The sequence below is a fragment of the Rhyacophila brunnea genome, unplaced genomic scaffold (assembly GCF_057557595.1).
Source record: "Rhyacophila brunnea isolate RB1 unplaced genomic scaffold, BYU_Rbru_1.0 scaffold_13, whole genome shotgun sequence".
Lineage (NCBI taxonomy): Eukaryota > Metazoa > Arthropoda > Insecta > Trichoptera > Rhyacophilidae > Rhyacophila > Rhyacophila brunnea.
In genome coordinates this window covers 18,659,762-18,725,487 of record NW_028232785.1, presented here as the reverse complement: position 1 = coordinate 18,725,487, position 65,726 = coordinate 18,659,762, and the positions used below count along the sequence as shown (strand labels likewise).

The window sequence follows — 65,726 nt, the reverse complement described above, 5'->3', positions numbered from 1 at the left end:
TTAGAACAGTGTTTCTAGTGTCAATGTTCATTTGAGCGAACCATTGGGCAGACCGACAAAAAGCATCGGGAATTTATTGCAATATCACCTTTATTGTAATGGCGTTAGAACAGATTAAGTAGGTATACCATCCGGCAGACCCGACAAAAAAGTGAGTGTCATTTTTTTCCAGATGCTTCGTCCATATTAATGTCATTGATATGTAGGTACAGTAACCTATCCAAGCTACGAATGTGTTATTTAAGAACTAATAAAAACTTTTGCAAATAATATTCATCAAGTATCTATTGGTGTATAGGTACATAATTTGAGAACATCTCATGCATATAATTATATACACACTAGAAAAAATCATTTTGTACATTTCATATAACAAGCATTAGTTAAAATCGTCAGGATTCAATAAGATTCCCGTAGCTTAATTGGAAAAGCATAATGGCGAGAATCCAACAGATACAGGTTCAATCTCGTCTGGTGTCATATTTTTTTGTTATAAAATAATGTTTCCTAGTGTGTAGGTATATGTATGAGATATTTTCAAATTATGTATAAGAATTAAACTCTGAAATCTTGTGTCTTATTCGTTGAATAAAATAAATAGTTTACCTAGGTAAGTTTATTGATAGTTTTTGATGTTAGGATAGTCCTGAAGCGCATCTATTTTATACACAAGATTATTTTCGGCCACTACGGCAGTTGTCTAGGGTAGATTTGTATAGAAGTATTAGCACTTATTGTAACAATAATTGTTACAATAAGTTAGCCGTCTAAACAGTCAAAACTGTCTATCTCGCTCTAAAATTTACCACAGCCAAAAGACGTGCTGCTAAAACATAGCACCAATTGTAATTGTTACAATAAGTGCTAATACATCGATGCAAAACTACCCTAGATAGCCGTAACGCCCGAAAGCAGTCTTGTGTACAGAATAGATGCGCTGGTGTATATAAATCGCCATTAAATAATCAACAAAAGCGACGTTTACACATTAGTTGCGTGTCATTTCCAAAATCTTCTACAATAATAGTATTTTTTAAAGCTACCTATATTATATTAGTCTGTTATTATGATTGCATGGTTTTTGAAGTTATACTTCTTTAGGCGCGTTTGTAAAATCAGATCAGAGCGTATTTTTGGCGTATACCATGTAACACATAATTTATTTTTTCACACAAAAATAAACGCACTCGATTGGATTTGAACCACCGATTGTTCGGTTATCAGCCGAACGCACTACCTATAGGCCACAGTATGATACTGGAATCGTGACGATTATACAGTATAATAATATTATAGTTTAGAATTGATCCGTTGCCTAGGCAGCGAATTTATTATTGTCGGCCATTTGAAATTCCTTACGTTAACAATCTATTAAACGTCAGAGTGACAGTTGGTACTTTAAAAATAAAAACAACGAGAAACCATTATATAATTTAGTAATATAAGTTCATTCATCAGATCATTGCAAATAGAGAATAGCATGATTTTATTGTTTTGTTTCCTTCGTAGGCAACAGTTTGTCGGTCGTTTGAAATAGGTATAGGTCCCAACTAACTAAAATATTTTGAGTAAATTTGGAGTAATGGTGGGGGGGGCATGATATACCAGATTAATAAAATAGAGTTGTGAAAGGGGGTGGCATTATAAGTTGCCTAAGGATGCTTTATATACACCTGTAGCTGCAGAATAATAAGTGATCAAATATCTATTGTTTAAGATATCAAATTACTCTGCAGTAATATATTCCGAGCGAATCCATTTCCAGTAAACCGGTGTATTATTACATCATATCACAGCACATTATACCATTACGGTGTATTAGCCGAATAATCATTTTTCATAGTATTATATTTTCTTACGACTGTAATAACAAATAATATTTCTTTTCGCTACTCAATTTAAAACGCTGATTCTATAATTAGTCTAATATGATTATGTACCAGAATCTAATGTTAATGTGTTACTTTTTATTGTATAAATAACGAATAATAATTTATCTAGATGTCACTCGAATCCAAGTACTTAGCTCGTAACTATCATTGTATAATATACTATTGTACCGATACGCTGCTAATAAATCTCACCCTGCTACATCGTAGACTTCATTATCATCATCCTCAACCCACACATCGAACACCACACTAGTGATCCAACACACCCGTCACTGGTTATAGTCCAATAAACGGCTGGATATAAGTAGTTGTTTAACTATTTGTATCTGAGGAATCGTTGTGTTCGCCCCCCGCCCGTCTTTTCACATTTCTGATCTCGCCGCCGTAATTCGTCAATGACATTGAGCTACTTTACAAGCTGTTTGTTGGCGAATTTAAAAGCGGGCGATTCAGCTACTGCGATTGTGACGATGACACACAAAACTTTCCATTCGCTGATAAGCCAACAAGCTAGCGACTATTTTGACAGAACGTAGTTCGTTTTTTTACCGGGAGCCCGGGAGGTCGCTACTACGCTCTACAGCGCAGACGCAGCAGGCCGGGTAGGCCGACAAGCCGGCGTGTAGCGTGTAAAGTTGACCGGCTTTCAACTTTTCTCGGTAGATTGTTTACAATCTGCTTGATAGCTTGTTCGATGATGACACTGGGTGATTTTACAAGCAGATTGTAAATTCGCCAACAAGCAGCTCGTAAAGTAACTCAATGTTATTGACGCTTAAGTGTTATGAGTATTGTGTATTGCGCGGTGTACAGAAGGGGGAAAGTGACTGCCTTAAAGCTCGATGACATTAAGCTACTTACAAGCTACAAGCCGGCGAATTAACAATCTGCCAGTAAACTCGCCCAATGTCGTCATCGAACTAGCTAAAAAGCAGATTGTAAACAATCTACCGAGAAAAGTTGAAAGCCGGACTATTTTACTCGCTACTCGCTGACGTGTGGGCCGATCTGCGTCTGCACAGTAGAGCGATAGTGGCGAACCTGCCGGTAAAAAAACAAAATACTCAATACGTCCTGTCAAATAATATAAAAAATGACGTTTTAAGATACATAACGTATAATATCCTATGTACCCTTTCAATATTGGGATCTGGCATAAATACCAATGAACTTTTATTTACATTCACTGCAAATTAAAGAAACAACATATGGTTTCAACTCGCTAACTTGTTGTCTTCTGAGCGAGTAGAAAGTTTAGTGTGTCATCATCACAATCGCAACACCTGACTCGCCCGCTTTTAAACTCGCCGACTAGCAGCATGTAAAGTAACTTAATGTCATCGACGCTTTACTGCACTGGGTACAGAAACACACAGTCGTAAAAAATATACCAGACATCCATTTGATTTAACCTAAGATGTGTTTATTTACTAACATAATGTATTATTTTTTTAAGAACTGCAAAATGATCGTGGCAAATATTAAATGTGAGACTGATTCAGAACGGGTTGACATCAAGGACGAATTTCTTGAAGACACAAAACGGGATATCAATTATGATAATCAACTGCCTGGTTGCTCATATTCAAAGGACGTACCAGTAAGTCAGGTAATTCTCACTCAATATTTTATTTCATTTAAATAGGTACTCTATTTCTCCTGATATGCACCATTGCATTGCCCACTGAAGAAGGAAGCCGATACATTACACGACTGGTCCAATTTTTGCCCCTCCCGTTGTCTATGTATGACCTGTCATTGTCTATAGAGTGCTCATACTGACGCGTCTGTCGGATTATTCTTAGTTTCAGCTTTCTTTCAGATTATTTTAACGTATCTTGGAGACCTTGGAGTTCATCTGATTTAGTGGGTTATGTGTTATTAATAATTGGAAGTGACGATCAAAGTAGATAAGTAAATTTCTTCTGTGTATAATAATATCATAATACACTAGGACGTTTGTCAATGTGACAGTTGATTCTAAACGACAATAACTAATAACTTATTTTATACTCTTCAGTCATTATAGAATACCAAACTCTGCTTGCAAGTACGTTATCAATAAATAGTGTGGCAGTGGACCAATCGTTGATTGCGCAAAAAGTTATGCTCAGGCTTTATTAATCTAAAGATGGCGGTGACCATTGTCATCTTTCGCCTTGCAACGTTTTCTATTTGACTTAAGACAACACGTCTTTCATGATCATAAGAAATTCTCATTTTCCAATTCGTCATGAAAATAATACTGCGCGACGGTATAAGAAACTACGCCACAGTGTAAAGCGTGTGAATATACAGGTTCTCTTTCTCGCTCCTATGATAGGCTGTGATGCAATACGATGAGCTCACGCAGGTTTCTTTATAGTTAATTTTAAAACAATTCTCATGTACCTAAGCTACCTTAGGAAATAAACATAGTAAAGGTTCATATTCCTCCTTCAAAATCTCAATGAAATTAAATTATATGACAGCTCAATATATTATAATTAGATATTCAATACTTAATTCCAATGCGTGATTGACCAAAATCTATCTCGCGATATCTCGTTTGACATGCTTGTAATATAAAGTGATCTATCTTATCATTTCTGGATTTCTTTAAGTATTTTAGAGAAGTATTAACTCCCGAAAAATCTCAATAAATCATAATATTAAATGTATGTAAACAGTTCTTACATTTTCTCGACTGAATTCCTATGGTGCGATCCACGCATTGGAGATGCCTGTCATACGTTTCTGAAACATTTGTTTTTAAAGATTACCATTGAGATATACTTAATTCTAAATGTGGTAATGGCGATGGATACGATCATTGCCGACTCAAGTAGAAAGCCGATACATTCACAACGCCTGGTCCTACTTTTTCCGCGCCTCCTGTTGTTGTCTATGTATGAACTGTCATTGCTTGTCATTGTTCTATAGAGTGCTCATACTGACGCGTCTGTCGTGTTCACATAGGAAATGGTTTGATTTGAATAGAAGTTACTTGATAAATAATACACTAGCATTAACACACCTGCCACAAATATAACGTAGGTATAGATAAATGTTACATATTTTTTTTTAAATCGATATTAAAACCAGTTTTTGTGTGAAGGACTAGTCTGACTTTGACAGCTGATGAATAACAAGAATGTACATTATTTATAATTTATTAATATTTATTTGATTTGAGTATATTTTATAATTCAATTTGAAACGAGAAATGATGAACCAATATGTCAAGCAATCAGTGATCTGATTTTGACAGCTGAAAAGTGGACCACTCGTTGCTTGTGCAAAAAGTTATACTCAGGCTTTGTCAATCTAAAGATGGCGGTGATACGATGCATTTTATAGAGAACCCTGAACTTAAATGTATAATATAATATGGGAGTAATAAGTCAACAATTTATGTACCTATTTAAAGTTAACAACAAATTATGTGTATATATATAAATATGTGTTCTAGAAAAAAATCTAGGTTATCCGATATGTAGAATATGCAATAAGTACAAAGTGATTAGCATTATACCTGGTTTTAAAGGACATGTTAAACTTTAAAATTGAAATTACTCCAATAACATGATTTCGAGACTTTTGGCAGTAACATATTTGAAGACCTTCGTATCGAACATTGTCTATTGGCATGAGATGCGTCATTTAAGAGCGTACTTCAGTGAAACGGCAAATAATTTTCAACAGTAGGTGCGACGAAATTTCTTACTAGTCGTCGATTTTTTTTGTCATGGCGTCGGATGAAAATATTCTTAAATCGTGTAAAGATGACTAAAAAACTTTACGTATGTACTTAAAAAAGAAAACATTCCAATGAATATACTATTATTATTAGTAATATAACAATAAACATAATACTAAATTGACGCATGATGGATTTTAATGACAAATTATATTTTGTTCAGCACGCGTCATTTGCACAATCCGCGCATCGCCTAGCCACGATCTTTTTAGACCATGCCTCAACTGAAGTATAGCCTTAACTAAGAATGAAACGGTCACGCCTGGGTAAATAGGGCCAAGAAAGAATGTCTCGTATTAAGAGTGTTCAAATAAAATTTAATTCTGTTCAACTGTTTTTTTAGGTTATTACTTCAAGTTCAGGATTGACAAGTGTTACGTCACTAAAACCTTCGAGCTCGATGACAGAAGTTCAATCATCTTCTGAGGATATACACATTGACAATTGTAATAACCTACCTGCAAGGCCCACTGACAAGAAATTACACAAAGTGCCCCATGTTATTAAAAAGTCATTTAAATGCGATGAATGCAATTATGCGTGCACTCAATCTGCTCACCTGAAATCACACAAAATGACACACACTGGAGAAAAACCATTAAAATGTGATGAGTGCAGTTTCTCATGTATAACATCTGGTCATATGAAGACGCACAAAATGACACATACAGGCGAAAAGCCATTTAAATGCGATGAATGTAATTACTCAGCCTTTCGATTTTCAGATATAAAAAGACATAAAATATCTCATTCTACTGAAGTATCGTTTAAATGCGACGAATGCAATTACTCAACCATATGGTTAACATGTTTAAAAGCACACAAAATGACGCATTCCGGTGAAAAGCCGTTTAAATGTGATGAATGTAGCTTCTCATGTATAACATCGAGTCACATGAAGTTACACAAAAGGACTCATTCTGGCGAAAAACCATTTATATGCGATCAGTGTGATTTTTCATATACAACACTTAGTAACTTGAGATCGCATAGAACTAGTCATTCGGATGAAAAGCCAATCAAATGCAATGAATGTAATTACTCTTGTAAAACATCTCGTATGATGAAATACCATGCAAAGACTCACTCAAGTGAAAAACCATTTAAATGTGACGAATGCGATTACTCATGTATACAAACCAATACATTGAAATTACACAGAATGACACATTCTGGTGAAAAGCCGTTCAAATGTGACAAGTGTAATTACTCTTGCATCAAAGGCAGCTCGTTGAGAAATCACAAAATGACTCACTCTGGCGAAAAGCCATATAAATGTGACGAATGTCATTATTCGTTTATTCGATTGTCTGATTTGAAAAGACATAAAAAGACTCATTCTGTGAAAGTATCTTTAGAATAATCTACATATCTATCGACACTACCAATTTTGTATAAACTTGTAATATTATTTCCCGTTTACACGTACAATTACAACTAACTAATAGTAATTGCTACAATAAGTGCTGATAGTTCGATACAAACATATGAAAAACTATTCTAGATAGCTGCCGATGGTAGTCTTGTGTATAGAATAGATGCGCTGAAGTCATTTCGAATTCCAAAAGCTAGTTTTACGGAACTTATAACATTGAAGCTTTTTTTACGGTGCTGTCAAATTTCATCACCTATGTACTGTAATAAATTGATTTAAAATAAATATTACACTGAAAGGGAAATAAAAGCTTTTTTGACAAAATTTTGGTTTATTCATTATGTTCTACATGTTTTATTTAAGTAGGTATTTAAAAAGTTCAAATAGCAATCTATAGTAAATTTTATAATCATATTTCCATACATTCTTACGGCTTACAAGAAGGTCGGTTTTATATATATTGAGAGGTTAGCAAGGCAGGTCTCACGATATTTGCTACACTACATACACTACTTATGTGCGATTCGAGGTACTAAATTGGGCTACAATAACAATTCTCGATAGTTGATTGAACAACTACTGTTACGACTTGTTGAATACTGTCTAGTACTAACAGTAAACTCACGCTTAGAAAACGTGTTATATGGACACACGCCACATTTAGTACTCGCGCGTAAATCGCGGCGAAATGCGCCATCAGGGGCTCTATGTTAGAACTTGCGAGTGCAAGCTTCCCGGTTGACATGACGTCATATGACATCATTGTGACGTACTACCGGAGTGACAATAGCACTCGAGAAAATAACGATACTTAGACAGCGGCGCTATTCATTGTCACCATACACTAATAGGTGTTTCATCGTAATAATATCTACGGTGGGCACTGTGCGCGGGCGGCATGCCTCGAGCGTGTATTGGCTGACGTCACAATTACGTCATGTCGTCTGGTGCCACACGAGTCGATAGTTAGGAAATCGCGGTGCTGGGCGCTATAATTATATCATCACATTAAATTGCGTCCTCGTATATTCACCATTTAATAATATCGACAAAAAAATATATTTTTATTACAATAAAACAGTTTATTATATTAATTGTCATTACTCTTTACTGTAAATCTAAGTGGATATAAATATATTATAATTATAATAGTATTGTAAAGTGAGTAAAGATCCACTTTGTAAAATATCCTTTTCATAAAATATAAAAGCAATTAGGTCTTTTACTAATAACATGCTGTAGGAAAGTCATCATCAGCAGGATCCTCTGCTGGGTGAAAGCCTCCCCGGCTCTCTCCAATCTTCTCGGTCCTTAGTTCTTTGCTGCCATGTACATCCACCTAATTTTATGAGCTCGTCTATCCAGAGGATTTAGGGCCCTTTGATTTAATTACTTTTACTATTGATTACGCTATATAGGTATCTAAGATATTGATGATATTTTTGGAAGACTCAGCAGCCATTCTACACCATGTATTGCATCCTTTGCCAGATGGTTCCTACAGTCCCAACAGAAGAAGGGTCGACAGGCGTCCGGAGGGGTTGAACGCGGCGACTTTGTAATTAGTTGCATCAGTTAGATATGTCGTTAACTCTTGTGAATAATATTTAGCCGTTTTCCAGGAGCCCGGAATCCGGTTGGCTTGAAAAAATGGCAAGACAAGTTGAAATTCTCTTCAGGCATCCGTAACATGGCCGTTCCAAGCCCGAATTCGTTTCTTCATTCTCAGCGTGACAAGAGTTCTTGGTTGACTCTTTTATCTCCTCGTTACCCATAAAGAGGTAACATCTTTTATCGACGGTTGCTTTGAGCATTCATAATGTGCCTAGTATGGTTAAAAGATGAAAGCTATATTTGATATAAATAAAAACGGTTTCAAGTAAAATATTTTATTTTTATAATACTCGATGTTTTTTTAATAAATAATATAAAATGTTTTATTTTTAATCAATTAATAATTGGCAAATAATTATAATAAAACAGTAAAGAAAAGAATAATATGTAAAATTAAACGATACATAATATAAACTTTACTAACATTAATGAAACTAATCCTATGTTTCCCCAAAGCCGCGTTGACACGGTCCAAGTAGACTTGGATCGAGTGCCATCCAAGTGACAGCTTCACACTAATTATTCCTATCCAAGTTAACTTGGATGAGTAGGACGCGGTCCAAGTAGCTTGGATAGGAATAATTAGTACCTATGAAGATGTCTCATATGAGTGCACTTGGATGGCACTCGGTCCAAGTGTACTTGGATCGTACTTGGACCGTTTTAATGCGGCTTAAGTAATTTTACGATATCTCGTCCAGTCTGTTGGATACCTCAAGAGTACCTAAACAGCAATTGCATTACCTCTTCAGATTTATAAGGAACTCACCTATTTTATTAATTTAGCGACTTCGGAATTATATTGCTATAATACGGGCAGCAATCGACTGTGTTCGTTGTCAGAGTGTATTTGCCATTTTTGAGTGCGCGTAGGGCGTGGGGATGCCGAAAGGTGAAACTCGGGTCTCAAAAAATTACACATAATATATAATAGTACAAAAATTAAAGCAATGAGAATTAATTATATTTATTGTTATACCTCCCCTGTCGTAATACTTGTAATACATCAAATAGTAAATACATTAAAATCACATATTATGTACAATGTATTATAATGGGAATATCAAAAAATGGAAAATAAATAATATACAAAAAAATATGCTTACTTATAGGTATATAAAAATATAATTTAATCGGTACAATATTCCGGCAGGTCAAAATACATTATTTTAATAATGTAATATATTGAACAAATAAATACAATGACAAAGGTATTATATTTTAACATTACCCATACAAAAAAATACTACAAAATAGTTTACCAGACTCAGTATGGGAAACTAAGTAAATGTAAGGTGTCACCTGCTAGATTTTGTTAACCACACCCCTCCCACAGCCTTAAAAATCAATTAAAACTTATTAGGTATTCATATCTTGTCAAAAAGTACCCCCCCAAACAAATTTTCTGTATGTAATCTTGCCATCTTAATCCCCTAAGTTTATTGCCCGACCATTATCGGCTGATTAGTGAAGTGGACAATTGGTAATGTGTGTATACTTGAACATAATATCCGCGTGGTTATTGGAAAGAAGGCCAAACCTTATTTGGGTTTCGTCCCAAGCTTTCTGGAGTAGTGTCAAACTTCGAGGAGCGATGCCTTCTTGGGCTTGTACGGGTATCGCAAGAGTGGGTTGAGAATTAACTTCGAACACGAATAAATTATACAATTGTACAAGGTTTGAGAAATAGGCCGCCCACCAATGAGATGAATGGGGGGGGGGGGTACTTTCTCACTTTCTCGCAGTACCAAAATCGAATGACGATTACTGTGGAAGTAAATGCTACCTCTCACGTGGACATGGCAAAAAGGTAATAATAATTAATTTGTTGGATCTGGGTTTTTTCTCTAACTTCAAAGTAACTTTGTTTTCAACACCACAAACTTTATTATACTACTGGATTGATTCAATTTGTAATCGGCTCAACTGTATTTAAATATTTTTTCGCCAAGACAACGGATTTCGTGTATTCTTTACCTATAAGAACGCTTATATTTTCAATCTTTTTTACATAACCGATAAAACCCGTTTCTACTATGAACCATTTTATGTGCTTTCAAGTGACTAGACTGTTTACATTTATAACCACACAAATCGCATGCAAACGGTTTTTGATCGTCATGAACAAGTTTATGTCTCTTTAATTTACTTGATTCTTTACATTTATAACCACAAACGTCACACTGAAACGGGTTTTCTCCGCTATGTGTCATTATATGTCTCTTCAAGCTACAATTTGTTTTGGTTTTATAATCACACAAATTACAATTGAACGGGTTCTCACCACTATGAATCAATTTGTGCCGATTTAAGCTACTACGGTGGTTACATTTGTAATAACATACATCACAAACGAATCGTTTGATTACACTTGTGTTATTAGCATCACTGCTTGAAGTTATGTGTGTAATCTTGTGGTCATTAAGAATGTTTCTAGATGAGTAAAAAGCAAAGCACACGCCGCATACAAAATTATTTTCATAAAATAAAGTTCTTTTTAATTTCAGACAAACTTCTTTTCCGACTTCTTTTTTTATATCATGTTCGTGTATTTCAATTTTATCATTCAGCAGCGCAGACTTATTCTTCGACATGTGGTCAGGTAGTCTATGCTGAAATCGATACAATTCTATATTATCGTCGATTTGATAAGATATGGGTATTTCTTCATATGAACCATCGTTATGTTTATTGTCATGTGAATCAGTTTCTCTTTCACGTTTCAGGACAAGAGAATGTTTCTGAAAATGAAAAAAAATGTCATTGTAAAGAACAATTGTTAATAATTTCACGTTATTCATAAAAATAAGTGTTATATTTAGGCATGTGTTTGTAGAAATAATGTACAATTATACAGTCGATTAAGTCACAATCAAAAATTATCTGAAGTGGTCATCTATAGGTATGAGCTATCATATTAATTAATTTCATGTATCTCCAAATTGAAGAGCCAAAAATCCGCGGATATTTAGTCGCCGATTTGTATAATATGCTCTGATACGTAGCTAAAGACTTCAAACTTATCTGAAAAATGGGATGGGGTAGCCATTGTCGAAAACTACCCAATCAAGACTCGTAACTGGACAAAATTTGACATTCGAATGACATTTGCAAAATGGCATCCTATGGTAGTTCGTAGTTTTATTTTTAGCCATTCTTTAGATATGTTTGTAGGTCTGTACCTACTGACCAACGGACGATTAAAAAATGAGTAAACAAGTCGAGCTATGAGTCTTGTGATTGTTAATCATATATAATGTAAAATTAATCCTATCGAGCGGGCGGCTCTCGTGGTGTTTTGCGTAATAGGCAATCCATGGACTGAAACCGTATGTGATTTCGAACCGTGTGCCATACTAAAGCTTATCTTTTCTGTTCATGGAACTATATTTTCACAAAGTATATTATAAGCATCTGATCGTGTCCATTTATACCATACATTTACACTTACAAATTTAGTGAAAATATATTTTCATGGACAAAAATCATAAGCTTAGTATGGCACACGGATCTAAACCGCATACGGTTTCAGTGCATGGATGGCCTCTAAGGCGCTGTCCTTCCACTCGAGAGTTCTGGGTTTGAACCTGGTGAGGACACAATATTTATGTATTTTTCTCAAAGCCTGGGTGTTTGTGATTGTTCAAAATTACTAACAACCAACTTGTACGAAAATACAAGGATGTGCTTACCTAATAATAATTCTAAAAACAAAAAAAAACTATCCAACGAGGGTCCTTAGTGAAATTCTAATTTAAATTCTAATGGATTAAAGTTTTCTACTATTCCATTTGAGTCGTAGCCAAACTACACCCGGTCTTAATCGGGCGATCACGGGACCCTTCTTTTCTTATGGCGTCCTCAGTTCTTTTTCTGAATCCAATTTAATTATCTGGCGGTGCCGTTTCTGCCAGGTGGATCTCAATCCTGGCGCACAAAAGTTTCTCGAATACCTTGCCGAGGGCCGGCAAATAGCGTTAGAGAGCGATATGCTTTGGGGTCCGATGGGGCGCGACTGCCAGCTTTAGGGATAACCTTAAATATGCCCTGCTTCCAGCCAACCAATGGCAAATACACACTAATGATGAAAAAACTCCACTGTGTCATAACCCAAAGAACGATTAACGACCACAGGAACTTATACATTTCAGTGGATTTAGCAGAGACGAACTACGGACCGATAAGAGTGGAGACAACAGCTAGAGGAGGCCTTCTATCCACCAGTGGAATCAACCCTCGCTAATGATGATGTTGATATATTACATAGTACAAGAATATAACTAAATCTCATATAGGTAGTCAACTTGAGGCGCAATTTTGTGAGAATTCAGTAACAATGTATACAATCAAATTCATGTTATGTACAAAGTCTGTTAAAATAATATATCCTATGGAACCCCATACGTTCCGCAGCTGGAGTTAATTTGACATGAATACCTAGTACTAATTATTGTTAGTTGTCCCTTGTGAAAAATAACGTATCTTTTAACGAAAATATGAAAATAAGATTTTAAAAAAAAACCTATTACTTACCTACGTATATATAAACAATCATTCAATATACCTGATTAAGTGGACTGATTTCGGAAAATGAACATCCTGGTTGCGGATCATCATAGCATAATGGATGCTTCATATCTTCACGACACCCATCTTCCAAGCTATCGCCGTGTAAAAATGTCTCAGATTTTATATTAATCAGGGCAGGATTCTGTAAAAAAAAAAAAAAAAAACAATTCGTATTGTATTCAATCACACATATATCTACTGTAGCGTTGTCGTGCTGGTTTTATCATTATCGCGTCTACAATCCTGAATCCGTAATTTTTCTTGGCCATGCCCCCCCTATCCTGAAGCGGGCCCCCAGGCTAGGATCTTTGGCGGACCCCCCTACCTATCGCTAAGGATAAAGACAGTGTGACGCTCTACAGTAACGTTTTCCAAATGGTATACGCGGTAAAATTAATGTGTAAATTTTTAGTGTTTTTTTTTATATTTTAATACTTACATCTATTTGAATTATGGAGTTAATAAAAATTGTATCGTACAAACAGATAATTTTAAATAATAACATTATTGAAAAAAAATAGCGCTACAGGCGACTTTTTTACTATTAGAGAGAATTTGTGATGTGTATTTATATCACTTATCTGGTCGACTCTCTGGTCGAGCCTCTAGTTTACTGACTATAAATGACATCGCAATAAAAGTTGATTTGAAGAGAAATTCAAGCTTCTGTTCGGACATTCTTTTACAATTTGGCATTCACTTAATAATTGTTATTGCCAAAAGACCACATAAATAACTGAAAAACGAAATGGAACATAGATTGAAATCGTCTGAAAACCTCGGAAGCAAAGAAGACCAAATCTCATTATTACTTGTAAAAAAATTACAAGATAAAAAAAAACTTTTTATATACAACGTTTTAAAAATTTTTGTTGAACCATATAAACTTGACTTGACTAGCTTAAACGATCAAAAAAATTTGTACTTGATAGAAATAATACTGAAATGTCATTTTGACATTCATATTGATTTCCATAGTAACGCACGTATATTACGTTAATAATTTAGTTACTAGGACTATCCGCTTAGCAACCAATAATGGTGTCGAAATAACTTTTCATACAAAACAGAATTAACTGAAAATGAATTCAATTCTACTTAAAGATGGCTAAAAGTATTAAAACAATGCATTGGCATCGTGTTCTGATATATCCCAAAAGTTTGAAATGTCTAGCTAGTCGGGAAGATAGTTAAAAATCGATTGCAAGATTTGTACCGGACAAATAAGAATACGAGCTAAGAAAAACGTTGTAAAATAAGGTGTCCACAACATAATGTCATAAAAAATATTCGTTTTTACAGGTTTAATATGAAAATTAAATTCAATTTTTTTCCACGGGACGGAGCGATATTCTCAAAGATTTCACGAAGACGAGCTATGCTCCGGTCCGTTACAGTCAACTTCGAGCCCCGATCGTGCAACGTACCACTACAGAACTAGATTCCCTCCCTAAATATTTTTTTTTATTTACGTTTCAAAGGATAAATTAAAATAATTTTTCAATTACTTAACTTATTTTAAACAAAAATATAATTTACCTGATCAAGTGATCTGCATTCAGAATTAGAAGATCCAGGTTGCGGATATAATATACCTTCAACAAATACACATTTGAAGTCATCCCGTTGATAATCTATCTCAGATTTTATATTTATCAGGGCAGGGTTCTGTAAAAACCAATATTATATGAAATTACGTACATATATGGGGTAATTTCGACGTTCTCTATGGTACCTCCGAACCATAGATCTATTGAAAATGATGTAACTTTTAGTATGCCATTTGAACTGACTGAGAAGGGTCGTAGGATATTATTTTTAATAAATCTTGAAAATAATATTCTGCCAGACAGGACTAGAACTTACATCAATCTGATTCTGGTCGATGTGTCTGACCATTGCTGACTCAAGAGTAGAAAGCCGATACATTCACAACGACTGGTCTTACTTTTTCCGCCCCTCCCGTTGTTGTCTATGTAGGAACTGTCATTGCCTGTCATTGGTCTATAGAGTGCTCATACTGACGCGTCTGTCGTGTTCACACAGGGAATGATTTGATTTGAATGGATAAGCTACACGATAAATAATATACTAGCATTAACACACCTTCTACAAGTGTAATGCATAGATCAATGCTACATATTTTTTTGGAAATCGATATTACCACCGGTTTTTTGTGTGAAGGACTAGTCTGACTTTGACAGCTGATGAATAACAGGAATGTATGTTATTATTTATTAATAACACTGATAGTTAATATATTTTTTGATTTGAGATTTTTTTATAATTCAATTTGAAACGAGAAAGGGCGAATCAATATGTCAAGCCATCTGGGATCTGATTTTGGCAGCTGAAAAGTGGACCACTCGTTGCTTCTGCAAAAATTTATGCTCAGTCTTTATTAATCTAAAGATGGCGGTGACCCAGCCCAATTACGAAGGAATTAACTAATAGTCATGCAACAGAAGGGCTTCCCAAATTTCGCTAATATCGGTGACTGGTTTTTGTGGTTTTAATCAAGGTACTAATAACAGGTAGGTACTTACATCAATTCCTAACCAGTGTCGAAATTTCTCTAAATGTTTCATGTTACAAATTCGGCCCCTTAGGGTCAAAGTAACGTATTTAATTTTTCTCTACTTTACCTTAGACCCCAAACACAAGTAAATTTACATTCCACTGACATTAACAAGAAAGTACTTATGTCATTTAATGTCCAGTACCATACGTAACTCAAAATTGTTAAGAATTTAAATAGGTTTCTTTGAATCTAAGGGGCCGAATTATACTTGCTAATAATAAAATTTAATAAATTATTTTTTATTGAACGAATGATTCACAAGATCTAAGAATGTATCATTCTTTATAAGAAAGTGTTGCGCTCGTTTATAATGTGCTTCCAATAATTAATGTAAATGATCGGTTGAAAATATGGGACCAATGCTACATCTGAAATAAAAACGCTCAAAAATTAATACTTACTTGACTGTTGCAGCCAATAACAGCTTCATCAATCTGTATTTGGTTTGTATTAGGGCAGAATTTATCAAGGATCATGCTTTTAAGTTGATATTCTTCTTCTTTCTTAATGTAGACAGTGGATTCAATCTTGACCTATAAAATTCATTTTTAGATTTAGTAACGTTTTTTTCTAAAAATCACTTATGAAGACCAGGGAACAAATAAATAATGGGAACTGAAATACCTAACGGGTGTGGACATGGCCCCCGCAAGGGGGGGCCTGACAGGGCTGTAGTCTAGGGGCCCGGCGTGGCGAATTGGCCAGATAAATGAGATAAACACACATCTTAAATTTGCTCTAATGGTAAAAAAAAGTCACTAAAAATACACTGAATTTTATTTGACCTCGAACACCATTTGAAAAACGCCACTTTAGTGCGACAGACTGCCTTTAACCTAAGCGATGGGTAGGGGGGCAGCCAAAGATCATAGCCTGGGGGCCCACTTCAGGATGTGGGGGCCATGGGTGTGGAGTAACAGGCAACCGATCTCGAGTGTGGAAAAATATGGAATAAACTTAAGGGGGGACATGCTCGTCGAAGGTCAAAATTGAGTTTTTATTGTATTTTCAAACCATGATCCTGGACACTCCTTAAACGTTGTAGATAATTTATTTATATAATGTTGAAGCCTTGTTATCCTTTATAGTTATTTTAAACATTTGATGACTGCATAAAGTATTTTTGTTACATAAAATAGTATTCTCTTAAACCTCTCGCTCTAATGTTTTAGAAAATAGTTATATTTCGGTACATAACTGTGCAGTGATGTTAAGATTTTGTACGTTTATTAAATTTTAAACGCATTTATAAAACCATTAGCATAATTTATTACGAGATAATTTTTGTAAAATATTCACGATAAAAAATTATATTGATAATCTCTGTGATCCCAAATTTGACAAGAATTAGGCATTTTATTATTCAAAAAATCGGCAAGATTAACACATTTGAAGATGATTCTAAAGATACTTATTATAAGCTATGTCTTTGACCATTCAAGTGTGATAAACATCTTATGAATAATGATTGCTTTATAATAATTATTGACCTAAGAATAAGGTAGTGTTTTTTTGAAATACGCCATTTCTTTTGTCATTCCCCAGTGGTTAAGCTAGAACATACGGCCGTAGCCATACATTGACAAACTATAATTGAAGTAGGGAGTAAAATGATATTGACGCGCGTATTTGAACATGTACCGTTTAAAAAAAAATTAAAAAAAAATCGGTTAGGTACATGTTCAAACACGCGCGTTAAAATAATTTAACTCCCTACTTTAATTATAGTTTGTCAATTTATGGCTATGGCCGTATGTTGTAGCTTAACCACTAGGGAATGACAAAAGAAATGGCGTATTTCAAAAAAACACTACCTTATTCTTAGGTCAATAATTATTATAAATCAATCATTATTCATAAGATGTTTATCATACTTGAATGGTCAAAGACATAGCTTATAATAAATATCTTTAGAATCATCTTCAAATGTGTTAATCTTGCCGATTTTTCGAATAATAAAATGCCTAATTCTTGTCAAATTTGGGATCACAGAGATTATCAATATAATTTTTTATCGTGAATATTTTACAAAAAATATCTCGTAATAAATTATACTAATGGTTTCATAAATGCGTTTAAAAATTAATAAATGTAAAAAATCTTAACACCACTGCACAGTTATGTACCGAAATATGACTATATTCTAAAACATTAGAGCGAGAGGTTTAAAAGAATACTATTTTATGTAACAAAAATACTTTATGCAGTCATCAAATGTTTAAAATAACTATAAAGGATAATAAGGCTTCAAAATTATATAAATAGATTATCTACAACGTTTAAGGAATGTCCAGGATCATGGTTTGAAAATACAATAAAAACTCAATTTTGACCTTCGACGAGCATGTCCCCCCTTAAGCACTTGTCAAAAACACGCTTGTCCTTCGTTCTGACTACATACTGCTCTCGGTTTGTGTGTAGTCCATTTTCGTAAGACACTCACATATTATTATAAACCTTGCGTCCAGTGACGTCCCGTGGGAGTAGGCAGATTGAGCGTCGCTTGGGGGCGGCAGTTACTCGAAGGGCGACAAATCGAGGAGAATCAGTTGGTAGGTATACCAATATAGAAATAGCTACATAAACCTAGTAATAACGAAAATATCCTTCCATTAAAAAAATCAGGTCACTGGTTGGAAACAAAATGTATTAAGGGGGGACATGCTCAGCGCAGGTCATAATGGAGCTTTTATTGCATTTTCAAAGCATGATCCTGGACATTTCTTAAACGTTGTAGATAATCTATTTATATAATTTTAAAGCCTTATTATCCTTTATATTTATTTTAAACATTTGATGACTGCATAAAGTATTGTTATTACATGAAATAGTATTCTTTTAAACCTCTCGATCTAATATTTTAGAACATAGTCATATTTCAGTACATCCATGTGCAGTGGTGTTAGGATTTTTTACATTTATTAATTTTTAAACACATTTATAAAACCATTAGTATAATTTATGTCGACATTATTATAGTGAAATATTTACGATAAAAAATTATGTTGATAATATCTGTGATCTCAAATTTGACAAGAATTAGGCATTTTATTATTCAAAAAATTCTAAAGATACTAATTATAAGCTATGTCTTTGACCATTCAAGTGTGATAAACAAACTACGAATAATGATTGCTTTATAATAATTATTGACCTAAGAAGAAGGTACTTAGTGTTTTTTTGAAATATGCCATTTCTTTTGGCATTCCCCAATGGTTAAGCTACAACATACGGCCGTAGCCATACATTGACAAACTATAATTAAAGTAGGCAGTAAAATGATGTAAACGCGCGTGTTTGAACATGTACCGTTTAAAAAAAAATCGGTTAGTCATATTATGTGCATTTGGTCGTATCACAGTTCACCGTGAGCTTTTGAATCGGAAATAGATGCCATTTAGTGTTGAGATCAAATTCGTGTCAATAAAAAACTACGATATGATTGTACCTATATATTCATATAATATACCTATTGCTTGCTGAACGATTGAAAAGTAGGTTAGCAAAAAGAACTTAGCTATTAATTCGTCCATATTACATTAATGTTCTTCTTGAATCTAATAAACTTAGAAAAATACTGTCTGCAAACAAGCGTAGGATATAAATGGTTGGGTAAAATCACCGCCATCTTTAGATTAATAAAGCCTGAGCATAACTTTTTGCACAAGCAACGAGTGGTCCACTGCCATACTATTTATTGATAACGTACTTGCAAGCAGAGTTTGGTATTCTACAATGACTGCAGAGTATAAATAAGTTATTAGTTATTGTCGTTTAGAATCGACTGTCACATTGACAAACGTCCTAGTGTATTATGATATTATTATACACAGAAGTTTGCTTACTTTGATCGTCACTTCCAATTATTAATAACACATAACCACTAAATCAGATGAACTCCAAGGTCTCCAAGATACGTTAAAATAATCTGAAACTAAGAATACTCCAAGTGAACACGACAGACGCGTCAGTATGAGCACTCTATAGACAATGACAGGTCATCCATATAGACAACGGGAGGGGCGAAAAGTAGGACCAGTCGTGTAATGAATCGGCTTCTTTCTTCAGTGGGCAATGTTATAATACATACAACTTACGTCGCACCTCGAACGACGCGTCATTATTTTGAACTTAATACTATTCGACCATCTGTTTTCGGTACAACATCTCGAGGTGAACTCTGGTAAGTACAATATACACGTAACCGTCGAATCATCATCATAATGAAACATACAATAATTAAAATATTATTGTCAAAAAAACATAACCCTACTTCGTACTGATGATTTGTGAACTGGTTTTCTTGTTTGATAAATGGTATTTCCTTTCGCATTTTGTGGTTCATATTGTTTATTGGATCGCATTTATAACCTTCGTTCAATTCATGGTCGTAATTATCGACCGGTTCTGCTTTTATGTCCATTTTAAGCGCTGGTTTTGCGACTGTCAGTAGATATTTATATTACTAATTATTACCTTTGGCAATGTTCGAGAGTCCGAGCAGTGTTACCACTTTTTTGACACCGATTTATAGTACGCGTCCAAGTTAATGTATTATAGTATTTCGGCAAAAATTATAAATAATATACATTTTAGTTATATTATAATATAACAACGCGTACCTACCATAGTTTTTTGTCCAAATACATACTATAATTTTTTTGACCACGTACAATAACTCGATTACAAATAGATGGCAGCACTGAGTCGTTTTATAGTCTATGCCTTTAAATACGCAAACATGGAAGTAAATTCAGTCTGACCCTGAAGGCAAATTTGATGTAAAAACTAACCTCGAAAACATCCATGATACGCGCGCTTATGTAAAGCAGGAAAATACCGACGATTGCAGTGACTATATTGAGGTTAGTTTTTATTGTAATACAATAATACATGTTTATATTCTTTACAAACAATGTAAGAACATACGAGTGTATTATGAAGGTTCGGTTCTTGTCGGTTTACAAGAAGCTAGTTTTGAAAATAGCCGTTAAACTGGATTATTTGTTAGGTTAACCTAACCTAACCAAAACAAACCTAACCTAACCCAAACTGACAAATAATCCAATATATCGGGTATTTTCAAAATGTGTTTTCCGCTGTATTCCTGATAACCAAATAGTACCGATTTTAAGTTAGGTTGTGCATAGGTTTTTCGATCCAATAATCGTTAGGTAATTGAAAATTTGAAATTTTCATACATTTTGATGCACCATTATCACAAACTAAGATTATAATATGAGGTAATATTAGGTTAGGTTTAGTTTGATCTAAAAAGAAAGTGGTAAAAAAACTAGGCTCTTGTGTTAATTTGAAGATTTTTTTAAAGTTTACAATGCTTGCCAATAGAACTCTTCACTGGTTATTAGCCATACCAGCCACATATGGTAGTTTTTCATATTTTTGCTTCGAACTATTAGCACCGAGGCCTGAACAAAAACGATGCATGAGTGCGAGTGAGAAAGTATTCGGTACCCTTATAATCTCTGCGACACGCTCTAGAGTAAGATAAAAGTTTTACAGATGTGTGAGATAGTTTGCTATGGTGTCGCTGCCAAATCTTAGTTTTTTGCATAGCTAAGTGTCGATAACCTGCGAGCGCGTGTTGCTAAAATTGCTATTTTTTGTGTTAAATATAAAGTTAATGGTAAATATTTTTAGTTAATTAGGTAGAAAAGGTGGTTGTATGTACTGTATTAAAATGTGGTAGCCGTACTGACAAGCAAGAAAATGGTATATATTTTAATATCAAGTGACCTAGTGTTTCTTTAAAATAACTTAAATTATGGATATCTTTACCTAATGGTTGCATTTTGACTGCTTAAAAATACTATATAACGTAAAAAAAAGTAAAAACCGTCAAGTGCGAGCACTAGCGAAATGGTCTATGGTCTCAAACATTTGTATACGAATGCGTTCGCTCGCCCATAAACCAAATGCACGGCACGCAGCTTCATTTAGCAATGTAATGGGTGGCGTTTATCTAGTCTAAAATTAGCACTTATTGTAACAATTACAATAAGTCAGTTGTAATTGTTACAATAAGTGCTATATTTTCATAGCACCTCTCTTGGCTGTGCTAAATTTTAGAGCAAGATAAACAGTTTTGACTATTTAGTCGGCTGTAACAATAATTATATTACTTCGATACAAACATATGAAAAACTACCCTCGATAGCTGCCAATAGCAGTCTTGTGTATAGAATAGATGCGCAGAGAAAATGAACTAACAAACCATCTATGGTCTATGCGGAGTGAACAATAATTTATTTTATGTTAAATTCCATTGAACTGAATACCTACAACAAACCTAATATTTTTCTAGCTTCTACACAGCAACATTACACAGGACTTAGTACGAATGAGAATCAACTAGCCACACGGTGACTTCCGATAGTCTCAATAAAGAGCATCATTTAAGAAAAGACACATCGCAGCGTGACTTGCCCAAAAAACATAAAATGACAGATACTGATGAATATCCATGCCAATGCGATGTCTGTGTCCTCAAATACTCCCGACACGAACATGTCAAAATACATGACAGAGGGGGGAATGTAGGAAGATTAGACGTGAAGAATTTGAAAAGAGAAAATGAGGAGATAACTCACAGAAGATACAAAAAGAAGAAATCTGTAAAGTCGGCTGAAGATAAATTGATTGAAATCTTGGTGAAACGATTCCATGCCAAGCTGGACAACGAACAACGGGCACGCCAAGATCAATACAATGCTAGAGGACATTTTTTGTTGTCGCTAGAATCAGACTTCAACAGGATCTCGGATGACTACAAACTAGATGTAATGTCTGAAGTTATCGACGTAATAAAAAAATACAAAATGCTGACAAGATCTGAAAATATCCAGCGTCATATTATACGGTCCAATAATATTGTGTAACAACTCTTTTACACAATGTTTACTTTCCTACACCTGTTTCCTCTCTCTAATCCACTCAAAGCACCTGTCAGCCTCTTACCTCATCTTAATAAATGTATTATAGTAACCATGTAACGGTTTTGGTTACATGTAAATTGTACGTATAACATTTATCACCGTAGCACAGTTCGCCGTGAGCTTTCTTACTGTTCAGTATGCGGTCATCTCTATAGCACCGAGATGAAAAAATTACGCATTGTTTGTGGAGCTTCATCCACGGCGCTACATCCCGGGGTGGGATTTGGCCTGCTCTACAACCGCTTTCCACTCACTCCGGTCTCTCGCCACACTTCTCCAGTTACCGGGTCTTCCTATATGAAGCCAGTCCACTTCTACAGCGTCAGCCCATCTCCTTCTTGGATGGCCTCTGGGTCTCTTCCGTTGGGGTAGCCACTTCGTCATGATCCTTGGCGCTCTAACTTCAGGCATTTTCTCCACATGTTCCGCCCATCGTAGTCTTTGCGACTTACAGTATCTTATGATTGTTTGCTGTTCAATCAGCTCTTCCAACCCGTGGTTCATTTTTATTCTGCAGTTCCCATTTTCCAACGTGGGTCCAACCCCGTGGGTTGTTTGTGGAGCATTGCAGACAATAAAGTTCCTTCAAGAATGAAAACCTAACCTAACAAATAATCCAGTATATTGGCTACTTTCTGCAAACAGACAAGAACCGTGTTTTATTTAGATATGAATTTTGATACTATACGACCCACAGAGGTTGGAAGATCTTTAATATAAATGACCATATATTTCCGGTACAACATTTCACGGTGAACTGCATACTTAGGTACAAATTTCCGGACACGATGGATTGGTTTTGCACAAATTATTAATTTAGTGTACTTATCATTAAGACAAGTAACCATTTTGTATTATCTTATATAGATGTAAGAGATTTTTTTACAAATAAACATTTAAAACATATTACAAAATAAAAACTATATTTTATTTTAAAATGTCTATGAAGCTACCCATTTAAAATCTATTTATATTTTCAAGGAAATCTTTTTGACTTTAGTATACTTACCCTATACCAGTGGCGAGGGATGTAGGTAGGCTGATAAATAATGTACACTAAACTTTGTCAGTCAAACTTATTTCTTTTCATTGTACTAAAAATACAATTTGTAGATGGTGCTGGTTAGTTTTTCAAATTTAATTACCCTGCCTAAACCAAACCACAATAGTTTATAGGCGGTCCGAAAAAATATTGCACACTTTTTCAGCCAAACATAATATTTGTTTTCGTTGAATTAAGAATGGATTCATATTTCTTTCTTCTTTCGACCATGTCCGATCCTAATAGGATAATATCGTCGGTCCCTATTAAAAAAGTCGGTTCTGAAATTTTGTCATTTTCGGATTATTACGTAAAAGTTATTTAAACACTTTAAACATTTATACCGCAATCACAGTTTATTTTGTTTGTTTGAAAAATTTCGAGATACTCAAGTTAAAAATGACGGATCTACCGAGAGTGTCCGAATAACAATGTCGGTTCTTACCAACCGACATTGTTGGCTGGGCGTGGGTGAGCAAGATGCGTCGGATCTGACAGTTGCTGCTATGTTCACCGGACAGAGGGATGTTTTTATAAACGTTTAGAAAAGTTTCTATAACCCGTATTTTTATTCATTATGGCAAGCAATAGGTCACAAAGGATATTTGATGAAACATCTTTGATTGCTCGTACTGAAAAATAGCATTTTGCAGATCCGACTTTTTTAATAGGGACCAACGATATGGGCCTCCACAGGGTAGAGGTTTGTATTAACAGATCTTGTTTTTTACGAGAAATGGATGTCAGCCACTTGCTCAGCCTATTAGGTCCATACCCTGACTCACACACAAATTGAAAAACAATATGTGCGTACTTGTGAGACCCAGGATTCGAACCTGAGACCCACGGCGTGATAGTCCAACGCTTATATTACAGAAGGTTTTTTTTTTAATTTAATAAGCTCTGCCTAAACCAAAGCATAATAGATCAAAGATAATCTTCTATCTATAAAATATCTAATCTTATATTGTATGGTTGAATGGTATAATTGTATATATTTTATAAATAAATGAACATTTATTGACTATCATCTACTATAACTTAGATATGCAGTGTTCAATTGAATTTTAAAAATTAACTAAACTGTAACTACACATTGAAAACAAATACATTTTAATTGACAAAGTTTAGTACCTACTTATGCACTATTTGTCAGATCTTAACAGTCTACCTCCGACCCTTCGCCACTGCCCTATGCCCACTGATCATATCTGTATGCGAAAGGGAAAGCGCAATAACTTTAATAAATGCCAAATGAACCATGATTATTTTTAAATATCTACCATAATTTAATAAAAAAAGAGATACTTCGAATTAACAACTGAATAATTATACTTAATTCTCCATTAGAACCAGTGGTATCCAAACTTTATGTTAATACGCCTCCCTTTAAAAAAAAATTAATCTTGGCGCCTCCCCACCTGTATTTAATTAAATAATGCAGACACCTTTTTAAATAGCCAAAAATTTACTAATATAAAAATGAAAAAAAAACTTAATTATAAAAATAAACAAGGTTTACTAATATTATATTCATTTTTAAATTACCTACTTTATATTTTATGCGATAGATGTGCTTGTTTAATAGAACAAAGTGATCTTCTTCTACTAAACGCAGAAAATCCCGTTTCGCATAAATATAATGTTACGTATCAATGGTAGCAGTACTTTACTTACAACTTGCATTGGTTTTCTTGACAAAGTATTATATTTTTCTTTACTTCGATTCAACCAAAATTGAACTAGGGTTTTTGTTTCAATGATAATTCTATCAATTTTTCCTTTTCAATAGTAGTCAATCCAAATTCATCATTGTTCATTGACAAATGGATTCTATCATGGGCCCCACATCCTGAAGCGGGCCCCCAGGCCAGGATCTTTGGGGGGCCCACCTACCTATCGCTGAGGTTAAGTAGTGTTTCCTAAATTATACATGGGAGTTATCATATAAGTATAGCAATCATATAGGTATCACATCAAATAATTGCAAAGCACAAAAATTTAAAATATTTAATAGTCCTGAAACAAAGTAGCGCCTTTTACTTAGACTTTTTTTTAGCTATTCGAGTAAATTTGTGATGTGTGTTATGGCTCAAATAGACTCTATGACAATCGGTCATATAAATGCCGAAAAACCCGTTTCTTATGTTGGCGTTGTGTCACAGGGTGTAAATACGATGTCATAGCTGTCATACAATATGTATGTATAATATGTCGGAATGGCATAGATATGATCATAGACACTAAATCGCTCTTAGCATATATGTGCCCGATCTTCATAATATAGTCTATTTGAACCTTTATGCCTGGGCCCTCAAGCTTTTTATAAACTATGCATTTGCAGACTGCAAACCTGCGGCTGCATTTGTGTTAAACTTTTCGCGCCTCCCTGTTTGGAAATCGCTGATATAAACATTGGAAAAAGATCGCTTTTTTACCAGAAGGACTTTTGGAACCTCGCAGATCTCTCCCGGATAGTAAAACGCTACCTAAAGAATTTGTCGAATCGATTGGGATCAAATCCGCTTGTCTTTGGGCATTACTGTAATCGGACAATTGCATTTGGGCCAGAGTGTTCGTGTACTGCAAGATCGAGAGCAGACCTGAGTTGTGGCACATATGAAAATCACAAGTCATTTATAATATTCTATTACTTTTAAAGTTTCAAAATTTTACAATGCACAATAAATTATTACAGTAGCAATGAGGCAAATACAGAAATACAAAGGCCTGAAAAAATCACAAAGATGTGTGGTTATATCGTGGGTATGGTTATATAGTGTTATTCCATCACAATATAACCATTAAGTGAGTGGGTAATTACCGTAACGTATAGCCGCGGGGCTTAAGCGTTGGCCTATTGAGTTGTGGGTCCCAGGTTCGAATCCTGGGTCTGACAAGTACACATATTGTTTTTTCAATTTGTGTATGAGTCGGAGTATGGACCTAATAAGTTGAGCAAGTTGCTGACATCCATTTCTCGTAAAAACAAAAATCTGCCAATACAAACCTCCACTCTGTGGAGGCCCATATGATCATATTAGGATCGGACATGGTCGAAAGAAAAAGAAAGAAGAATGTGTATTTAATAATACTACCCCTTGTTTGAGTTACCTGGGCTTAAGATCGGCAATATTATCACCGTAATAACATTGTGTGTCACTTCTGTAACCTTATTTTAAACTTCGCTGCTTCGGTCTGCAAAACACTGCCATCTGCCTGAATTCTCTATCTTGCTTAGCTGAGACACGCTCCTGTAAACCCGATACCATCGAGTTAATTATCTATTTCCTTTTTGTTTTTTTTGATGTTTTCTTCATATCGTAACCCTTGTAATCTAGTTATAAATAAATATTAATATTGGACAGATCGGGATGGAACTGCATCCCTTGTGTCACCCATAAAACAACCCTATATTAGAATATTTTTTTTTACTTATAAGCTTACCTGTACAACATAAAACGTTTAAATTTAGAAGAATACAAATCTCAGCTTGTCTCAGATCTGAATAGGAACCGATACGACAATCCAGTCACGGCCCGAGCCCTCTACGATTCTCCAACCCTTATCTGGTCACAATCACTACCGCCATCTGTGAAGTACTAGGGCAAGGTAACTGGCCTATAGAAACTGCATTCATAGAACACCTGAAGGCTTCATCCTCTCTTGTAAAGGACCTATTAGAGGGTTGGAAAGTGGTTTAGGGTAGCCGAGACTCTAAGGTTTCAACCAATGGTCGTCATACTGTGCATCGTTGGCCCAGTACCCGCAGACTGTGCTCTGTATAGTAGGTGTGTATGAAAACCGGTGAATAGAATTAAATTGTATTATATTTTTTTTTTTTTTGACTGAGTTATATAATAAGGATTTTAAATACCACTACACCATATCGCACCGTGAGTGTAAAACCAAGGCATCTGCAAATTTAAAAATTTCAAGATTAAATGCAAAACAACTGCAAAAGTTGTGAACTTGAATAATGTAAAAGTGAAGTAACTGAAAGAACATGCAATATAATGTAGATATAAACCAAATATTATGATTTTCTTTAGAAACTCTATCCTAACAAAACGAAGACTTTAATCACTAATATCTCCAAAATATGTCTTTTGCACATATCTTGGTTTTACACTCACGGTGCGATATAACCTGTGTTATACTTTATAAAACTATCACCTTTGTATTTCTGTCACCTTTAGCAATAAACGCCCATCGCGGCTAAAACAAGCCCGGCAATTGATTTCACCTCATCACACTACTTATAATAATGACTTCTGACAGTATGCATGCTTGGGATTCGAGGTGTGCGTGGAGCTGATGGTGGATGACGATGCGAAGACTCGTAGTGTTCATTAAGACCACGAGTTTATTTATTGGTTTATGCAAGTACAATAATGCAAGATAAAGGCGGAGTGATATATTCAGCCCGAGGTGCGGCGATACTGAGTGAATCTCCATTCAATTGTGATGGGCTATTTACTGAAGCCTCATAATCGAATAATGCTGACACTCAATATCCCATGAATTTCGGTCAACCACTTTAATGAGCATTGGCTGTATGAATGAGAAATGCATATTAAAAATAATACTTTAATATTAATTGAGGCAATGATTCTTATTAGTACGTAGTAAATGGATGCATGTGAAATTGTGTGTTTTAAGGAAATTCATGTATTAAATAATATTATTAACGCAGTCAGCGTTCTTATTGAATAAACGACAATTGATACTGCTAACGGCCTGTGAAAATTAATAATTGAGGCGTCTAATTACAAAAAGCGACAAGTCCACAATTCGATATTTGCGGGAAACAACGTTTTTATGTTTCAAGCTTCAATTATTTGGTTTAACGTGAGATTATTTTTTCTGTTGTATTCTATGTCACAATTAGAAACAAATGGCAATTTGTTTCAGCCGATAAACTCTTCAATGTAATAAATATAGGCAAAATAAAATTGGACGTAGCGCTACTTGAACCTCATTTTTTAATTTATTCCGCATAAGGCACATATTTCTGTGGCATTGTCATGAGTTTACCGGATGCTACAGCATGGGAGACGCCATTTCCAACATTGAACGTTCCCTTATTGGCTGACTTAAGCACGCGCGAAATCAACCAAGTTTTAAATAATATGAAACACGGACTTGGCGCTTTTTGTAATAAATCGAGACTTAAAATATTTTTTTTCGTAGGGTTTTGGAATTTATAGATCAATACATATTGTGTAAAATTGTACAAAGAATACGTGCGTATTTTTTTCTTGATTTTGACCAAATGTGGACTTATTGCTTTTTGGAATTAGATGCCTCAATTGAACAATATATTTGGGATCGGCTCATGTCGCGGATTTATGTGCTGACATAGCTCTATTCCCACACATGTACTGATACTCCGGTGGGCTGTATCTTGACGTTTGGGTTGTCAGGAGTCATTCATTTTTGGAGTTTTGCGTAGAGAAGGGGGCACAAGTGAATTAAACATTGTATTTATGTATCAGTAAAAGTATTAACAACACAGAGATTAGAGTGAAATGCAGTCCATGCAGACTTGTTTATTTGTTATAGCTAACAATTACACAGGAGACATAATGACGATTATTATAGTTACATTATTGATTACAACGATGAAAAGTCATTAATAGGCTTAGGATTCTTAGGTATTTAAATATTTTTTTTGATTGGCCCCACAACAAAATATCAAAAAAATCAATATGTTTCAGACAATTATGAAACATTTAAGCGCTATTTGTTAGCAAATATTTTCACATAAACACAAAATTAATTAACACAATAACACTAGTAAACACAATTGAAATGTTAGAATCATCTACAAAGTCACTAAGTAGTGGAGCAAATTAATATTATAAACAATACTGCTGCTAAAATAAGACAATGTTCCTGGACCAATTGGAATAAAAATAAGTACCTACAAAATTAAATACTGTTTTAAATAAAAAATACTGAACTTCAAACGCTGCAGAATATTAAAGCTGTTTTGGAAAATCCATCAGATGCCTCAGATGTTTCAATTTTGTATACTTCAGAAATAGTTTCATTTACATACGGAATAATAACATCTGTATAACCAAGTGGAAAGAAGTTTTCCATGTACATATAAAAATTTGCTAGGATCAGATCGTCAAAGATTCACTTCCGAAAATTTGAAGCATTATTTATTGTAATACTTACAATTTTTAGCACATAATTACATAGAAACATATTTTCCAATTATATCTACATATTTTAGATACCTTTTTTCATTTTTTAGCACCTAAAAATTCTAACGCTAGTCATTACTATACAGAATGTATTAAGTATTAAATTATTTTTAATATATTTTCTAGGAACTTTTGGTTTTCACGAGAAACTATGTCGCGAGTTATGTTAGGTTGCACTGCACTTTTTTTATTAGGTATATTATTTATTATTAACTCCATAACACTAGGGACTCATTTATAAAAGGCGAATAGTCAATCAACTTAACTGTTTGAGATTTCATTATTAATACAAGTAGTTTTAGAGGACATGTCAAACTTTTTGCAAACAAATTGCACTTACTCTTTATCATTTAGATATCGTCACTGTTCTGGCAGAAGACACTAATTCGAAAAAATGACATATTGAGTTAGTTATACCAAAATATTCCTTATTTCAAACTTTAGGGGAGAGCAGGTAGGATTCGTACACAGGGAGCATTCGTACAGTGGCGATATCTTCACTATCCAATTCATTGGCGTGCTCACGTTTGTGTGTAAGACTCCCGCTCATACGCATAGTGTAACCGCGGGGCAGGGCATCAGTGCGGCCAACAGCTTCGACGGAGCACGCCGATACGTGTTTTCGCTCTACGTAAGTATTTTTTGTATTCACTTTTGAACACGCTTAACTGTTATAAGTTTTGTACGAATGTTATAAGTGATTTAGTATAGTTTATGAAGTGATAACTTTGTTTAATATGTAAATAGTCATTTTAGGCTAACTATAGCGGTTATTTTTATTTTCAATTAATTTGTTGATTTCTCGGTTTGGGGTACCTTCGTGCAGTTATGAGTGGGGTAGATTCGTACTGTACGAATGTTCCCCATTCCTAACTGCGTGGCAGTATAAAGATTGTTCACCAAAAATATTATTGTTACAGAACCATGCCGCGAATATATGTGAAAAAGGGGACAGGAACAGGAGACGTTGATGAAGATGCAATGATGCAAGATGCAGCCGTTAGAATCCACGTAAGGTTGACAATCAACTTCTACAGCGGGCCAAGATGCCAATGTGCCAGAAACTCTACTTGCAGAAACAGAGATTACTCAACAAGATCTTCCATGGAGCTCAGCGCCAGTATCACCCTCCTTGCTATCACCTACAACTGCACCTGCATCTTCATCAACTGTAGGATTAATAACTCCAGAAATTATCCAGCCCTATCCCAGAGTAGACAGAAATGCGTTAAAAAGTCGAAGAAAGGAAAACTACCAGGAAAATCGAGAATATATACAGATACTCCTGAAAAAAATAGACTAGAAGAAATAGAAAAAGCAAAACAGTTGAAGAAGCAAGAGCAAGAGAGGAAACAAAGGGCTAAGGAGATGTAACGAGCATTACATTTACTGTCAGATACAAGAACCAAAACAAAGAGACAGAAGAAAACTTCAGGGACAACTAAACCAAAGAGGCAAAATAAAACTGTAAAGACTGATAGTCAGGATGAAACTGATTGTGAGGATGAGGCTAATATGAGTTTAAGAGAAAGTTCTTGTTCTCTCATCGAAGAGACGTCTGAAGGATTGGATACTGACAATGAAACTCCAGTTACGTCAAAGAACATCAAAGAAGAACGCTTTGTGATAGTAGAGTTCAAGAAAACAAAGACCGTTTAAATTATCTTGGGCAGGTGCTTAAAAAATATAGTCCCGTTGAATACAAAGTTTCATTTTTGAGGAAGAAGCCTCATACCTGGAAATTTGTCTTTCCCACTACCAAAGATGAAGGAACAGTTTACATATCAGATGTGGTATGTGTTTTCCCGTTATCAAAATCTGCTTTTACAGCAAGAACAGCCCGGATAATATTTAGCTTCGAAAAAGACTTATCTATATATAATGTTGGATAGTACAACTATTAAATACGATTAAGACCTATTACTCTAATGGTTAATTTTATAATGTTGGTTTATTCGTTCCTTTATTAACAAAAAAATAAATAAAAGTGTTATGTTTTTATGACTAAGTAGTTATAAGCACTTTAAAAACAATAACTGTTAATTATTATTACATGAAGGCTGATTCTGTGTTAGCTTTGATCTCAATACATGATTATATTAGATTGAATAAATAGCATTTTATTTGACTGTACGAAGGTTCCCCATTATGTACGAATGTGCCCCACACTATGTACGAAGCTACCCCACGTGTGGGGTAGTTTCGTACGTTTTCCATTTTTCAGAAAAGTTACCGTAGCTTCGCCATGCTGATTTGTATCTAAACTATACTTCACTATTATTAAAGCCAAATATATTGGATATATAACAGCATTGAAGTTATTTAAAAATATTTTACAGTTTTGTTTTTATACGGCTTAGAGTAAAAAGTGTACGAATCCTACCTGCTCTCCCCTACCGTCTGGAAACCTTAATAAATAAAGTCTTTATTTTAAAGTCATCCTTTTTACGATTACTTAATAAACTCACATGATAGACCATTTCAAACATTTTAACAACTTCAAAGTCAAATTACTCAAAACTAGTATTCTCCAGTTAGTGTGTTCTGCCAGAACAGAGACGATATTATATGATAGATTTTGGATGGTGAATAAGGGAGTTTTTGTATGAGATATACAGACGGTAGGGTTGATTTGGTTTTTGTATGTATTAAAGGTGAGTTGGAAATACTGTCACCAGTTTGTGTACTCAAGTCGGATGAAACTACCCATACTCAGTATGTGTGGCCCAATAAACTTGTGATGATATCATCGCGAGTCGCTCGCCAGTTGAACAATAGGTCATAAATTTTGTGTCGCAGTACATTCCCTCATGGTGTCATGACGCACAGGCTTGTTATGAGTGGTATGAGTACAACCGCTCAAAAAATTTATTGTTTTAAAAAAAAAAAATATTGTTATTCATTTTATAAACAAGAATATTATAACCTAACAGAAAAACAACTCATAAATTTAAAATTTTATAATAAATGGGAGATTTCGAAAAGCCGAGCTCAGAGTATTATTTGTGATTCTATTGAAACCGATATTTTGAATACTAATATGGAGTTGGTTTTAGTTCCAGTTGAGTATGAGACTTATGTCACATACACACACCAAACGGTCTATATAGTATTCCAAATACTACTAAGTATTTTGGAACAAGTTTCTATACTAAGTATTTTTTTATACTGGTAGTAAGTATACTTAGTCTTCAAAATCGACCAGTTTTCCCACCTATCTAGTATGTATTCTAACTTTTGCAAAACCACAACAAACTAAAGAATAGGCACAAGTATTATAACATATTCAAATTATACATGATTGCCTCCTGATAGAACCACTTGTATCATAACTCGATCAATATTTCTACTTACCGTCCACTTCAAACAATTCGAAATGTGGAATTAACGATGCCCAGAAAAAATTGTAATCACGATAATATGGATTAACTAACACATTGGCGTTAAAAACCATTTATATAAAATTACTCCTAATAAATATATTACATTTTAAATTCTAATGGTTTAAGTTTTGTACTATTACATTAGAGTCGTTTTAGGCGACCCGGGTTTCGCCTTTCGGCATCTTCAGGCACTGTGTACACTTACCAAAAGGCAAATAAACACTGACCACGAATACTATTAACTCTAACTTACATATAAAATCAGTACAATAAAGTAGGTACAAGTCAAGAGTCACAATAAAAAAATAACAAACAAATTATGTATAGTTGAAGTGTTAAGAGTAAAAGCCCCCATCTTATTAATAATTATACACTCGATAAGCATATTATATTTCTTTTATTTTGTTAACTGTCAATTCATGGTGGAACTGCATTGTATTGTTTGATTTAATAAAACGCATTTTTTTTTGTAGTACTTATTCCACTTTTAATCAATAAATTAGGACCGGTTTGAAATGTCCCTCTGAGGCGGACGAAACCGGTCCTAATTTATTGATTAAAAGTGGAAAGAGGGACATTTTCAACATGTTGAAAATGCCCCTCTGAGGCGGACGAAGCCGGTTCTAATTTATTGATTAAAAGTGGAATAAGTACTAAAAAAAATTGCATTTTATTAAATCAAACAACAAGCGTACTATAATGAATCATCAAAACCTAATAGTAGATCATTAGTACTTGAACAATAAAAATACTACACTCTAGAGGTCCATTCTAGAAACAATGGTATTGGAAATTAATGGAGTTAACTAATGAGATATTATATATATAACATCAATCTTTAAAAGTTATTAGTTAAACAATCAATATTCAATAATATTCTTACCACTCACACTCAAATCCACAAATAAACCCAATGTAATTGATTGAGCAGAATTTAAATTCAAATTCCATCAAGTATAGGTCGCGCAATGAAAACTGAGGCGATCCACAGATATGAAAGCTGTGTATTGGTGTGTTTCTGAGGCAACCGACATTCCACAACGTCTACGAGAAACAGCCGTTTGTCTTGCTTACGCCTATTTATTGTGCTTATTGCGAAAAGAGGACAACATGCGTTTAAGTTGTTGTTTCGAATATTCCAGACACTTTAACAGGCTGTTCCTTTATTGATTATTTCGATGGATCTTTTGTTTGTGAGAGGTCGTGTATAAGTCGATTTAAACATTCTGTGTGTAAACAATGCTTCTGTGTGAGTATTGTCGTCGCCTCAACTTTGGTCGTGAGATCTATACCATCGGTTGATAGTATTAAGGCTATATCTCAGCTGAGGCATGGTCTAAAAAGATCATGACTTAGGCGATGCGCGGATTGTCCAAATGACGCGAGCCGAACGAAATATATTTTCTCACAAAAATTCAACATGCGTCCTTTTAATGTTATGTTTATTATTAAATTCGTAATAATAATAGTATATTCATTGACATATTTTCTTTTTCAAGTAGGGGAGAGCAGGTAGGATTCGTACACAGGGAGCATTCGTACAGTGGCGATATCTTCACTATCCAATTCATTGGCGTGCTCGCGTTTGTGTGTGTGACTCCCGCTCATACGCATAGTGTAACCGCGGGGCAGGGCATCAGTGCGGCCAACAGCTTTGACGGAGCACGCCGATACATGTTTTCGCTCTACGTAAGTATTTTTTGTATTCACTTTTGAACACGCTTAACTGATATAAGTTTTGCACGAATGTTATAAGTGACTTAGTATAGTTTATGAAGTGATCACTTCGTTTAATATGTAAATAGTCATTTTAGGCTAACTATAGCGGTTATTTTTATTTTCAATTAATTTGTTGATTTCTCCGTTTGGGGTACCTTCGTGCAGTTATGAGTGGGGTAGATTCGTACTGTACGAATGCTCCCCATTCCTAACTGCGTGGCAGTAGAAAGATTGTTCACCAAAAATATTATTGTTACAGAACCATGCCGCGAATATATGTGAAAAAGGGGACAAGAACAGGAGACGTTGATGAAGATGCAATGATGCAAGATGCAGCCGTTAGAATCCACGTAAGGTGGACAATCAACTTCTACAGCGGGCCAAGATGCCAATGTGCCAGAAAATCTACCTGCAGAAACAGAGATTACTCAACAAGATCACCCATGGAGCTCAGCGCCAGTATCACCCTCCTTGCTATCTCACCTACAATTGCGCCTGCATCTTCATCAACTGTAGGAGTAATAACTCCAGAAATTATCCGGCCTTATCCCAGAGTGGACAGAAATGCGTTAAAAAAGTCGAAGACAGGAAAACTACCAGGAAAATTGAGAATATATACAGATACCCCTGAAAAAATAGACTAGAAGAAATAGAAAAAGCAAAAAAGTTGAAGAAGCAAGAGCAAGAGAGGAAACAAAGGGCTAAGGAGATGAAGCGAGCATTACATTTACTGTCAGATACAAGAACCAAAACAAAGAGACAGAAGAAAACTTCAGGGACAACTAAACCAAAGAGGCAAAATAAAACTGTAAATACTGATAGTCAGGATGAAACTGATTGTGAGGATGAGGCTAATATGAGTTTAAGAGAAAGTTTTTGTTTTCCCATCGAAGAGACGTCTGAAGGATCGGATACTGAGAATGAAACTCCAGTTACGTCAGAGAACATCAAAGAAGAACGCTTTGTGATAGTAGAGTTAAAGAAAACAAAGACCGTTTTATATGGACAGGTGCTTAAAAAATATAGTCCCGTTGAATACAAAGTTTTATTTTTGAGGAAGAAGCCTCATACCTGGAAATTTGTCTTTCCCACTACCAAAGATGAAGGAACAGTTTACATATCAGATGTGGTATGTGTTTTCCCGCTATCAAAATCTGATTTTACAGCAAGAACAGCCCGGATAATATTTAGCTTCGAAAAAGACCTATCTATGTATAATGTTGGATAGTACAACTATTAAATACATAAGATTAAGACCTATTACTCTAATGGTAAATTTTATAATGTTGATTTATTCGTTCCTTTATTAACAAAAAAATAAATAAAAGTGTTATGTTTTTATGACTAAGTAGTTATAAGCACTTCAAAAACAATAACTGTTATTATTATTATATGAAGGCTGATTCTGTGTTAGCTTTGATCTCAATACATGATTATATTACATTGAATAAATAGCATTTTCTTTGACTGTACGAAGGTTCCCCATTATGTACGAATGTGCCCCACACTATGTACGAAGCTACCCCACGTGTGGGGTAGTTTCGTACGTTTTCCATTTTTCAGAAAAGTTACCGTAGCTTCGCCATGCTGATTTGTATCTAAACTACACTTCACTAATATTAAAGCCAAATATATTGGATATATAGCAGCATTGAAGTTATTTTAAAATATCTTACAGTTTTGTTTTTATACGGCTTAGAGTAAAAAGTGTACGAATCCTACCTGCTCTCCCCTACATGCGGAACGTTTTTTAGTCATCTTTACACGATTTAAGAATATATTCCTCCGACTGGCAACGCGACCGAAATTACGTCCCACATACTCTCAATAATTATTATTATTTTACGTTTTCTTTTTTGTGACAAACATCCATACTTTATACGAGGGGTTAAAGATCAAAGGGTTACAAAGTGACATAATTATAAGTAAAAAATGAGTTCATACAAATATTTATGCAAGCGAAAAGATTCACACCGGTTATAGGTAAATCATTCTACAGTGGCACCATAGTTATGAAAAAAGCGACTTGCAGTTGTAGTGGTAATGTTTGTTTGCATTAAATCGGGCATTACAGCAAACAATTCCAATACATACGCGAAACGCCTATGGTGCCATTGTAGAATGATTTACCTATAACAGATCTATGTGAAAAATTACGAGCCTGAATCACATGAACAGTGCCTGGAAAGGTAGTCTTGGATGACACAAAATGCATGACACAATACATTCCGATGAAAAACCGTACCTAGGTAGGTATAGATACCTAAATGGATAATTGTTCATATAAAAGCAGGCAGTCTCATTGTTTTAAAATACTAATATATAATGGCGTTGATAAATCAAATGAATGAGATCTGTATTTAACGGCCCACGTGCTAGTCGTAGGTCAAAATTGAGTTTTTATCGTATTTTCAAACCATGATCCTGGACACTCCTTAAACGTTGTAGATAATCTATTTATATAATTTTGAAGCCTTATTATCCTTTATAGTTATTTTAAACATTTGATGACTGCATAAAGTATTTTTGTTACATAAAATAGTATTCTTTTAAACCTCTCGCTCTAATGTTTTAGAATATAGTCATATTTCGGTACATAGCTGTGCGGTGGTGTTAAGATTTTTTACATTTATTAATTTTTAAACGCATTTATAAAACCATTAGTATAATTTATTATGAGATAATTTTTGTAAAATATTCACGATAAAAAATTATATTGATAATCTCTGTGATCCCAAATTTGATAAGAATTAGGCGTTTTATTATTCAAAAAATCGGCAAGATTAACACATTTGAAGATGATTCTAAAGATACTTATTATAAGCTATGTCTTTGACCATTCAAGTGTGATAAACATCTTATGAATAATGATTGCTTTATAATAATTATTGACCTAAGAATAAGGTAGTGTTTTTTTGAAATACGCCATTTCTTTTGTCATTCCCCAGTGGTTAAGCTAGAACATACGGCCGTAGCCATACATTGACAAACTATAATTGAAGTAGGAAGTAAAATGATATTGACGCGCGTGTTTGAACATGTACCGTTTAAAAAAAATATAAAAAAATTCGGTTAGGTTCATGTACAAACACGCGCGTTAACATAATTTTACTCCCTACTTTAATTATAGTTTGTCAATTTATGGCTACGGCCGTATATTGTAGCTTAACCACTGAGGAATGCCAAAAGAAATGGCGTATTTCAAAAAAACACTACCTTATTCTTAGGTCAATAATTATTATAAAGCAATCATTATTCATAAAATGTTTATCACACTTGAATGGTCAAAGACATAGCTTATAATAAATATCTTTAGAATCATCTTCAATTGTGTTAATCTTGCCGATTTTTTGAATAATAAAATGCCTAATTCTTGTCAAATTTGGGATCACAGAGATTATCAATATAATTTTTTATCGTGAATATTTTACAAAAATAATCTCATAATGAATTATACTAATGGTTTTATAAATGCGTTTAAAAATTAATAAATGTAAAAATCTTCACACTACCGCACAGTTATGTACCGAAATATGACTATATTCTAAAACATTAGAGCGAGAGGTTTAAAAGAATACTATTTTATGTAACAAAAATACTTTATGCAGTCATCAAATGTTTAAAATAACTATAAAGGATAATAAGGCTTCAAAATTATATAAATAGATTATCTACAACGTTTAAGGAGTGTCCAGGATCATGGTTTGAAAATACAATAAAAACTCAATTTTGACCTTCGACGAGCATGTCCCCCCTTAAACGATATGCTGTTACTTGCCAGCATTTAAAATACAATGCATATTAAGCCGCGTTGCCACAATCCAAGTACACTCGGACCGAGTGCCATCTAAGTGCACTCGTATGAGAAAGCTTCATGCAAATTACTCCTATCCAAGCTACTCGTACCGCGTCCTACTCATCCGAGCTAGCTTGGATAGGAGTAATTAATATGAAGATGTCTCATACGAGTGCACTCAGTCCAAGTCAACTTGGATCGTGTCAACGCGGCTTTATCTAATTTAAAAGGAATCCGCGCGTGCAGTGGGACATCTTCTTTTTAGCAGTTTTCTGTCATTGCAGGTGTTGAGCAATGGACACTTAATAAGAAGAATTTCAATGTTTGGACACTTGATTTGGAGAAGTTCCAACAGCGATACGTCAACATTTTTAATATGATACAGTTTCAGATATGTCAATTTCCCTAAATTTCCATTTTTAAATACATCAATTAAAGCATTGATTGAAAAATTAGTGTTGTTCGCCAATGCCAAGGCCTCTAAGTTATGTAGTTTTTCTAAATATTGAAGACCGGAATTCGTTAACTTACAGCAATCTTTAATCTCTAGATTCAAAATATTCTGACATTCTGAAATGTTTATCAATATCCTGTCATCATATGCGTCTTGAGTAATGATGTGCAGCGTCTTCAGTTTGTCTTTTTGTTGGACTAATAATCTTAGCATGTTTTCTTGGGTGATATTTTTTACACACAATTGTAAATGCTCGAGCTTATGACACGCGAGAAGTCTTTTAAAACGTCCATCACTCAAGATGACATATGCGCTACATGTCATCTTAAATACCTTCAACAGAGGATGACAGCGGAAATCTATATCACAATTTGAATACGGGTGTGAACCGCGTATTATTATTTCTTCTAAAGCAGTAACACTTCTCATGTATTTAATCGTTTTTAAATTTAAGTCACAAAGCTCAAAGCTTATTTTCTTTATATTAGGGCATTTGTCTAAGATGCATCTCATTCGTTTTGCATCTGTTAAGAATTCAAATTCAATGAATCGTACACAGATAAATATTTCTTCAAACTTCCTAACAGAAGATGAGAAGGACTTATCATCATTACAATCCACAATTATGCGTAACCGGTTCCAAATTGGACTACCGGCAGAGACCTCTTTCCAGACTTTACATACCTTCCGTATGGTCATAATATCCCCAAACGGTAGGTAGGTAAATATTTCAGTCAACACCTCCGTTGGTAAATCGCCAATATGCATTGTTTGTCCTGACGGCAACACTTATTATTTCGTATTAGTATGACTTTGGTAACTTCCCCAACTAGGTATGCGGCATATTATGGTCTGCTAGCCCTCATGGTACCCAACCAACAACCAACGTACATGTAGTATCGTACCCAATAATCTGCAAAAAATAACAAAAATATTATTGCTTAGAAAATTTTCATTAGGTACACCAAAAGCATAAATCGATAGTTAAACAATGCGCCCATAACAATAACATTATTAATGGACAATGCACTCAGTACAGTAGCTAGCAAGTAAATTCGCGCATAAAGACATTCGCACATGTATAGGTAGACGTCACGTGACAAATTCCATTATGCCATATCACGCATCGAGAATTTATAACAATATCACCTTTATTGTAATGGCGTTAGAATAGTGTTTCTAGTGTCAATGTTCATTTGAGCGAATGATATTGATATTCAAATATGAATTATGCCATTCGGCAGATCCGACAAAAAGCATCGAGAATTTATAGCAATATCACCTTTATTGTAATGGCGTTAGAACAGATTATGCAATTCGGCAGACCCGACAAAAAAGTGAGTGTCATTTTTTTTTCCAGACGCTTCGTCCATATTAATGTCATTGGCCCATAATAATATAAATGCATCATCTTTCCTGATAAATTGAATAAAATAATATCAATATATTCATAAGTAGATAATCCTCCAGTGGCGAGGGACATTGGTAGGCTGTTAAGATTCGAAATAAATAGTCCACTCTGAACTTCGTCAGCCATGCTTATTTGTTTAGATTTAACTAATAGGTACAATTTGCAGATGGTGCTGGTTCGTTTTTAAAATTCAATTAAGCCTTGCCTAAAACAAACCACAACAGTTTAGGCTATGGGCCAGGGGCGAAGGGTGGATGTAGGCTGTTAAGATCCTACATAAATTGTACAGACTAAATTTTGTTAGTCGTAATATGTATTTGTTTTCATTGAAAAAACACTACAATTCAGACGATGCTGGTTAGTTTTTAAAATTCAATTAAACCCTGCGAAACCCAGCCATAATAAATAATAGTCAAAAAATACTCGTCTATCTATAATATATCTAAAATTGTGCAATTAAATCACACATAACTTTGGATATTTTAAAGATATAATGATATTTTTATCTATTATATTTTGGTTTAGGCTGGGCATAATGAATTTAAAAAAATGAACGAACAATATGACATTCTTAATCCGATGAAAAAAAAACTTATTTTTTTTGTAATTTTGATTTCCAAAGCTCCAATATTTTATGAATGTGTTCTCTTCGTCTTTTTAAATCAGTGAATGCATTAGTGGTAATTTCAACCAAATAGACAAGTTTAACAACATAATTATCGTTCCTAAGCAAATTTGCTTCAAATTTCAACATGATTTGACCCTTTTATTTCATTTTTTCACGAGATAGCCAGCGCGCCTCACAATGTACTATAATAGAAGTGAGGTATTATAAAATTAGTCTCCATATTTTCAGACAGGTTTGCAAACAACCTTTTATAGGACTGTTTAATGTAGTTTATGTCTAGCGACCGTTTTATAAAATAAGCATTTGCTAACTGCAAACCTGTGGCTACATTAATTCGAGGGCTTAGTGTCAAACAACACTATCTACAAAAGTGCAACTTTACAGGAGAGCCAAAAATCGTTATTTTAGATTCTTGTAACTCAACAAGGGAAATGTTTATTTAAAACCTAATGTTAATATTTTATAATTTATTGTGTATTGTACATTTATCTTGCTTATGATGATGTTAAAATTTATAGGGATAGTTTTAAAAAATATGAAAACAAGGGTAACTTATGTAGTTAGCGTTAAACTTTACTGGCGATTTAATAAAAAATTAAAAAAGATTGACATAACGTTGTTTGACTATCATGTAGCCGTAAATGTAAAATAACGTTATCTCAAAAAAAAAAAAAAACACTTTTTTGTAGATAACGTTGTCTGACTTTAAGCACTCGAATTGTGTGAAACTTTTCACGCCTCCCTTTGCAACACTCCGCGCCTCTTAGTTTGGAAATCGCTGATCTACACAATATTGTAGCCTTTATTCGATGACATCAAATGCGTTTGAGTGACAAAGTTTAGTGTGGAATATTGTTATCGGTTCTTAACAGCCCACCTCCACCCTTCGCTACTGATATCGTGGTATCATTATGTTTAAGTCAGACAGGGGCGCACATTAAGCCGATACCTCTACATACCAGAGGCACCTAGCGGAAAAATACGAAGCTATGTTTAAGTCAGACAGGGGCGCACATTAAGCCGATACCTCTACATACCAGAGGCACCTAGCGGAAAAATACGAAGCTTGCTATTTGAGATATTTTTTTGACAATTTACAATTTAAACAATATTAATGAATGAATGTATCTGAAAACATTAAAAACAAAAATATTTTTTATTTTAAGTCAAAGATAAACTTTATTTAATATGATAAAATTTAAACAAACGTTATAAAATGTGAATTTGTTAAGGGGGTATACGTTGTAGATGATATATTTATATAATTTTGAAGTCTTATTATCCTTTATATTGATTTTAAACAGTTAATGACTGCATAAAGTATTTTTATTACAGAATATAGTATTCTTTTAAACCTCTCGCTCTAATGTTTTGGAATATAGTCATATTTCAGTAAGAACATCCATGTGCAGTGGTGTTAAGATTTTTTATGTTTATTAATTTTTTAAGCATTTATAAAACCATTAGTAAAAATTATCTTGACATTATTAAAGTGTAATATTTACGATATAAAATTATATTGATAATCTCTGTGACCCCAAATATGACAAGAATTAGGAATTTTATTATTCAAAAAATAAGCAAGATTTACACATTTTAAGATAATTCTAAACATATTGATTATAAGCTATGTCTTTGAGCATTCAAATGTGATAAACATTCTACGAATAATGTTTGCTTTATAATAATTATTGACCTAAGAATAAGGTAGTATTTTGTTGAAATACGCCATTTCTATTGTCATTTCCCAGTGGCTAAGCTACAACATACGGCGTAGCCATAAATTGACAAACTATAAATGAATTATAAGGGAGTAAGGGCTTGCGCAGACAGAGAGCGGTCAGGCGGTCTGCGTTCCGCGTTCGGAGTTCGGCGTTCTTTGTACTGTATGGACTTCATACTGTATGGGTAGACAGCCGGCGGTCAGACCGCGCCGGTCAATTGGAACGCTAGCGTTCTAGAGTTCTATTCCCGGAATTACAAAGAACGCCGTACCTCCCGTCCAGTCCCGTCATAGGAATTTGAGCAGTCAAACAACATAGAGCGAAACCACACGGGGGAGTGAGTACGCAACAGCGGTGCTTTCTCACTTCCACTCGCAGTCGGAATATAGCGGTCTCGCATTATGCAGCGCCTGTGTCACTACAACGTTTGTATACAAAAGGAACGCTTATTGTTGACCGCCACCTGTTTGCTGTCCCTGAACGCTAGCGGTCATCGGTCGGTTGAACGCAGAACTCCGACCGCTCTCTGTCTGCGCAAGCCCTAAGATCATGGTAACGCGCGTGTTTGAACATGTACCGTTTTTTAAAAAATATTTTTTTTTTCAGTTAGGTTCCGGCATCGGAATTTCTCAAATTCTCCGGTATGTTTATGTGACAAACAAAAAACTTACATTTTCAACACTTCCTATAATTTTTGCCGACATACTATCATTTCTTGGACTGCGTACCTACTATAATAATTCGATGACAAAACGATAGCTAAATTCCAAAATGGCGACTGACAGCTAAAGACGGCGAAGGACCAGTCACAACCACCAATAATTATTTCGAAATAAACCTCACGTACCTAGGTAGGTATACAATTATTCTCAACGGCGGCTTCCTTTTACTATAGGTAGATATCGGGATCCTGTTTCCACCTTCAATCCATTTGGTTTGCACATTTACATCAAACGAAATGGTATCCTTCTGTATTAGATTCGTCCTTGTTTAGTTTGCGTTTTATTCTGCGTACAATATAACAAACTCTTACGAAAATCAAATCAAACTAAGTAGTAACGGAATTGGCCATAGATAACATGAATTGGCATTTTTGCAGAGGTCTATATTTTATTGCCATTACAATAAATCATTCATGCTGGTATTGCAAGTCATAAAAATAAATTTTACCCCAAAATAAAACATTATTAAATTTTAACAAAAATAATAAAATTTAGTAGAATACGCAGTGGCACTTTAGCTAGCTTAGTAAGTTGTTAGTGACTGGTATTAAAATAAAATATAATAAATCCTATTAAAATATCCCGTAGGATCGGGAGGGATAACACAATAATTAGTATCAAATTAAGAGCGTACATAAGTGAAACGGCAAATAATTTTCAACTGTATGTGGAACGAAATTACGGCCACGTTGCCATTCGGAGAGCAATAGTCGAGGTGTCTGCACGTCGATTCGTTTTGTCATGGCGTCGGATGAAAATATTCTTAAATCGTGTAAAGATGACTAAAAAACTTTACGTATGTACTTAAAAAAGAAAACATGTCAATGAATAAACTATTATTATTACGAATATAATAATAAACATAACATAAAAAGGACGCATGTTGAACTTTTATGACAAATTATATTTCGTTCGGCTCGCGTCATTTGCATAATCCGCGCATCGCCTAGTCACGATCTTTTTAGACCATGCCCCAGCTGAGGTAGAGCCTTAAGACACATTTGTGCACTGGGTATCAATTCTATTAAGTAGGTATTCACATTGGTATTTTTCTTTTTTTACAATAAATGTGGGGTTCTAATGCAAAAGTGACTATTTCTGAAAATGAGTTAAGCACGATTATACATTGATATGCTAGGAATCGATTAGCATAATATTTGTTTTCCACCAAACTGCGTTGTTTTCATACATTATGATTTTACTCTTCAAAAGTTGATTTTATTCAAAACGAACTAGGTAGGTAGGTACCTATTTCCAGATGAACATAACTACCTACCTAGGTATTTGTGTTTGTAGCCAAAACTGACTAGATATTTTCCAGGAGCGCGCGATTTAAAGTACCGAGGTATGCAAACTGCCAGCGCTCCACTGGCGTCCGAGGAGAATAAATCATCCGATTTGTCTATGCTCAGCTACTGATCAACAAACGAATAAAAAAATTGAACTGTCAAAAATCAAAAGTTACGATTATCGTAATGTCTTCCGATAATCCTATAATTTTGTGTTATTTATATATAGACTTGCATAAAATAATAAATAATAATAAAATGATCACATGTTCGAGGCACCATCACCATACGGAATGAAGCAACAAGATAATTTTAAACCAGCGGCACTCCATTTTAACTTCCTACCAATAAGAAAAACAAATAATTTGGATAGTTCGATGAACTAAAGAAACACTTTTATTTATTTTGTGAACCTGATTCTAAATCACCACACCAGAGCTAGTCAAGGAATCTAGGTTATCACAAGTTTTGTTTTTGTTTTGTTACGACAAAGTATAACTTCTAACGCGCGTACATAAGTACACACACCGATTTTTTTTAAATTTTAAACTGCCGTCACCTCACAACATTTCCGACGGAATAATATGCTGCTACAGAAAATTTATGACCTATTGTTCATACATAAGATGATGATATTCAGATGCAGAGACTAATAAATTAAAATATAATTATATTCAAGTGCTATTTCGCTAGCGTGCATTTAATGTCAATAGTATTAGAAGTCTACCAACTAGCCAGCGACTTGCAATGTTTTTTGTTGCAAGTTTTTTGGAACAAGTTTATTGGGCCATACGTACTGAGTATGGGTAGTTTCATCCGATACTTAAGTACCTACACAAACTGGTGTCAGTATTTCCGACTCACCTCTAACATACTCCAATCAGCTGGAAATATACGACTCAAAAGTGACTTTTGACGATCTGGGGCAATCGTAACAGACGGAAAACCAGATAATCTGCCGTTGTAATCTGAACATATTTTTTGTACCTACTCTAAATAACATTTTGGAAATCAATGACAATTGATTAGATACATATTATTATCTTCTTCTTCTTCCACGGCGCTACATCCCGGGGTGGGATTTGGCCTCCTCCACAACCGCTCTCCACTCACTCCGGTCTCTCGCCACACTTCTCCAGTTACCGGGTCTTCATATATGAAGCCAGTCCACTTCTACGGCGACAGCCAATCTCCTTCTTGGACGGCCTCTGGGTCATTTCCGTTGGGGTAGCCACTTCGTCATGATCCTTGGCGCTCTAACTTCAGGCATTCTCTCCACATGTCCCGCCCATCGTAGTCTTTGGGACTTACAGTATCTTATGATTGTTTGCTGTTCAATCAGCTCTTCCAACTCGTGGTTCATTTTTATTCTGTAGTTCCCATTTTCCAAGGTGGGTCCAAAGATTTTTCGGAGTATTTTGCGCTCGAAGACAGCTAATTTGTTTGCCTCGTTTTGAGTTAAGCACCAAGTCTCACATATTATTATATTGTCAAAAAAATTAAGCTCAACTAGTTTTTTCACCATGGACCAATTTATGTCTTTTTAAGTTGCTTAAATGTTTAGACTTATAATCGCATAAGTCGCATTCAAACGGGTTTTCACCGCTATGGATCAGTAAATGTTTCTTCAAGTTACCAGAGTCTATACATTTGTAATCACATAGAGTGCAAACGAAAGGGGTTTCCCCACTATGAACCATTTTATGTCTCTTTAAACCGCCGGATTGGTTAGATTTGTAATCGCATAAATTACACTCATACGGGCTGTCACCATTATGGAGCATTTTATGCCTTTTTAAACTACTAGAGTCATTACACTTGAAAGCACATAAGTCACACGCAAACGGTAATTCACCACTATGAACCATGTTATGTCTTTTTATGTCACTGGCTCTTTTGCAGCTATATTCACATATATTACATTTGAACGGTTTTTCACCACTATGGACCATTTTATGTATTTTTAAATTACCTGCTTCCCGACATTTAAAATCACATAAATTGCATATAAATGGTAGCTCTCCACTGTGAACCATTTTATGAGTCCTCAAGTTACGTAATTGTTTGCATTTATAATCACACAAATCGCATTTAAATGGGTTTTCTCCACTATGAACCATTTTATGTTTTTTCAAGTGACCTGATTCTTTACATTTATAATCACACAAAATACACTGAAACGGGGTTTCTCCAGTGTGAAGCATTTTATGTGTCTTCAATAGACTAGACTGTTTACATTTATAATCGCAATAATCGCACTCAAACGGTAATTCACCAGTATGAATGAGTTTGTGTGTCTTAAGGCTACTGGACTGATTGCATTTGTAATCACATAAGTTACATTTAAATGGCTTTTCTCCACTATGAATCATTTTATGTGTCTTTAAGTGATTAGATTGTTTACATTTAAAATCACATAAATTGCACGTAAATGGATTTTCGCCACTGTGAATCATTACATGAATCCTCAAGTTACTTATATGTTTGCATTTATAATCGCAAAATTCGCACTTGAATGGCTTGTCTTCACTGTGAACTGCTGTATGTTTCTTTAAATTAGCTGTATCTTTGCATTTATAATCACATAAGTTGCATTTAAATGGTTTTTCTTCACTGTGAATCATTGTATGTCTTTTAAAATGAGAGAGAGTTGCTGTTTTATAACTGCATTTATTACAAACGTATTGTTTTATGTCATATTTGTGTTTATCGTCACCAGATGACGACACGTCATGTAAAAGCTTGTGTTGCTTTAAAATGTATTTAGTCGAGAAAAATGTAAAGCACACATCACATACGAAGTTGTTTTTGTAGAATGAATCTTTATTCAACTTTAAACAGATTTCTTTTGCGGATCCAAGCGATGTTTCTTTTTTAATGTCATTTTCTTGAATAAGAATTTCATCATTCGGTAGTCTATGCCGATATGGGTGCAATTCTATTGCGTTCTTTATTTTAAATGAACGTTTTTCTATATTATGTAATTGTGTGTTTTGAATCCCATTTGAAGCAATGTCGCTTTCGTGTTTCAATATTACAGGAACATTCTGAAAATTGGAATAAATATTACCCTTAATAAGAGTTTTAAACAATTCATTGTTTCGCCAAATATCTATGAAAACAAAGTGTAGAAATTACTGGTAATAAATTATTGTTAGAAGGAATACAAGAACATATTATAAGCTACTAGCTGACGTACCCGGGCTTCACACAGGGTCGCGTCGTGGTTATAATTATCTTAGATATTTAAAAAATAATAAGAGGTTATTATTTTTTTAATATTAAAATATCTGTGTAATACAATATGGCAATATGAAAATAATTCTAATAGGAGTAAAGGTCAAACAAAAGAACACTAAATTAAAATCGAATCCAAAATATAAAAACGTTATTAATGGTAATTAATATGTAGTAAAAAAAATAAAAATTGGATGGAACAAACAAACAACAAACTTTGTATTTTATATAATACTAATTTAGAAACCTTTACAGGTGTGCGCACAACAACTGACAAAAGTTTCATCGCAATCGGATGAATGGTATAGGAACGCATACGAATAGAAGAAGAAGATGATTTTCTAATTCAGAAACCTTCGCAGGTGTGCATACAACCACTTACCAAAATTTCATCGCAATCGGATGAATGGTATAGAAACGCATACGGGACAGACAGACAGACAGACAGACAGGCAAACAGACAGACAGGCAAACAGACAGACAGACAGATATTAATTTGTATATATAATATATAGCCTATACTCTTCGCGCAAGTGCAAGCAATAAGTTGACAAAGTTTTATTGCAATCGGATGAACGGTATGGCAGCGCATAAAATACGAACAAACAAACAAAAAAACAAACAAACAAACAAATATTGATTTTTATATATTAGAAGATATGAGAAATCGTCAATTTAGAGGTTTTATATATGAATAAATAAAATTGTCAGTGGCGTAAAATGGCGCACTTCAACGTCAATGTATTAGAACACCGCCATCTTAAGATTTATAAATCCTGAGTATTACTTTTTGCACAAGCAACGAGTGGTCCACTTTTCAGCTGTCAAAATCAGATCCCAGATTGCTTGACATATTGATTCGCCTTTTCTCGTTTCAAATTGAATTATAAAAAATTCTCAAATCAAATATATTATATATTACCTATTTATAAATACTATACATTCCTGTTATTCATCAGCTGTCAAAGTCAGACTAGTCCTTCACACAAAAACCGGTAGGTAATATCGATTTCCAAAAAATATGTAGCATTGATCTATGAATTACAATTGTAGAAGGTGTATTAATGCGTGTATTATTTATCATTTAACTTAACTATCCAAATCAAACCATTCCCTGTGTCAAGACAGCTGAAAATATCGATTTGTAATAGCATAATACTTCAAATTATGAATAACACAGAACCACTAAATCAGATGAACTCCGAGGTCTCCAAGATAAGTTAAAATAATCTGAAAGAAATCTCCAGACAGACAAATAGACAGATGCGCCAGTATGGCACTCTATAAATAGACAATGACAGGTCATCCATAGACAACGGGAGGGGCGAATGGTAGGACCAGCCGTGAAATATATCGGCATTCCTCTTCAGTCAGCAATGGTTTGACAAATCCCGTTAGACATTCATTATACCCAAATGGGGCACTAAACGTCCACAAGTATGCACTAAAACCTGCTGGATAGATGAACTCACAAAGTTCAGTGGATGCAGGTGGCCGCGAATACTAGGGTCCCAGAAGAGCAGAAGGAGCTAGGGAAGGCCTTTATCCAGGCAGTGGATCATTCATAACCGATGAGTATATTATAAGTAAATAATATCGTACATACCTGATTCAGTGGAGTGTATTCTGAATTTGAACATCCTGGTTGCGGATTGTTATAAATTAATGGATGTATTTTGCTTTCAATAAACTCACATTTAAAGCTATGTAGTTTAATATCAGTCTCGGTTTTGATATTCTGAAAATAATAATATTTGAAATCAAATTATAGCCTCGTTGTCTAATTCGGTATGTAATCAGGGGCCTGATGTTATAACTTGTGATATGAAGTCACCCGACGTACATGACGTAATTGTGACGTAAGCTCAATACACGCTCGAGCAAGCCGCCCAACGCACACAGCTCACCATAGATATTATTATGCTGAAACACCTATTCGTGTTTGGGGACAGTAAATAACGCCAGTATTTGAGTAGTGCTAATTTCTCGAATGCTGTCATATGACGTCATGTCGACCGGGCGACTTCAACTCGCAAGTTACAACATAAGGCCCCAGCAGCCCTATGTTCTAAGTAGTGATATGAAGTCACCCGACGACATGACGTAATTGCGACGTCAGCCAATACACGCTCGAGGCAAGCCGTCCAACGCACACGGCTCACCATAGATATTATTATGCTGAAACACCTATTTGTGTATGGCGACAATGGATAACGCCACTATTTTAGTAGCGTTATTTTCTCGAATGCTATTATCACTCCGGTAGTATGTCACAATGATGTCATATGACGTCATGTCGACCGGGTGACTTCAACTCGGAAGTTACAACATAAGGCCCCAGAGAGGTTACAGAAAATGGAGGACGATACAGTAGTCATTAACAAAAATAATGTCGTCATGCAGATAATGTGTCAATGGGATGGACAATTCACAGTAAAGCCAGCTGAATAGATGCAATCGTAAAATTTTGTGGATGTACTTGGGACCGTGAAGAGTGGAAAGATCAAGGGGAGGCCTTCGCCCAGCAGTGGATCTACCCCAGCTAATGATAATAATCTATGGACACGGTGCGACAGCTGATTTCGCGATGAGAAAATAAAGAAATTTCGATAATTCCACCAAAAAATGGAATAATGGGCACTTATTTTCCAATGAAACATAAATAAGCCCGATTCAGGCGGGACACCGGTGTCGCGCTCGTATATAATAAGGAGGCTTTCGTATTCGAATAAAGGGGCCATTGTATTATGTTTATGAACGCCCCAGACCTAATAAGTCAACGAGTGTCCGATACACTTTTCCGTCGGCCGCTACATTCTCAAGCCGCCGATACACTTGTTTTTATTACCGCTGGCAGTTTTATGTTGGCATAAAGGCATGTTTATTCGAATACAAAGGTCTTCTATATTATATCAAGCGCGACACCGGTGTCCCGTCTGAAACGGGCCTAACTTAGAATACTACAGAAATATTTTACAAAGAAATTTTAGTTACTATAATTAAAACATTGTTAAATATACTGAAACAGATAATTATAAAAATTTAATTAGGTTTTTAATCAATAAAGATATTATTAATTATTAATTAATTAAGATAGCCTTATTTCGATAACCTACGTCACTTTCGCGAATAACTACGATGTTTCACACGACTCGCAAGTTCTAGCATAAGGCCCCTGCCGACAAAAAAACGAACCACACAGCGTAGACTCATTTTGAGGTTAACCGATTTCACGACATGTCAAATAGTACTATAAAATGACAACATCGCTTCTCGTTTGCTTTTCAACAATGAGATTGGCGAGACAGTCAGCAATTTTATGTATAAACAGTTATTATCGCGATAGTTTAAAATACACACTATTGTTGCAAGTAAATCCATGCACGTGTACAACGGCGCCATAAGTATCTAAATACACGTGTATACAAAATGTCAATGTATCTACCTGATGTAGTGGCTTGATCTCCGAATGTGAGCATCCTGGTTGTGGATCATCATAGCTTAATGGACGCATTGTGCCTTCAAGAAATTCTTGTTTGAAACCATGTGCGAGAAAATTAGTCTCAGGTTTTATATTCATCACGAAAGAGTTCTGAAAAATAACATTACTTTAGAATTGACATCGGTATGTATCGGTGGCGGCTATAGGGACGTAGAGGCCCGACGCATTAACTGCTTTTGAGCCTTCCCTAGACAATAAAACACAATAAATTCCAAATATTTTTTTTTCCGACAATGTCCGATCCTAATAAGATCATAGGGCCTCCATAGAGTGGAAGTTTGTATTAAAAGATACTGTTTTTACGAGAAATGGATATCATCCACTTACTTAACCTATTAGGTCCATTCATACTTTGACTCATACACAAATTGAATAACAATATGTGTAGGTAGGTACTTACCAGACCCAGGATTCGAGCCTGGTACCCAGGGCATTTTAGGCCGACGCTTAAGGCGACACATCAGTGAAACGGCAAATAATTTTCAACTACAGGCGCGACGAAATTTTGGACTCGCTGCCATTCAGAGAGAGAACGTCGAGCTAGTAACACGTCAATTTGTTTCGTGATGGCGACGGGGGTATTAATAATTCTTAAATCGTGTAAAGATGACTAAAAACGTTACCCATTTACTTTAAAAAGAAAACATGTCAATGAATATGTTATTATTGTTACTAATATAACAATAAATGGACGCATTTTGGATTTGTATGTCAAATTATATTTCGTTTGGCATGTGTCATTTGCACCCGCGACCCGCAATCCGCGCATCGCCTAGCCACGATCTTTTTAGATCGTACCTCGACTATAGGTATATATAGCCTTAAGCCCCGCGGCCATCGTGGATGTTTTAGTTGTAGATTATTATATTTAATTGCATTTTAAATAGATAAGTACGCCATTGTTTACAACAAAAAAAAATACTACTTACAATACCTATTATAAAATCTTTTACAATGTATTTTTGTAAATAACATTTTTTAATAAAAATAATTTAGGTAAGAGTGGTAGGTGAATGACCCCCTTTTGAGTCATACTGCAGTTATTATTTAGGCAACATTCGGAACTGGGATTATAGATGTTGGTATAACTACAATGATGTATGACGTGCCCAGCACTCGCTCACCCTGCAGCGTTGCTACAACCGATCTACTTGCTGAAGGTCTTGCTTGGTGGGCGGCGCAAGAGTTGACGATGGACCGAGAAAAGTGGCGTGAAATTGTGCTCGCCCTATGCCCCAATCCTAGGGTGTGACAGGATGAAGTAAGTAAGATATAATTACGATGAATTTGAATTCTGGGTCTCATAATATACACATATTATTTTTAATAAATGTGGTATATTTATCACAATTAGCTAATTGATATGTTAGAATAGCATCGCAGGGGCCCGATTTCCTAACTATCGTCTCGTGTGGCACCAGACGACATGACGTAATTGTGACGTCAGCCAATACACGCTCGAGCGGGCGGCATGTATTGGCTGACGTCACAATTACGTCATGTCGTCTGGTGCCACACGAGATGATAGTTAGGAAATCGGGCTGCAGGGGTGTTATGAATTGAGTCAGTGGTGCTTATTATCGCAACGCCCACGATGGCCGAGTGGCAACGTATCAGCCTATAATGACAAACCCCGGGACTGGTAAAATTGACATGTTTTTTTTCAATTTTTGTTTTGATCCAGAGTATGGATCTATTAGGTTGAGAAAGTGGCCAATATACTCATATCTCGTTAAAAAAATCTGTTATATAAACATCCATTCTGTAGAGGCCTATATTATGATCTTCATAGTTTCGAACATAGTCAAGAAATGGTATGGTAGATTTGAACTGTTTCGATACCCCCTTTTAAATCTTATGACAAAACAATTGCGTCATTCCACCGCCATCTTTAGACAACAAATAATGGGATAAGTATATTGCTATTATAAATATGTAGTCACTGCTTGAAGCAATTAATTAATATATAAGTATACCAAACGATGTTAATATGAGTTTGTGGTGTTTATTCATTCAGTAGATTTTTTTGTTTCAAAACAGATTAATAAGATAGAAATTTAATAGCCAATCATCACGAAGTTTTTGAAACCGAGTCCGGTTTATTTCCTTATCATAAATGACAAGAAAAAAGAGCGCTGCATATCCTGAAATATCACCAATATTAAGTCTGTATCATTCAACCTGAATCAAACAAACGAAATGGGACCGTTTGGTAAATGTCCACGGAAACGCTTTTCTGACAACTAATTAGTGTTGCCAGTACTTAAAATTAATTCATAACATATTAGTCTCTGAAACAGAAACATATTTATTGAAACGTCAACTTGTTATGAAATTCTAACCTCCTATCGTTGTCTACAATAATACAAATTCGTATTCATTCATTTTAAATGTACAAAATATAAAGAATGCTTCGTGAATATGTAGCCATTTAGTTAACTTATAAGATTTATAGGTATGACAAGTTTTTAAAAATTACTTTTGATAAGAGCTTTTTATAATTGACCACTATTGTTCATGTCGACAGTATGATTTTGTGACTTAGGCGACAATCGAACATATTAAATTGATAAAATTCGTTAGGTAGGTAATATAAAGATCATTCCGGGTTGATTTAACACAATTTGTAGTTTAGAATCTCCGTTACAAAATATAAATAAAATGAAAATAAATTCTTGGTCTGACATAATAATTATAGTAATGATATTAAATCGAACTCTTTGCATAGAAAATATGGTTGGATTTTGAGATAATAAGACCAAAAGCGGCTTCTTGTTCGCGTATGGTTACTTATGAATAATAGGTACCTATTGATTATTAATCTATAATATACATAATTCAAGTAAACTTCTATGGTGTAAATGTCTAACATATTAATATGAACACCTCACGATATATAAATGCCGAATAATGCTTATCAACACATTGACAGATTGCCATTAGTCTATGGATCGTCCGAATCGGTTTGACGTTTCATGTCAAACCATTTCTGATGGTCCAGAACGGTTTGATTTTCAATGATACACTGAACCAAACGACAAATCTCAAACCATTTCCGGTCAACTTTCTACTCATACAATTTGTATGTATATTGTCTATGGTTTCATTTGATTTGTTTCGTTCAGGTTGAAAGAAACGAACCTATTGAATGCGTCCATAGACAACGGAAGGGGCGAAAAGTAGGACCAGTCGTGTAATGTATCGGCTTCCTTCTTCAGTGGGCAATGGTCATTCGCATCAAAGAAAACACTGCCGGTACCTATGTATTGTTTGCCTCTTCATACAGATCGTCTGACACAACCCAAATATATGGCATCAAATTAATGTCAATAGACATTTTATAAGGAGCCTTGTTGTTATGGAGTAATCTTTAGCCGGATATCAGATAATAAACAGTTATAGCAAACAAATATAGCAAAGTTAGGTATTGACGTTCTAAAAAAAACAAACCTCAATACCGCGGCTGTCATCGGGATCGGCATTCTCGTGTTTTAAGTAAATTTCCGGACTGTTTGGACTTTTTATGGGCACATTTAGCAAATTCAACCCTTCTCTGTCTAATTCACTGTCGTCTGGTTCACGTTTAATATCCATTTTATGTTTTTAATGCGTGGATATGTCAGATATTGTCGATCACTGGCTTGATATGACGTACCTTCATACGCAATGGACGATCTGACAGACGCAGTGTTGCTATGTTTAAAATTAAATTATAAAACGTTTTACAAAAATGGGCTATTATATTCAGTGACGTCCCTAGACAAAATGCCGCCCCTGAGCAGCGCCAATATGCCGCCCCATTTTTATACAGTATTTTTTTACCATCATTTCATGACTCTTATCTAAGAAATGTGTTTTATGGATACATTAGTAACAAAATATATACCGCTAAATTTAATTTAAATGCCATCTCTACTTCAGTAGATAATATTGCGGGTCCACGATTTCAGATACATTTAAAAATACATCTGACAACTTTCAAAACTCCCGAGTGACTGGCAAAAATATTTGGATAAATTTATTAGGTTATTATGTACCTACCCATAATTAAAATATAATTCGAAAATCTGCACCTGTCATTGCTGGTCATCAAGGACGCGGCGTTCAAAAACAACGGAAGTAAACTAGACATCGCAACCTTGCCAAAAAAATTACATTCCTGTTAATCATTTCATGTTAATTAATACGTTTTGTTTCCAACCAGTGAGCTCATTTCTGAAAATATATTCCAAATATTACTAAGTTTAGGTACATAATGATTCTCCTCGATTTGCCGCCCTTCGAGCAACTGCCGCCCCCAAGCGACGCTCAATCTGCCTACCCTCACGGGACGTCACTGATTATATTATTGTACCTAATAACAACGATTCTGCAAAAAAGTAGTAGGTAAGCAATGTGGAGATTTCCTGTAATAACATACTATCAGTTGAAATTATATAACTAACTCTTAAGAGCATTCTTAAGGCGATACTTCAGTGAAACGGCAAATAATTTTCAACTATAGGTGCGACGAAATTTTGGACTCGCTGGCAATCGGAGATCGAAAGTCGAGCTGTGAACACGTCAATTTGTTCCGTGATGGCGACGGGGGTATTAATTCTTAAATCGTGTAAACATTACTTGAAAAAGAAAACATGTCAATGGATATGTTATTATCGTTACTAATAGAACATTAAACGGATGCATGTTGAGTTTTTGGATGAGCAGTGCCAAGCTAAAATAAACTCTTATAGCGTTTTAATAATATATAGTAACCTATTTTATAGGCCTAGTAAATTTTTATATAAAAATTAAAAATCATTTTTTTTACTTTTTCTTGTAAACATCAACGGTCAAGAACCAAACCAAGGAAAATATAGAAAAAAAATACATAGTAATAAAACTTAAAAATACTTAATAAATTTCGATGAAAAAAATAAAATTATTTTTTCTCGTTTTTTTACAATTCGCTGTAATTGTAAATTGAATATAAATAAAAATAATAAAACTTAGTAAAAATATGTAGTAATTTACTATATAAACCTATAAACTATAATTTTCTAACTTTTTTTACTAAATTCGCAAATGTAACAATCCATTTAGTGCAAATTACAAAATAAAGCCTAAAAATAAAATATATAGTAAAATATAATAAAATATAAATAACTATGTTTTTCTCGAACTTTTATATAACAATGTGTATACCTCGAGCAACTAACGTGACAACAGTGCATAAAAACGCAAAATAACGACACTTAGTAAAAACTATATATTTTGAAAAAAAACATAAACTCGTGTATCTTCGGAACTCCACCGAATAAGAACATTTTAAAAACTATCCCTATCATGTACAACAATAGCGCACATGAATAAATAATCGCCGCCTTGATAAAAATATAATTATAGAAAATTATAATTAATTATAAAAACATAATATTTTTTTTTTAACTTTTTTATATAATCGTAACGTCAATCTAGCGCCTTAAATATAAGTTAATTAGATATAACATTTATATGTATACGTAGAGAATAAGACCTAGTATTTTAATAATTTTAATTTTTATCATAAATATACACGTAGCGCGTGGGCGGCCCACTCATAGGTCCGAACTTGTGGCTCCCGCCACTCAGCCAGGGAGAGCCTGACATCGCAGGGTGTATACTCATATGCTAGCTTGAACGGTGACGAGCAGATTGACGTATCACACTCTTCGATGCGTTGAGTTTTCGCTTGGTTAATTAAAAACTAAAAGTACAATACAAGCTAAAAAACGCATTCATTGTAGGGAGAGCTAAGTGAAATCGCGCTCTCAGCGGGATGCCGCGAAGGAGGTTTTATGCCGGCGGCCCGCGCCTACCAAACACCGTTGATTTCAGCTCTCTCGCGACTTGCGGTTTCGCGGGGCAATCAATTAAGTCCACATCTCATAGTGAAAATGATATGTGGATTTTTGACCCGTAGAACGCTCGCCCGAGGGGATGAAATCTCCCGATTCGAATAAAAACCCAGGATTTCCAAATTCTGTATCCAGTTTTTCATTGCTTCCAGGACCGAGTCCACGCTGGACGTCGGTCTGATATATCATACAAATTCATATAATTGTGCAAGTCTGCAGAGGAGTCTGGGACCACCCGACTCCCCCTTTCCTCCTGCGGGTAAAATACCTAACGTTGGACTTTGTCGTTTCGGCGCGAGTAATCGTTTATAAATACCTAACCCCGACTTAGAAAAATTTCGCGAATAATTTTTCGAACATAAATACCTATCTGGTACTTTAATATTTTCGAGTGAAAAGTATAGTTTCGTACAGCGGTTCTTCAACGGAGGCCCCGAATCTTTTTCGACTTTTATCTGCTGTTCATCGGGTCGTACGTACCTGACTGTCAACTTAAGTTTGATAGTAGTAATCTTTTGATACTTTTGGATAATTGTGGAACTTTTCTTCGAATTAATATTTCTTTGTTGCGAGTGTTAATGTACTTTATCATCTGACGGATGACCGTATACCGTGCCTCGAACATTTATGTGAATAATATTAACTTTCTGAACACTAATAATTATAATATGATGAACCATTGTGAACTTTGTGAACTTTTGCGAACTTGAACAATATATGGACCATCTACCGACTATGAGTTTTTATTCTGACTTCCAACCATACGAAGACCTTGGCCTGTGACTCCTCTTGGCATTGACAACCTTCACTTCCATACCCTTGGAACTAGCCGCGGCAGTGGAGGCCCCGTCAATCTGGCCAATCTCGTCATCCACAAAGAGTTATAGCCTTAAGCACAGAATGTTGACTAATGGGTCTATTCTATACGTCTTATCGACCGCTAAAGTGATAAATACGACGGCTAACTAGGGTAGTTTGTATCAAAGTATTAGCACTTATTGTAACAATAATTACAATAAGTTGGTTGTAATTGTTGCAATAAGCGCTATCAGCACTTCTCTTGACTGTAAATAAATTTAGAGCGAGATAGACTGTTTTGACGGCTAACTCATTGTACCAATTATAATACCTACCTCTATACAAATATATAATAAATACTATCACTCTAGCGGTCGATAGTCACCTTGTGTATAGAATAGACCCGCAAGATAGAGTGACGTCCATAGACAAAGTGCAGCTCCTAAGCAAATTTGAAATAACTATTCTTTTGATTTTTATTTTCAAAATGTCTGCTAATTCGTTAGGTATCCACCCACTTACCTATTTTATTATTTATTTTCGGCTATTTTAAACAGATACTTACATACACAAAAAATATTCAAATTGACCTTCACAACATATAATAAGTACCTACTTACTAAGAAGTAGATCATTTCCATGAAACTCTTCAATAAGATTGGTTTTAACATAGAGGTATTAAATAAAGAGAGGGTTAAGTAAATGGCTTTCTCATACAACTGAATGAAGCAGGCCAACAATACCGACAACTTACGAGAAATAGCGACGCGATAAAAAAATGCTGGGTAGGTACCTATAACGGAGGAATTACTTTGGTCTTTTGACCGTCATTATATCGTACCCATATGCGTGAAAGTTTTGCCGCAATTTGATTACCAGCCTTCCTCACCATATTTTAATAGGAACATGCCTGCTTCACCATACTTTCATATTATAACCTGCCGCCCCTAGGGTTTTAAGTAAGTGTATATCGGAGGCGCTCACGCTTGCTATAATTATTATTGCAAATATAATATCAAAGATCTGGACAGCATCGTTTGGTACGTACTAACTACATAGAAAACCGGCATTGCTCTCAAAAGTTGATAAATTTGTACTCATAAGTTCATTCGCCGCCCATATGCAATGCATGGTCTGCCTACTCACACCGGACGTCACTACCAAGATACAGCCCCCACTACTCTTCTGCAACATCTTCTTGGCTACGCTTCTAGACGATGTTGTCTAATAAATGGGGGAGCTTGTTAGTTTATAATGGAAGTGCGGTAAAAATGGGCGGAGCATGTTAGTTCACAGTTTTAACACGTAGCCAAGAAGATGTTGCTGATGAGTATAATAGTCACGAGTGTTTTATCATATTGTGGCTTAAATGCAGTGCGTTCGGCTGATAACCGAACAATCGTGGTTCGAATCCAATCGAGTGCGATTTTTTTCCTGTAAAAAAATAAATTATGTGTTACATGTAACACGGCATAAATACACTCTGATCTGATTTTCCAAACGCGCCTAAAGAAGTATAACTTCAAAAAAAATCTATCAAAAACTAACCGCGTTGGACGCTTCACTGATAAATATAGATTGGATCTTGGTCGTTTGGATAGATAGAATAAATAGGTATGTACCTAATGGATAAGGTTAATATTTTATGAATGTAGTTCCTGATAAAAACATATATTGTAGGTTAGTATTACTTTAAAAAATGATTAATTGGGTAGACGACATCGCTCCTAATCTTTATTGAATAATGTGTATTAAATACAATATATTATCAATTCTATTAGGATGACTTCCGTAGGTGAGACAGTGCAAGGTATGTTTAACTACGAAACATGCAAGCAGACATTTTGTTAGGTATAATCCTAAAAACTCAAGACGATGTTCGAGCCTTCGTTGCGATTACAATTCAAATGTCCAGGATTTGGCGACTTGCAGAAATGAACCATCGATCTTGGTGTTTATTAGCTCATCATCATCGTCATCGACAACGTAGGTAGGTGTTTGCCACCTCCAGAAATAATCTTTACTCCTTTCTGTTTTTTCAATGTTTCCCAAGAATGCCTACTCTTAAAAATCTGACTGCGCAGGACGCGTTACTGATAAATATAGGAACTTGGTCATTTGGACTCTGTCCCACACTGTTTTGGCATCAGAAATGTATATCTTTTTACGTCTCTCAACCATCTCGATCTAAGTTCCGGTTTATTTAAAAGAACTCTCATGTCTTCCACTTCTGAAACATGGCTTGCTCGTGAAGTACGACAGCTGGTTATAGCGCAATCACAGCAAATGGCCCAGCCAAATTCAATGTCGCCTCTTCATCGTTTGTGTTGTAGATAGTAATTAGGGGCCTTCAAAGATGCCGGAATCCGAATGTACCAGGCTCGCCATATTGATGTTCTCATCAGGCTTCCGCAGCACGTGGCCGAGCCACATTCACACTTCTCTTCACTTCCAGAGTGATGAGATGCTGCATGTTCGACTCTTCTATCTACCTGTTAGGTACTCTAGAGTTATACCATCGCACACCTAGTATCCACTGCACAAATCTGTTCTTGAAAGTCAACTTTTTGATTGACGTTTATTGAGGTTCATTACTGATCAATATTTTTGTATGTATCAGTGCATACCAACTCAGGACGGTTTCTAGCCTCATCCAAAAACTTCCTCCTGAGCCAGTGTCTTCCAGCTATCAGCAGAGACTACATAAGCCTCTGATTATGTGGTCTGGTATCCAGGATGCCCCATTATCTATTATTACTGCATGACCCCAAATCATTCAGTAGGTACTCATTCAATCATTCATGGTTATAAACAATTCTATGTTTTTTTAAGTGAATCGATTGTGCAAATTTATTATTACATACGTTGCACTTATACGGTTTTTCACCGGAATGGATCAGTTTATGTCTCTTCAACGAACTTGGCTGCGCACATTGAAAACTACACACATTGCACATACAAGGTTTAAAACCACTATGAACCATTTCGTGCTTCTTTAAATCACCGGGTCTTACGCATTTGTACTCGCATATATTGCATTTGAAACATTTAAGACCTCCGTGAATCAATTTATGGTTCTTTAAATCATTCAAATACGTCGATTTGTATTCGCATAGATCGCACTGGAAACGTTTTTCACCACTGTGCGCTTTTTCGTGTCTCCTCAAGTCACTCGGACGCGTGCACTTAAAATTGCACACACTACACTTATGCGGTTTATCGCCTAAATGTACAAACTTCTTATGTGACTTCAGATTGCTCGAGAACGCACATTTGTAATCGCATAAGTTACACTTGAAAGGTTTTTCGCCACTATGGATTATTAGGTGAGCTTTCAAATGTGACGATTTCGTTGTGACATAGTGACATTCATCGCAACTAAATAAAGGCTTTACCTCACCAGTGCACGAAGAGCTGTTCATAATATCATGAATACATAATTTGTGTTCTATTAAAATGTTTAGCGTTGGAAAAAAATCATAGCATACACTACAGGCGAAATTTATTCTATAACATAACGTCTTCTGTACTACAAGTCGAACTTCTTTTAGGTCAGATGTATTTAAGCTTCCATTTTTAAAGAATTTGACACTATTCTTTATCTTTCCATATATTCCTCCAAATCTTGAATTTGACTTGTGCAATATATTATTATCGTATTTCCTTTTTGCCACTAAATCAATTTGAGTATCCTGTTTCAAAATAGCATCACATGCCGGTTGAATAGTACTTTCATCATAAGGAATGGTATTTTTTATCAACGGGATCTGTAACATTACAAAACGAATGTTTAAAGACAAAAATAAATGTTAAATATGGGTACATAGAAAAATATTCCGCCGGACAGGACTCTAGTCTGAATCCATCAAAGACACTTATTCACTATCGAATTACGACGAAATTAACCAATACTACCAATACCTACACTCGACGAAGTGCTGCATTTACAACCGTTTGGTTTCTCTAAGGGCAATTTATTTTAAACTGACAATTTGCTTGGAATTTTTATGTACGTATAGGCATTTGTAGCAGAGGACGGCGCCGCATTTCGTGGCTTGAGAACCTCCGTGATTGGTACGAGTGCAGCTCCACTGAACTGTTCCGGGTAGCAGACAACACAGATAAGATCGCCTTGATGATGGCCGACCTCCGCTAGGGGATGGCACAATAAGAAGAAAGCATTTTAAAATGCGCGATAATTATAATGTTATGGGTCCCAGGTTCGCATCCTGGGTCTGCCAACTAGACATATTATTTTTCAATGTGTTTGAAGACAGAGCAGGGATATGATAGGTTGAAGACATAGCCAACACCAGCGCCATCTTAAGTCGGCAATGCCAACACCCATTTCTCATAAAATCAAAAACTTGTTAATACAAACCTCCAGTCTGGTTAGACCGGAGGTTTGGAAACTACCGACACAGTGATAAGGTTAAAAACAATAATTGTGACTAGATTATAGAAGAAGATAAGGAAGGGGTCAATAAATGCTAAAAATTATTTGCGGACGACCCCTGAAATTGTACACGTCTACACCCATTTTATGTGTTTCGGCATTCGCACGTTTAAATCCGGGATTCAATACGATGTGAAATGGAAGATAGAATTTATAAGTCTGTTCCTTATATTATTATAAGACACATTAATTAAAAGTAAATATGCACATTTCATAAGATTTTCCATGAGATAAATTTGCGTCCAACAATAATGAATGATCTTATACAAGTAACTTAGGTAGGTACTTCAATTGTTCCAGAGGAGTCAAGATGTTCTTGCTTTACACATCTTTGTGGTTTTGGGCTTTGCGGAAGTGTTATTGGAACATCAAACCATACTGGACTTGTTGATTTTCCTCCTATACCAGATTCGTCGTCTGGTTCATGCTTTATATCCATTTTACTAATAATTATAATTCGATTTGCGTACGTCAGATGCCAGACAATAAAATAAAAATATTCGTTTACCAAAGACAATTTAGTAAAACAAAAATGTTGCCAGTCTTCATAAAAGTTTTTAAATTTTATAAAATTATTAATTATATTATATTGGTACCAACCGTTTTGATTGATACGATATTAGGATAACCATTTTATTTATTGTAAAATATATTTATACTTTCTATAATGATCTGTAATTTGTATGTAACACAATTGCCACAATCTCACCCCGTCATTATACATATCACATTTTTAGGTAAGAGTTTGAACGTACCTACCTATATTATTTTGCTTAAACTTTTGAAATTTTGATAATAATTTTTAATATAATATATTATAGAATACGTGTATTAAATAAGGCTCTAAGTACCAAAAAGTAGTATTGCCTGTATTTACAAAATACCGAGTCATTGCAGTAAAATTTCATGAAGCAGACCTTTTGAAAAATGTAGTTTTACAGTGTGAAGCAATCACGGCAGCTTCTATAATTTTAGGTATTAAGAACTCGCAAGTGTCAACACACCATCGTCAGCTATTTTATATTGAATGCCGTTGACCACTGCAGTGCTACTTAGACCATTATAAATAAAACACGCCAACGGACTTACAACGTCGACAGGTTTAATTATTTTGCTGTATTTTTTTGACTTGCTTGAGGCACTTAGACTATAGTTGAAGTTATTGGCGTTGGTATGTAGAACATTTTTCTAAAAAAATGTCAGTTTTTATTATTTTGGTACTTAGCGCCTTAATTAATACACGTATTCATATTATTAGGAACAGCGCTCGAAGTAGAAAATTTAACGAACCGGTAGACCGAACGAGTAGGTAGTTCCGGAAATAGGTAATACAAAAATATTGTAAAATAAATACTTGATACAACATTATACCTAGGGTTTAAAAATGCTTAATTAGGTAGGCAAAAACGCTCCTAATATTTATTGAACAGTGTGTATTAAATGTGTCGCTGAGTTTCAAAACCCGCCATAACACTTTTTGAACTAAAAAGGTTTTTGAATGTTTCAATAGTGTTATAGCGGTATTTGATAGACAAATTGATTTTGTTTCATAAATGACAGTTAATCGTAGCGGCTTTTGAAAGAGGCGATAAAATTTTCATGTAGATATTTTAATAACGAATACAACGATATATAATATATATATCTTAATAATTTCAAAAAAGTGTTATAGTGGCTTTTGAAACTCAGCGACACAAATACAGTATAGATAGGTATTATTATGTACCATATTATGGTATATTATACTAATAAGAATGTCACACGACATATCGTCGTTGAAACTATGAAATTGTGTAACTCCAAAACGCTACTTTACAGGAGAGACAAAAAACGTTATAATTTTGTCATTAATATATTTCAATAAAATAAAATATGTACAGAGCATTTATTACATTTAACAAAGATATGTAAAACGAACATATTTTTTTTAATAAACAAAACGTCATTTAAACTGAATATACATACTAATTTTTCGCAACATAAAATGCGTATTAATTGTAATGACATACACATATTTCTACGGCAACTTAAAATATATCAACTTAAATGATTTTTTTATTACGAAGCTGATGCTATTACATTTAAAAATGATGCATACTTATTTAGTTAATACTATATACCTACGAAAGTCGTATAAAATAAAATTTAAGACTACCTAGAGTCATGGCCCCCCACTTCTTGAAGCGGGCCCCCAGGCTAGGATCTTTGGCGGGTCTCCCTACCTATCGCTAAATATAAAGGCAGTGTGACGCTTTACAGTAGGTGTACCAAACGGTGTACGCGGTAAAATTAATGTCTATATATAGTGTTTTTTTTAATACATCCATTTGAATCATGGAGTTGTCGAGTATCGATACACAATTAAAAATTAAATCGTACAACCACATTATTTTAAATAATCACAATATTGTCAAACAATAGCGTCGCAGGCGACTTTTTTTACCATTAAAGAGAATTTGTGATGTGTGTTTATATCACTTATCTGGCGACTCGCCACGCCGGGCCCTTTCTGAGCCCGGGCCCCCAGGCTAGAGCCCTGCCAGCCTTCCTTTGTGGGGGCCATGCCTAGAGTTATAATATTATACTCAAATTATCAACTAAATATGACACTGCTTGTAATAAAATAACAAGTTTTTAATATTAATATTAAATTAATCATTCGTGAGGTACCTAGTCTATCATAAAAATCATAATAATTAGAGTGCAAACTTTGTTTTTGTGTTTGCAAAACTTGAAACTTTGTTG

At 34.8% G+C, this 65,726-nt stretch overlaps 2 protein-coding genes and 1 long non-coding RNA gene across 3 annotated transcripts; 1 reads left to right on the top strand and 2 right to left on the bottom strand.

Annotated features, from left to right (window-relative positions):
• Positions 1 to 9,568: 9,568 nt before the first annotated feature.
• LOC147076777 (uncharacterized) lies at positions 9,569 to 20,231 on the bottom strand. The gene is made up of 5 exons (XM_085940501.1): positions 20,044 to 20,231; positions 16,172 to 16,303; positions 14,729 to 14,857; positions 13,185 to 13,331; positions 9,569 to 11,361 (listed from the first exon to the last, which is right to left on the bottom strand). Exons 1-5 carry the CDS (start codon positions 20,191 to 20,193, stop codon positions 10,618 to 10,620), a joined length of 1,302 nt encoding a protein of 433 aa, XP_085796627.1. The 5' UTR covers positions 20,194 to 20,231; the 3' UTR covers positions 9,569 to 10,617.
• Positions 20,232 to 30,893: 10,662 nt separating this feature from the next.
• LOC147076776 (uncharacterized) lies at positions 30,894 to 35,732 on the top strand. The gene is made up of 2 exons (XM_085941356.1): positions 30,894 to 32,347; positions 34,886 to 35,732. Exon 1 carries the CDS (start codon positions 30,911 to 30,913, stop codon positions 31,358 to 31,360), a length of 450 nt encoding a protein of 149 aa, XP_085797482.1. The 5' UTR covers positions 30,894 to 30,910; the 3' UTR covers positions 31,361 to 32,347; positions 34,886 to 35,732.
• Positions 35,733 to 44,883: 9,151 nt separating this feature from the next.
• Positions 44,884 to 55,520, bottom strand: LOC147076775 (uncharacterized). The gene is made up of 4 exons (XR_015069370.1): positions 55,302 to 55,520; positions 51,795 to 51,941; positions 49,956 to 50,087; positions 44,884 to 48,159 (listed from the first exon to the last, which is right to left on the bottom strand). It is a non-coding gene; the product is annotated as an uncharacterized LOC147076775 (long non-coding RNA).
• Between the last annotated feature and the right edge of the window lie 10,206 nt (positions 55,521 to 65,726).

What these genes read in the sequence shown, in the direction of transcription:
- LOC147076776 (XM_085941356.1), top strand. Translation starts at nt 30,911, where the DNA reads ATGCCGCGAATATATGTGAAAAAGGGGACAGGAACAGGAGACGTTGAT.
- LOC147076777 (XM_085940501.1), bottom strand. Translation starts at nt 20,193, where the DNA reads ATGGACATAAAAGCAGAACCGGTCGATAATTACGACCATGAATTGAAC. An exon ending in TCACAAATCATCAGTACGAA is followed by an intron (nt 16,304 to 20,043) that starts GTAGGGTTATGT and finishes TGAATTTTATAG; the next exon opens with GTCAAGATTGAATCCACTGT. An exon ending in TTATTGGCTGCAACAGTCAA is followed by an intron (nt 14,858 to 16,171) that starts GTAAGTATTAAT and finishes TGGTTTTTACAG; the next exon opens with AACCCTGCCCTGATAAATAT.